At 42.0% G+C, this 60,948-nt stretch overlaps 1 protein-coding gene across 1 annotated transcript; it reads left to right on the top strand.

Moving 5' to 3' along the window:
- Nucleotides 1–1,025: 1,025 nt before the first annotated feature.
- ALDH8A1 (aldehyde dehydrogenase 8 family member A1) lies at nt 1,026–52,684 on the top strand. The gene is made up of 7 exons (XM_063441192.1): nt 1,026–1,174; nt 25,401–25,548; nt 35,706–35,861; nt 35,945–36,094; nt 37,398–37,654; nt 45,425–45,586; nt 51,594–52,684. Exons 1-7 carry the CDS (start codon nt 1,037–1,039, stop codon nt 52,044–52,046), a joined length of 1,464 nt encoding a protein of 487 aa, XP_063297262.1. The 5' UTR covers nt 1,026–1,036; the 3' UTR covers nt 52,047–52,684.
- The last annotated feature ends 8,264 nt before the right edge of the window (nt 52,685–60,948 follow it).

The following is a 60,948-nucleotide window of genomic DNA, read 5'->3' as shown; positions in this document are numbered from 1 at the left end:
TTGTGAACCACTGCTCTAGTGGCTGTCTGGGAGAGGCATTCTTAACCCTGCAATGTAAACATTGTAGTTTATCTAAATGTTGTCACTTGCGGGGTTAAGTGGTCCGAGTGCCTAAAATGTCCCATTAAGTGGTTTGACAGTTTAAATTTAGGCTAAATCATGAAAGTCCATCGTAAACACTGCAGTGCACTCTAGTGATTATTTTGATTAGAGTGTCCCTTTAATTCTTTAAAGCAAGACTGTCACTACTCTTGAAATCCCAGTCCTTCATTCCTTATATATGTGTACACTGGGGTGAAAAATGCTGCAGAGGTAAGTAGAACCTCTGTGTTCCGGCCAACATTGTAATACCATGATATGCTGCTACTGAGAATTTTAAAGAAATAAAAGCACAACCCATAGCTAGCTTAAATTTACTATTGAATTGTGCCAAAAATCTCAGTAGTAACAGTTCTACCTTAAAGGAACACAAACTGGAAAAACATTCTGTTCAGAAATGTTGCATTGTTTGAAAATAGCATTGAAAAAAGTTGGATTTCACTTGATTTTAAGTCAACACAAATGTTTGAAAATTACTTAAGATTGAATGGGCAAGAAGTACTGAGCAACTATTGAACAAATTTAACACCAAAGATGATCCTTAAACACATTTACATTTTGTTGTTTTTCTTTAAAGTTTTTTTCACCAGGAAAACAGTTTTGGTTTTTTTAGCACATGCAACTTGAAAAGAAAGCATTTGAGCTTAAATACTGTGAAATCCTCCTATTGTGCTACTGGATTATTTTCCAATACTTTCGCTTGCCCTTTTTGAATGTAACATTTTCGTGCCAGTATCTGTTTAATGAATTCATGTTTAAATAACTTTTTCTTTTTTTCCCCCAAGTTCAAGCTCTTAATCATTTACTACCACTAGTGAATGTGCAGAAAGTCATTCCAAGTCTTATATTTGTAGAGGTAGGAGGTGTAGCCTCGAACATGCATTTTTTTTTTTAAAGTCCAAACTCCAGTCTGCAATTTTAGCAGTTCACTCTGGACATGGATGAACAAGGGACTTTTCTAGTGCTGCAAAATTATATTAATGGTAAATTTGTTCCTAGTACGAAGTTCATTGATTCCTATGATCCTTCAACGGGAAACACCTACTGCCAAGTGCCAGACAGTGGAAAAGAAGAGGTGAGAAAAAAGTGCATTTATAGCTTTCCTTTAGTTGGAATCTGCAGGATCTATAGACTATAAGCTCATTTGAGCAGGGTCCTCTTCAACCTAATGTTCCTGTAAGTTTTCTTGTAATTGTCCTATTTGTAGCTGACCCCCCCTCTTATAATATTGTAAAGCGCTACAGAATCTGTTGGCGCTATATAAATGGCAATAAGAATAATAATATCAACAGTTCTATGGAGTTCTGCAGTCATATGTTGGGTGGGTTAGTGTATTTTGGGACAAGCTCATTAAAGAACAGATTGTTATTAATGTATACACCATTACTGATCCTTAAGGAATTGAGCTATGATGTATAAAATATCAACACATCTAGATAGTTAGTGTGCCACTATATATATATATATATATATATATATATAAAAAAATATGTATGTGTGTGTATGTATATATATATATATATATATATATATATATGTATTAAGGCCTTTTGGCCTGTAATTGTGGGAGGGGCGTATGACTCACCTTTTCCCTACTTAAGGGACACCCCTTACCTGGCTCCATACCGTTCGAGGTCAGCGCTGCATGAGAATCCACTTCCGGTTCACGTTCAGCGCCATCTTGCTTTTTTAAAAAAAAACGCGGTTTTCGTCTGGTGTAGCTGTGTCCAGGATTCCTTACAGGTTTTCCGCCCGTCCAGCCACTCACAAACCCGGTCTTCGTCGCAGATTAAGTCCACAGGACTTCAGAATTGTAAGTCCGGTGCCTGGATCATTCCCACGGCGTCGCGCTTTTAAACGGCCTCACTTTACGGCCACACGCTTTACGGCCAGGTCACAGGCACATTAACCCATTTGCTGCCGGCAAATTATCGCGGTATACTCAATATGCTGACTGACGTTTCGGTTCTTACAGTCAGCACACTTATCTTTCGTTTTTCATCAATATCATACCTGTATCTGTTTATTTCATGCTTAGGCTATTGGTATTTACTCATTTAATTACGGAAATTCCTTGCATATATTTGTCATGCAGCAAACTCCTTCCTACTAAATATTTAAAATTAAATTTGTTTTTTTTTGTGTATCAGTCTATTAGATATTTAATTTTAGCCATATTGCATTTTCTTCGTTTTTCATATATGGAGGTGGCTTAGACAGCTAATTACTGTATTTTTAGATTTCTCTTAGTACTTATGTTATAAATTATGTCTGAATCATTTAGGAAATTACGTTTCTATCACACAATGTACACACGTTTTTACATGGCACGTATAAATTCTGACCTTTCTTGGTGTACTCAAACGACATACCGAGTACACAAGAACACGGTCTCTATTCTCACAAACTTTTGGGTTGATTCACACGTTTTTGATTCAACCACTCATACGTCCCACTTTTTCAGTGTTGGGAAATTTGTCACGTATTTTCTACCTCATACACATCTTTTTGTGGCTTACATCACGGCCTAAGATAGCCTGTACTGTTTTAAATTCATCCAATAACCTGCACCATACAATACTATCACTAGTATTACCAAATCATACACATTAATCTTGTCACACATAAGAGACAATTATACAAACCCCAAACCTTGTTACCAGGGCATACCACATAACATAACCAGTCAGGTCACTACAGGTCATAAAATTTCCCCCCTCCATATACTGATAGAAACTCACCACAGCATAGCTAGTCTACATTGGTATCATAGGATCCAACTCTCACACTATCATATCTTGTTTCTATCCCTTTAGGTTTTCCAGGTTTCTATACCTGTCACTTCTCAAAAAACTCATACATACTGCCAGGTACGTTAAGCCTGCTCACGCCGTATATCACATACGGTTCCATCTCTACATAGGACATAGAGTACTGGCAAATTTTAGTGGTTATAGGCCCAAATAGGTATCTCCCCTCTGGGCATTCTGCCTATCGTTTAGCGGTCCGCATGGCCAACACCCCGCCTCAACGTGAGTTAGCCGCCTCGCAAATTATAGAGAGGGCGCCACCTGTCACTCCCTTTCCCTGTTTCTTTTATTGTCACCGAGAGGCCTACGAACTCCTGCCACTACGTCGGGTGGTCTCAATATCCCCTCGCGCCAACGCATAGACAGAGCCTCTCATAGCCACTTGGTAACTAGCAGGGCCTCACCTGTCACCAAAGAACAAGATTAATTTTTCGCCTTCTCCGGCATAATTAGCCTGCCAGTGCATTCCCTGGGGTTTTCCACGCTAACCATATATTTTGTCAACTAGTATGTCTCAAGAAGGGCTAGAGGAATTCTCTATCCCAAGTACTCCGGCTAGAGCAAACACCCCATCACAGGAAGAAGATACGGCTAGTCCAGCATCTTTCAGGTCATGGACTATCCCTCGCATAACTAGCGAACTCAGGAGACGACAAATCCCTTTTCCTGTAACAGCAAGGAAAGCGGAACTTTACAAGCTACTGCACACCTCAACCAATAACATGGACGCGGGGGAAGGGACTAGCCAGTCTAACCCAGGAGACATACATGGCATGCTCTCATCTCTCATGGCATCTATGAGCAAGGTCAATTCTAGGCTGGAGAATCTTGAAGCGGTCACTACAGCCCTCACTATGGCTGGACCGGCCACGGCAACCCCTCCAGCACTGGTTGAGTTGCAAGCAGTTTCTCCAGCCATCACCTCGGATGACCAAGAGGTTTACCCTGCCCATATGATACCTGAGCACCTCAAAAAAGATATCCTGGAAGGTAAAGATGTCAATCTGGCCTCACTGCTAATTGCCTCCCAGGATATCGTGGAACATAAGACATACGCTTATGACGATATTTCTGTGGTGGTCAAATCTAGGGATGCACGATTAAATAGGAAGCTAACTATTCCAGAATTTGTATTGGCATTTGGCATTTATCGTGATGTTATCTGTACTGTATATCCCCACAGACGTGAGGAGTTTGACTTATATATGCACAGGCTGGTGGACCTGGGCAACAAATATGGTGGGTCAGCTTTCTACGACTACCATAGATCCTTTTCTGCCAAAGTGTCTGGCACCTTCTCACAGTACGGGACAAGGTCCAACTGGAGTAAGATTGATACGATCATTTTCTGCAGGCACTTTGCAGGTCTAAGAGCACCGGCCTGTGCATACTGCTCCTCCATGGCTCATACTGCTAATTTTTGTCCTACCACTGCAAACGGACCTATTCCCTCACAGGGCACTAGTTCCGCTGGTTCGGCAGAGAAAACACCCAAAGACAAACTGGGTCGACCTATCAAGTTTTTGGGGAAATCCCAAATATGTAATAATTTCAATGTCGGTGCATGTAATTACAGTGGATGTCGGTTATATATGTTCTAAATGTTTTAGGGCACATGCTAAAACCATGTGTCCGAATAAAATGTACCCTAAGCAATACTTAACTGAGATAAATATTTCTGTACTCACGACATTACTGTCACAACATCCATCTAGACATTTGGTAGACTTCATCATCACTGGTCTATCACAAGGATTCCATACTGGTCTCATACACATGCCTTCAGGAATCCTGGAATGTCCAAATTTACAATCTGCACAACAAAACCTTACAGCGGTTAGCACACTCATAGCCAAAGAAGTGGCAGAAGGTTTCCTATTGGGACCTTTTCAGTCCCCTCCTTTTACCACATGGCGGACAAATCCCATCGGTATTGTCACGGGGAAATCTCCCCACAAACAAAGACTTTCATCCATCTGTCTGCACCTCACACCTCAGCCACACCTAGTCTGAACTCCCTTATCCCCTCTGAGGAATTTTCACTTCAATACTCCACCATAGATCACGCCATTACGGCTATCATGCAAGCAGGGGTCGGAGCATGGTTTAGCAAGACTGACATAACAAATATCTTCAAATTATTGCCTATCCACCCTACACTATGGCACCTGCATGGCATTAAGTGGGCCGGGCACTACTACTTTTTCTCACGCTTAACGTTTGGTTCAAAAAGTAGTCCGGCCATTTTCGACGTATTCGCCGAAACACTATGCTGGTTATTATTAAATGTAGCCAGATGCCCTACAGTGATAGACTACCTGGATGATTTCTTACTGGTCGAAGAGAATATTTCCCCTCCCAGTAGCCTCATAGAAACCATCAGTCTTTTTAAACAGGTGGGCGTTCCAGTCTCCCCCACCAAAACTGAAGGACCAGATACAGTCATCACCTTTCTGGGGATCATACTAGACTCAGCCACCATGCAAGCCAGCCTGCCACGCACCAAGATAGAGAACATTCTTACCAACATTAACCTCTACATACACCTCGGTACTTGCAACCGCAAAGAATTGCAGTCTCTACTTGGGTCACTGAATTTTGCCATGCGCATCATACCTCAAGGCCGGGTTTTCATCTCACGGCTCCTATACATGTTCCCACTTTTTAGACATGATGCACACAGGTTACCCCTGGATACCCAAGCCACGGCAGACCTACTTATGTGGAGAAACTTTTTAACCACCTGGAATGGGAAAAGCATGTTCCTCCCTAAATTGTCTGACTCCTCACCTACCATTTGGTCAGACGCGGCGTCTACCACAGGTTTTGCAGCAATTTACGGGAACGAATGGCTTTGGGGCAGCTGGCCTTCAGAGGTTCAGGACCTGGAGGGTTTTTCCACTACCTCAGCTCTATTTGAGATATATCCCATTGTGGCAGCAGCCGTGACATGGGGGCATCTATGGGCAGGTTCGTCAGTACGTTGCTACTCAGACAACCAAGCAACCTGCCACATCATAAACAAAGGCCAATCCAAATCACTGACCATTATGAGGTTCTTGAGGAAACTCACTTGGCTGGCTGCGTGTCATAATTTCTTCTTGTTTTGTATTCATGTCCCAGTTGTATGTAACACGGCTGCTGACAACTTGTCTCGTTTTAATTTCCAGGCTTTTCGGCAAATACTTCCGTCAGCTGCACGCACAGCCACGACCACTCCACCTTTCCACCAGCTAGTAATGGACTAGACGCTATCATGCAACATAGCAGGACATTGTCACAATTAGCACTGTCTACCAATACCCGGAGAACTTACGACAGGGCTTTCCTTTTATTTAAAAGATTCCTGTCAGTACACAACATCACACAACCTTTCATCATGACATCCTTGTTGGGTTTTGCTTCTTTTTGCCACCTCAAACTCAAACTATCATACAACACAATCAAGCTGACAGGCGTACAACATCACATGCTAACATTACAACCAAACAACTCAAGTTTCATGTCCTCCTACCAGATCAAGAACCTCCCTAGGGGTATTCAGAGATCTGAACCCCCACGTACGGCACAAAGGCTACCCATAGACTTCAATATTTTTAAAGATTTATCCAGCCTACTAGATTTAAAACCCTTTGCCAACAACACAAATCTTGTTGTAAAACCCGCTATTTACGTTGCCTTTTATGGGTTTTTAAGACCAAGAGAATTTACCGCCATCATCACAACACAGTCCACTCACATCCGGCTTCATTCACACTTAACAAAACACATGGATTATTATATCTTGGCTCTGCATCACTCCAAAACCAATCAACACGCACCTCCAGTAGAGGTTAGATACTATCCTACCCACAACAAGTGGTGCCCCGTCACATTACTGGACACATATACCCAGCATATCAAAGCATCACCGTCTCAACCACTTTTCTGTCTACAAGGTTCGGTACTCACTACCACCACCTTTATGACCCACGTCAGGTCCTTACTTACACAACTAGGCCTAAAATCAGCTAACTATTCCGGCCACTCCTTCCGCATAGGAGCGGCCTCCACAGCATCCAGTGCAAACATTCCGGTACATGTTATCAAGTCACTGGGGCGCTGGAAATCATCTGCACATTCTAGATACATACCTAAACCGGTGCAGGAAGTTAGAAATGCCTTTCAGGACATGTATGGTTAAAGTATGTATATTGCTGGTTTCGTAATAAATTGATTTTCTATTTTTGCCCTCTTTATTTACAGGCCTACATCATCGTCGGTTCCGGCAAACCACAACCGAATTGCTCTTTTAATACCATCCCACACTTATCAGTGTTTGTATCTTCTGTACTATCATGAGCCCTTCACACAAGTATTAAGGCCTTTTGGCCTGTAATTGTGGGAGGGGCGTATGACTCACCTTCTCCCTACTTAAGGGACACCCCTACCTGGCTCCATACCGTTCGAGGTCAGCGCTGCATCACCCTCCCACCCACTCCTCATTATTAACTCCTTTTTCTTACATTTCTTCTTGGTGGGCCCTCTTTATTTACAGGCCTACCTCATCGTCGGTTCCGGCACACCACAACCGACTTGCTCTTTTAATACCATCCCACACTTATCAGTGTTTGTATCTTCTGTACTATCATGAGCCCTTCACACAAACACATATATATATATATATATATATATATATATATATATATATATATATATAGTGGCGCACTAACTATCAATCATGCAGCACACTAAAATGAACACTTGTGGCAACCACAGGATGTCATTAGTTTTCATTAGCCAGAGCTTCAAACAATGTATAGAAAGAAAATATTTGTCCTAGTTATTTAAGTTGCTTGTAGTACCCCTCAGATGGCACTCTACATCAGGACCACTAGAATAAAATAGAGTTGCTGGTTTGGCTGCTCTGTACCATGCAGTTTAATCACTGACTGACAAGTCAGCTCATGTGAATGTTTGGCTAAATCTGGAAGCAATATCTTCTAGTATTCTGTGACTGCCTTGGAGATATCTGCCTTTTGAAAATTATTACTATAATTTATATCGCGCCAGCAAATTCTGTAGCACTGTACAATGGAAATAAATTTGTTTCCTACATTATGCTATACAGACCTGCTGCTAGCTCTGAACAACTTGTGCAATAAGTGGCCCACCCTTAAATTAATTTAAAGATTCTGCATGTTCATTAGGAAGAAACTATTGTGACGAACTGAACCTCATCACGTGTTCTTGGAGGGGCCTGCTGGCCAGCCTCTTGCCAAAAGACTACGGGCCAAGTCAACGACTGTAAAGACCCATATTTTATTCCCCCTGGATTCCCTGGTTCGGCAGCTTTCCATAGAACCGATCGCTAGCACCCTGGTGGCCGTTCGCATGGACCAAAACCGCGATTAGACTGAGCCACGAATGTCCTGGAACTATTTTCGGCATGAAGACTTTGCGGTTCCAGCCGGTCCCCCAGCGGAACTTAGCCGCGATTCTATGGAACCGTTTTGGGCATGGGGCCGTGCGCTCGCTCGGTAAAAACTATGACTTCCAGGAAATTCCTGAACCCCTGAACTGATCAGGGTTATTTTTGGATATGTTGGTCACCCAGATCAGGGCTATCAGGGGATGTAACATTTGTGGGGATATTACATGTTTTGGGGTACTTTGGGGACTTCATAGAAAAGTGTGTTGTTTTCTTCCTGGAGATAATTGGGTTAATACAGTATCTGATTTAATTATCTCCCAGGCAGAGGGGAGGGATGGTATGCTATTTTCTCTTTGCTCAATTTGAAGGTTTTTTACCTTTTTATATGTTCAATGCAATAATAAATTATTAAATGTAGCTGTATTTTAGACTTTTATATATGCTGTATGTTGCTTTTAGTGTATTTTATGTTAATTAACTCTGCCTTTAATGCTGTGTGCTACTGAAATTATGGTTATTTCATATGCAAATGAGGTTGTCCAGAAGGACTAATTTAAAGATTTGAACTGATAACTGGGGGCTATAAAAACCCTCAATAAAGATGGCCACAGCAGCACATCACATCCTGAGGAAGCCGGGTAACCGGAGAAACGCGTAGACGTTGGCACCAGGGGGCAAACTGTACCTCGCACAAACACGCTGGATTCCAGCTTGGGGAAGCCTGCACTTCGGCTCCAGCCACATCCTTTGAGGACGGCCACCCCAGCACTTTATTGATTACGAGCCTGGCAGTGAGTAACAGCGAAAGCCGTGCCTTACTCACAACTCTTATGTGTAAGAGTCTGTTTGTTAGTAGTTCTAGCTATGTGTTTTTATAAACTTGCTTCTATGTATTTTTATTGTATGTTCTAATTATCTGTGATAATAAATCCTTTACCTAAAGATTGTTAGAATTAAGACACTGCTTCAAGGTATTTCCTTAGCCCTCTTTGTTTGGGGTACAATATCTGGGAATACATTTAAGTACAATCTGTATCACTATTTGCTCCTTTCCTAACAGCTTGTTAAAATCAAGACACTGTCTTATGGTATTTTCTTAGCCCTCTATGTTTGGGGTATAATATCTGGGAATACATTTAAGTACAATCTGTATCACTATTTGCTCCTTTCCTAACAGCTTGTTAAAATCAAGACACTGTCTTATGGTATTTTCTTAGTCCTCTATGTTTGGGGTATAATATCTGGGAATACATTTAACACAATCTGCACTATTATTTGCTCTTTTTATGTTTTTTCCCTACATGCTTTGAGAGATCTATGTATGGAAGACTCTTCCCTGGAGATTAAGTATTGCTTTTTGTTTTACTTAAACCTTTCTTTCTTTTTTTTAATTCTTTATTTTATTTTGTGCAACAAGATGTACAGACAAGGCGTGGCCTGGGCTCGGAACGAGATGGCAGCACAGTGAGTGAGCTCCGACCCGCCGACGTAAAACACAGCCTTTAATCCGACCCCATCAGCACACATGGGACGCAACCGACGAACCGACACCCCCCAGACCCCGAGGGGCTCCCAAGCCGGGCACACTCACGGCCCGATGGATGGATTTCTCCAAAACTCGGCCGACATGTGCGAGGAGGCGAGCGGATCCAAGATGGCGCAGACGGAGCCGTCCTCCAGGGAACCTCGTGGCACTACTACACTGGAGCAGATCGGTGAGGAAATCAGATCCATGGCTGCTGCTATGGTCACGAAGGCTGACCTCCTAGTGCACACCACGTCCATCCAGGATGCACTACGGGCTGAAATAGCAGGTGTCCGGGCAGAGGTAAACGCACACGCAGGCCAAATACAAAGCCTAGCGCAATCCCGAGACACACAGGCCACGAGACTGCAGGCGACTGATATGGCCCTAGCACGCCAAGGGGAGCTGTTATTACACATGAGGCGGACAATGGAGGACCTAGACAATAGGGGAAGGAGATGTAATATTAGGGTCCGCGGGGTCCCTGAACCGGAAGGTGAGGAAAACCCTGAAACTACCCTTAACGACCTCTTTCACATGATCCTGGGAGAGGGCGCTCCGCTCACATTCAGATACGAACGAGCGCACAGAGCAATACGTCCCAAGTTAGCGGACGGCACCCCAAGAGACATTATATGCTGCCTCAGCTCCTTTCGGGACAAAGATGCCATCATGCAGGCGGCCAGATCCCACCGTGCCTGGGACTACAAGGGCGCGCAAGTTTCCCTTTTTAATGACCTCTCGCCCATCACCTTAGAGGCCAGGCGAGCACTGAAGCCTATCACAGCAGCCCTGCAGGAACGCAACATCCAATACAAGTGGGGCTACCCCTTTGCCCTACTGGCCCGACACCGGAATGGCTGGGCCTCAATCCGTTGGCCCGAAGAGATCCCGAGATTCCTGGAGGAAATGAACTTGCCGCATATCCCTACCCCTGACTGGGTCCTGGGCCCGCTAGGAGGGAGGCCTCAACAACACAGGGCTCATAGGAGACGAGACAGAGAACCACCGCAAGGCCCAGCACAACGCAGGCGCAACAACCCGGAGGTGCCGGAGAAAGAGGTATACACACTACCCTCTGGATCTATCCCCCTGACTCTCACTCCTACCTGGGGACCCTTCACACGCCTTAACCTTCACGACACCTACCTAGACCGCTTTCACCTTTCTACTGCTGAACCTGGGGACTTATCTGACCTGGCAACGAGGAGGTACCAATTGGGTTTTTTCTTCTCTTTGTGATCCGGGCCCTGAATACCCGTTTGCCTAACGTTAAGTATCAGTCAAGAACTTGGGAGGGGGGATAATGGGGGGCACACACTCTACGACACGGACAACGTCCAGCGGGTTCATTTGTTCACTACGATACAACGAGACACTTGAACTGGTCTCATGGGGAACACAATTACCCTAGGGTATGTCAATGCCCTCACACAGCAACCCACCCTTTTTGTCTGGGACACATACGCTCTCCCTGACTGCAGCCCTGGACTTTCCACTCCACAACATCACCTATTCAGATGCTCAACGTGGACATACGGTACGGGGCAATGCCCCTACATACAGGACACTGGATATACTCTGTCCCGTTTACGTATTTATTTGATACCCCACCTATATGGCCACAGGGCCCGTATGACACTCAGGGACCAGACTACACCCGTAGCCCTACACATTGCCCCTCCATACGTTACAACAGACACTCACCGGATAGGTCACAATACTCCACCACACGTTATTCTCATTTTACCACATAGGGGCGGGGGGGGGGATAGTACACGTCATGCCCCACGCTGGCTAGTGGACAACCAATCTACCACACACAGGGATGGGAGGGTCACGCTCTGCCACCTCCACTGGCATAGGTATGAGTACATGTCGTGGATAACCATACAGGTAATTGAGGCTGAGACGTAGAATGAACACACTCGAGCCATGTTTCGGGGACACATGCTGCCCCCCAGCAACTTAGAAAGGGTTAGTCGAGAAGCATATTGATGTTATTATATCTGTTATCGCTAAGTCTGAGTGCACACCATTGCAATACTCACATCACCCCTTGCATATATGTCTACTAAATGTGGTGCAAATGCTTAACCATTGTTTTCCTTTGCTCAGTTGCCGTGGGAGCTACCCCCGGGTTGGGAGGGGCGGGGGGATGGGCCCCATCTGGGGCAGGTTGGGTGGGCTCTGGCCATGGGTCCCTGGGTTTTCAGGTTACCCTATTTATGCGCAGCTATACTGCCATGTGTGACGTCTCATGTATGGTTCCCGAACCACGCTCTATCATTTCCACTAAAGTAGACAGGAATGCATGCACTAGATAGCTGTATAGAATAATATAGCCGGGAAGTAGATGAGACGCACCCTAACCATGCCTTAGAGGCTCGTGCCACCCCCCAGTCACCTAGAGTGGATTAGCTAGGAATTATGTTGATATCGATCTACGTGTTCTCACCATAGCTATGTGTATATAATTGTACCGATCGCATTATTCCCTGCATATATATATGTTAAATGTGCCGTAAATGCCTAACCATTATTTCCTTTTGTTTAGCTGCCGTGAGGGCTCACCCTGGGTCGGGGGAGGCGGGGGGACGGGACCCCTTCCTTTCATGGGTTATTCTGTTACCCTATTTATATGTATTTATGTTTCCATGTTTAGTATTCCATGTATAGATTAAAGCACCAGGCTGTGTGGCCGGCGGAGAGGAGTTGTTTGAAATAACACAGTTACCACACACTTTTGATTCTGGTCCATTACGGGCCGAGGTAGGACCACTGACCCCCACTACGAGCCGTGCATAGCTCTGGACGAGGGAGCCTCCCGCTGACTCACCCCCTGGTCTGGTACCTGGGTGATCCCGGGCATCCCCTCTCGTCGCACGGTTACTCCCTCCTACTCTCGGAGGAGGACTGAGGTGAACACCTCTCTTACCCCACCTCTCGGGGTCACCTCTACTTGGGGACTTACTTAACTCCCCCCATTTTTTTAACATACTCACCCTCTACTTTCTATACTCTGTACTTTCACTTTGGCATCTCTGTGTCGCCTTCTCCTTGGCTCTAGGGGCGCATCCCCCGCACTGGGCGGCTCGCTTTACTCGTTGTCTTACCCACCCTGACCTCATTAGACGCAGACGACGTATATCGCCCCACATCCCTACTCGCATACCGACTCAGAGCACCATTTCCCACGGTCCGAGTTCCCTACATAACCGAGACTTACACACCGTTTAACCTACTACCCCCACAATAGCCTGGCCGCCAGGGACCAGCTTGATAATGTACGGAGACCTCTGGTTAACTGGTATGGGAACTAGGGCAGAAGCCTCCGCGTGCCTTGGCCCAAACAACGACAGGACAAGGGCGTACCTTAGTGCTCCGCTTCGTGTGGTGACCCTCAACTGTCGAGGCCTTAACGTACCTGAACGCCGCACTCACCTACTTCGGGAATTGAGGAAACAACGGATCTCCATAGCAATGCTCCAGGAAACTCACTTCCTTGAAGGATCTGCACCTAAACTTCCAAATCGGCAATACCCCGACAATTTCTTCAACAACCACCCCACGGCCCGTAAAGCGGGAGTTGCCATTATTCTTGCAGCCGACCTAGACTTTCAAGAACTAGACAAAGTAACCGACAAATTGGGGAGGTTTATCTTCCTAAAAGGCACGATAGCAGACAGAATTTACACTCTGGCTTCTATATACGTGCCCAACAGGAATAAAGCGCGTTTTCTACGCAGAACACTGAGCAAACTGAGCGAATTCTCGGAAGGCACGCTGGTTGTGGGGGGCGATCTTAACACCCCACTGGACCCTCAACTGGACACGTCGACGGGACATAGTTTCTTACCGACATCTAGCATTCGTGCGATCCATAAGTCAATGAGTGACTTGGGACTGGTAGACTGTTGGAGGGCACTCAATCCAGATGTCAAGGACTACACCCACTACTCTGCGCTCCACAGTCGCTATGCGCGGATAGATTACATCCTGCTTCAGCAGGAAGGGCTACCACGACTGAGGTCGGCCGAGATAGGCCCCGCCACATGGTCAGACCACGGCCCGGTTACGGTGGAGCTGGACTCCCCGCTATTCAAGCCGGCACGGTGGACCTGGCGTCTGAATGACACCTTACTTCAGGACCCAGCGGTGGAAAATGAGATCAAACAAGCCCTTGACCTTTACTTCCAGGAAAACGACGTGACAGATACCTCTCCAATCACTCTTTGGGAGGCACACAAGAGTACCATACGTGGCATCCTTATAAAAATAGCTTCCCGTCGACGCAAGGCGACCATGCAGGAAATGACAAATGTATATAAAACCATCTCGAAGCTAGAACTTCAACATAAGCAAACCCCACTAGCCTCGATCCAACAGGACCTGACGGATGCCCGACGCCACCTGAAGGAACTCCTTACAAAACGATACCACCGCTCGCTACAACATTCCAAGAATTTCTTCTATATTCACGCAAACAAAGGCGGCAAATACCTCGCCCGCATCCTGAAAGGAGACACCCCCCGCACACGGATACATAAAATCCGCTTGCAATCCGGAAAACTGTCCCAATTCCCCGAAGACATAGCCAACGAATTCCGACGTTACTATGGCGCCCTCTACAACATCCCGGGCCCTGACAACACAATACTGGGAAACCAACCCTCCACGCTCATTCAAGACTACCTACTCGATAACGTAGACAAACGAGTGTCCCCAGAAGCAGCGGATATACTAGACGTACCAATTAGCGCCGAAGAAATGGCCGCAGCCCTGAAGTCCACCAAAACAGGCAAAGCACCAGGCCCCGACGGATTCTCTGTGGGGTATTACAAGCTCTTCTCCTCAATCCTCCTACCCCGGCTGACTACTGCTGTTAACACCGTTACGGATGGGAGACGCTTTGGAGCGGAATCTCTGGCTGCCACTATCACGGTCCTCCTCAAACCGGGAAAAGACCCAGAGCAATGTGGCAGCTATCGACCCATATCCCTGCTGAATGTGGATACAAAACTGCTTACAAAGATCCTGGCCACTAGACTGCAACGGGTACTACCGAGCCTGGTCCACGCAGACCAGACGGGATTTATACCGGGGAGGGAGGCACGAGATAGTACGCTGCGCCTATTCTCCATCCAGCACAGGGCTCGGGAGACGCGAGATAAAATCCTACTTCTTTCCACGGACGCCGAAAAGGCTTTCGACCGTGTCAACTGGTCATACATGATGGAAACCCTGCGGGCCTTGGGACTGGGACACAATATGCTAGCGTGGATCTCAGCCATATACGATAAACCACATGCTGCCGTCCGAGTGAATGGGGCCCTAACTCCCAGCTTCGAAATTCGGAACGGGACTAGACAAGGATGCCCTTTGTCACCACTTTTATTTGCACTGACCCTGGAACCACTGCTACATGCGATCCGCCACCACCCGGACATCTCGGGATACACCTGGATGGGGACAGAACATAAGGTGGCCGCATATGCGGATGACCTCCTTTTTTTTATCTCCCACCCACGAGTCACGCTGCCCTGCCTACTCCTGGAGTTCGAAAAATTTGGAAAGATTTCGGGTTTCAAACTTAACCTCTCCAAATGTGAAGTGCTCAACCTCACTTTTCGACCGGAAGAATACGAGGAACTGGGAACTACCTTCCCATTTCGTTGGTGCACGGAGAGGATGAAATATCTTGGTATATGGATCACCACGAACCCCCAGGAGCTTTATCGCCACAATTTTGCCACTATCCTGCGAAGGGTTATCTCAGATTTAGATAAATGGACGTACCCGCACATCACCTGGCACGGAAGAGTCGCAGTGCTAAAAATGAATGTTCTCCCGCGACTTCTCTACTTGTTCCAGACAATACCCCTGACGCCACCGAATAATTTCTTTTCCACCTTAAAATCCGCAATTATCCGGTACGTCTGGAGGGGGGAGAGATCTAGAATACGATGCGACACTCTCTGCCTACCTAGACTTAGAGGTGGCCTGGCACTCCCGGATTTCAAACGCTATCATCAAGCCGCCACCCTACAACGAATTCTGGAGTGGCATGTAGCTGACTCCCCGAAGCAATGGGTTACCCTGAACAATGGGGAATCACCTGCCGCACTTAAAGCAGCAGTATGGCAAGGGGGAACAAGCTGTCGCACGGGAGAAGGACTAGAGACTCCGACGACACAAACCTTGAAGGCGTGGGACTCGATGCGCAAAACTACGCACGTATCCCCGATTCCTAGTCCCCTTCTCCCAATTGTTCCCAACCCAAACCTTGCTGGTGGCATCCCAGCCAAGGCCTGGATATTCCTGGAAGAACAAGACTACGTCCCAATTAGAACGGTCCTCCATGGGGGCACTGTTCGGCCCCTCCGCGCATTACTGGCCGATAGACCTAATTCACCAATGGTATCTCTCCGCTATTTACAACTGACACACTATTATAGGTCTCTCCCGCACAAGGAACGCCTTCACAGAGATCTTACGTGGTTTGAAGAACTATGCCACCGGGGAGACACGCTTAACAAGGCGGTATCACTACTCTACCAACACCTGCTGGTAGGAAGCACCACGACGAACACCACGTTCAGGAGACTATGGGAACAACAACTGGAGAACCCGATCTCGCAACCACAGTGGGACACGGCACTCCTCTGGCAGTACAAGAGCTCCTCCAGCTCCCGTTATCAGGAAGTCAACTATAAGTTAATATCCATGTGGTATAGGACACCAGTAACATTACACAGGATATCCCCGACGACATCCCCCACATGCTGGAGATGTCAAGAGGAGAGGGGCACGATCGTGCACATCTGGTGGGACTGCCAACTCATCACTCCATATTGGAACAGTATCAAATCTGAAATCAAAACAATGCTGGGAGACGACACGGAATGGTCCAGGGAACTGGCCCTCCTACATATCACCACTCGGTCTATTTCTGGCTATAAGAAGTCCATCCTACGTCACCTACTGAACGCAGCCAAAGCCCTCATACCTGCGTACTGGAAGCGGACCGAGGTCCCCACGGTTGAGGATTGGTTAAACAGGGTCGGAGACATACAATTGGCGGAAGCACTACAGGCATCCCTTACGGGTAGGGGAACCAGGCACGTGGAACGGTGGCAGCCGTGGTTCGCATACCAAGCTACTAGACGATAGACCTCCAGTAAAAGGGGGAAGACTGTGACCCAAACGACAACTAATACTCCACGCCACTGACTTTATGGGTGGCAAGACACTCACAGCAATAAGGGCAACGCACTGGACTGACAGAATCGACACTGTCCCGACGACCTGATACACACGCACACACCCCACGGGGCTTGAACCACGATACCCACTTAAAAAGTCCCTCACTTTTACCGAGTCTGCGACGCCGGCGGGGGCGCGGGCTGCGCTCCGTGGAGCTGGGGAGGGGGCCCACTACGATGGCCACCCTAATTCACCCTATCTCTACCTTTCTACTTTCCTATTGTATGATACATAACCGTACTGAAATAATTGACAACAAAGTAATGTAACAGGAACACTGGATAGCAACATCACTTTGGACACCTTGAGCCGAGAGACACGGGTACTCGCTCAAAGGCTGACCGGCTATAATAACCCGACCAAGAACGTAGACGTGCACACTCATCTACCCATTTAATACTCCCTCTGACACATTTACAACGTCTCATCATTATCTCCGACCTGCCGCCCAGCCTGGTTTTGACACGATGCACAGTGTTGCTTTGTACTCAATAAAGTATATGTAGGTCCAGGTGCTTGACACCCCTCGATTAGCATACTCAGAAACCTAATTAAACCCTACTAGGCTCTTGCCTACAGTTATATGTAAACCTGAACAGTTATATTGTAAGTCAACTCATATAAATGCAATGTTACTTTTGATATAAACAATCTTGAACTACACTTACTCGGCCACACCGAAGTGTAATTATATTTTTTGTGGGCCTGCGAGCCGATCCTTTATGTACTCTTTCTCTTCTCCTATCATAAATAAACAGATTTTCAAAAAAAAAAAGATGTACAGACAAGCCTGTGGTGCCTCAACAGCAGGCACAGGCGCAAATAAGCAATGCTTTATCATGGCAGAATACAGTCGCACATTTTTGTGTTACAGGGTGTAAACATATGGTCATTGACAATAGGTATGAATAAGAACATATGTGTTTTTGAGTATGAGAAAATACCCAAAGAAATAATAGGATACACAAACATTACCCTTAATACTGTGCTGCTGCATGCCCTCCCAATATAAACTGAAATTGGAGCGGTAGTCTCCAGGGGGCTCAGGTACTTTCTATGGTAGGGGTCTATGGGTTTAAAAACTCAGACATCTGACCCACCCTTCGTTGTGCACACCATGCCCGGACCTGTTGATCTCATAATGATGGCGCCAACAAACAGTCTATGGTCACATGTCTTGGTAGCGACGCAGCGCGTGGGTCATAGGCCCAATTTATACGGGTAAGGTGGCCCCCGTGGGACAATTATGCTTGTGGCAACCCTTCAGCTTAGGGCTATGCAAAAAATTATGTCCTAGGTATAAAAAAAAAATATGCGTGGTCTCAAGCTATATCAATTTAACTATTTCAGGTATAACTGCCTGTTATGTTCCAGCGCCTCTCCCGCGAGAGCCATACTTAATGAGCACAATTTGAGTTAGTAAATTACAGTAATTAATGTCAATATTAATCTCAGTAAAGCCTGTGCGTTGTATATGGTCTAAGGCTGTGCATTTTAATACCTAGCAGGCTGGGGTGCCTTAGTTAAATTTCACCTTATTGCGGTGTTGCACCCCTAAGTAAATCTTAATAGCAGATAGCGAGGTGATAATAACGAGGAATAAAAAATCTAATTAACAAAAAATATAGAATATATAAAATAGTATAAAACTTAAGACACAGAGAATTATCAAAAACATGTACATTTGCCGTTTGTCTCTTGTATGTATAGAAATAGGCTTAGTACTTATAACTAAGGGTTACCGCAGTAGCCGTAGGAGTGAACGTTTCTACACTGGGAAAGAGGCTGGCACAGTCCCGGTGGGGTGTTAGCGGGGTCAGGGCTGAGGAGGCCCAGGAGACGCCGGTTGTTCCCCGGCTGGTTAGGTCTTGGTCGGGTTCAGCAATCGTGATTTTTTTGTGCGCTGTTCCCGCTTTGTTGACTGGTCGTCTCTCTAGGCTGGCCCCCTCAGATGTGGAGGTTGTAACTGTGGCCTGTGTGGTAGCGGTCTGCTGCAATAGGTGTAGCGCCTTCAGGAAACCCGCTGGATCTTCCTGCGCCGACCGGGTTAGGACAGAGTCTCCTTGTTGCACCACAAGAGTGCCCGATGCTCCCTGTAACTGCACCCCCAGGCATAAAAGGGTTAAACCGCCGTTTAGAAGACCTTCCCCTTCCAGAGATACAGGCACAGCTACTGCAGAACACCAAACTCCCGAACTGGATACAAAATAGCATTCCAACTCCCGAACTGGAACATCACGAATAACTGCTAGCAGACGAACAGGAAAAGCATACAATCAGCTTACACTCCTGGCAATCAGTCTCTAACAGCATACAGTAAATCCCCCAAAGACGCGACAGAGCTCCGTGTTGAGGGTCAAACAGTGGTCTGTTTATTGGCACCAAAAGAACCTTCTTTTATGAGGGTTTCCCTTGGATGGGACCACCCACAGGGTGTTACAAAACAACCAATCATACACGTACATTGCCGGCAACACTCCCAGCAATTACACACAAAATCCTCCCCTCTGCCTGTGATATAATTATGTTACACAAGGGGTTAACATAATTATCACATACAGTAAAAATACAGTTTATACACATACCCTGTAACTTTGAAACCATACATCCAATCTCCATACAAATTACATATTTGAACTCCGCATACTTGAAACATAAACACTCTCAAAAATGATACCAATCCCTCCAGTGGATAAAAAGATAGACGGAAGTCCTTTATGACCGACCGCAAGCTCATTTTCCTGCCCAAAACAGTTCCATAGGTTTGGGCTGTGCGGTCGGTCAATTTCCTGCAGAAAAACGGCTAAGTCCCCTTCGAATGCACGAACGGGTCCGTTCGTGCAAATAGCACATTGTAACAGGATGCTCGAATTGTCGACTGTACTTCGACTTTAACCGAAGTGGAGGCGACGGTAAGGGTCAGCGGTGTTCGTGTATTTGCGTAGCCGATTTTAGTTCCATAGATTCTTTAGCATACACCGCTGACCGCGTTCAACTAAATTAAAATGGCCCGCGCCACGTGTTCCTTTGTCGAATGGCGGCCACTTAGACGACTTCGGCACTTTGGCTGCATCCGAAGTGCCATATAAAAAGTACCAATCCTTCCCCACAGTATTTAAAGGGCCAGAATGAGTGACATACACTCTGGCATGGCCGAATACTGTTTTTAAAGGGCCCAATCTCCCAGGGCCATAGTCCAGAGGCAACAGCGGGCAACCAGGCTCCTCCAATGCAATGTGGCGAGATTGGTCTCATCACACTCCCCATCTGTATCTTATCCCATTTTCTCGGAGCTTCTTCGTCACAGGCATGAACCTCCGTCTCTCAAATAGGATGTTAAAAGGTAAGTCCTCATATATCCGGATGGAGCATCCATCCATCGCGACGGTAGGGGTGCTTCTTGATCGGGTCAGGTTTGCAGATTTAACAGATATGTCCCTGGCAATCGCTATGATATGCCTGGGTGCATCCGTGGGGGTGGTTGGGGCCTTCCATATTCGGAAAGCGGTCGTGATGGGTGATGCTCCCGCTGTGGGTTTCACTCCTAGTGCTGCCACCGCTGCGTTGGCAAATTCGAGGATAGCATCTGGGCCCACGCTCTCGGGAGCCCCGCGGATCCGCACATTTTTCCTGCGGTGTCTGGCCTCTATTGATGTGTCCGCTCGGGTGAGACCATGTATTTGCTCGGACATTGTTTTAATTTAGGCCCGTGTCTCCAACAGCTCCTGCTCTCTCCTCCCCTCTCTAGTTTCAGCCACTTTGATTCTAGCAGCGAGGCTGTCGACCTCGGTGCGCACGCCAGCTAAGTCGGCCTTCCAGACTTCCCTTAAGTCCACCAATAGTTTTTTAATATCCTCTTTGTGGAGGGTGAGGCGTCTGAGTCGTCGCTCCTGTACACCCCGTTCAAGGCTGGTGTACTGCTGTCATCCTCTGCAAAGTCTTCCGCGGAGCTCGGAGTCTCGCGGACCCATGGGCGCCATCTTGGGCTGTGCATGCTGCTGCGGCCTTTCAAAGGACGCGCGGATGTCTGCTTGCTTAGCGCTTCCCGAGTGGGTCAGTTTACAGTTTCTGCGTCCCATTTTTCTCCAGGCGGGGGGTCCTGGAGTACTCGGGTATTAATATTGCCGTCTTTCAGGTTTTTAAATCTGTATAGCTGTGCGGTTTGCAGGAGCTCCACACCAGCACGTCTTGTTTCTTGTTCGGCTAGCCACGCCCCCCGTACTTAAACCTTTCTACACCTGATTTAGGGGGAGATTGCCTAAGTTGTCATTTTTCAACAAATTGCTCCACTCTTATTCCTCTTTTTGCAAGTCTGCATACAGGTTTAAACAATCATATGTAACAATTTTATACATACCTTGAAGTTTTTGCACCCTTGTTCATCTTTGTACATCTTGGGGGTTTTACTTGTCAAATCTTCTCATCATAAATCAGCACACAAAAATGGGCTTCTATGGAAGATACTGAGTGATAGCTCTTATGACTTGACCATTTAGAGCCTGCATTTATAGGATGGCTTATCAGTGGTTTGGTCTTCTAGTACCATTCAAAATGGATGTATTTGAGACAAGAGAGGCCTTTGTTTTAAACATAGCTTTTCTTACTCTCTCACTCTTTTTTTTTAGCAGTAAGGACAAGGGGTAGGGAAATGGATAGAAAGCATCAGCACATTACAAGTATTACCATGAGTTTATGAGCTTTTGAGTGAAAAGGAATTGGAAAAAAACAATCAAACGGGTTTTGGACATAATTTTTTATATAAAAAAAGAAAATAGGTCTGTTTTAAGGAATTAAATCAAGATGAGGTGTTTTTGTAACCTTTACCTTTTCTACAGTCCCTATAAAGTGTCACTCCAAGCATCACTACCACTCCAGTGTTTTGAAGTGGTTATTGTGCCATGAAATGCTACACATACTAAGCTATTTTCTGTTTCCAGATGTGTAACTCCAGTGTCATTAGCCAGCCGGCAATTTGAGTTGTGGACTAGCTAATTTTCATTGTGTGCATAGGCCACACACATAGGGAAATTCACTGGCTTATAGTACTTAGCTGATGCTTTCAACCAATAAATGAACAGCAGGACTAGTATTCGACTTCTGCAGCTCTGCTGAAACTGGAAGCCAGTTCAGCTGTTTCAGTGCCTGATGGGATGTTGGTAAGAAGCAAACAATTGTAAAAGAGTTGGTTCCAGGATACCCCAGGCATCATAACTCCTACAGTGGGCTATAATAGTTCTGATACCCAAGTAAACCTTTAAATTGGAACTTTAAATGAAAGTAAGGCACACATATCTGGATAAAGAAGGGAATCACACTGGTATGAATGGCTCCTAGAGCAGTATAATTAAATACAGTATTTTGTGTTAAACGAGTATCATCTTAACAATTTTGGCTAATAAAGGGTTACTATATCGCTAGGAATACAAAGCTGCATTCGTAGCTCTATACTTCCCTCTGCCCCCTCTCCCCCTAACATGATTTCCGATCTCCCTCGGTGCTGGATCAGCACTCCGCCCCCTCCAATGTTATCCGAGTGTGAGGATGTCCAGTGTCAGATGACCAATAGTCACCCAGCAAGCAGGAAGTGCCTCTAGGGGCTGTCTAATTAACAGCCACTAGAGGTAGTCTTAGTCCTGCAATGTAATTATTGCAATTTCTCAGAAACTGCAAGAATTAACATTGCAGGGTTAACGGGACAGGGTCACGGAAGTGGTGTGGGTGCCTATAGTGCCATCACAGAGTGCCAACAGTTGAGTTTTCTTGAGCACATTAAAATGATTTCCATTTTAGTTATTACTGAATTCAGATGTAAATAAGTATAAGTTCTGAGAAATGTTTAATTATAAAACCCATTTCCCAGAGTGAGCAGACTTAGTATTCAGAATGTTGGTGTTCAAATATTCATACTAATTATGTGCTATGGTGAACAAAGGGTATCCTTATATTAACAATTATTTTCACTATGACTGCTAATGTTGTAAGCTATGTTTCTGGTTTGCGTCATCATACTAAATACAATAGAACCTGATTCATGTATCCTAAATATAACAACCACGCACTGTCATTTAACTAAATATTGTCAAAATAGAAACACAGAGTCTTGATGATTTGTAAATGAGATTGCAAAATTTTGAGTCAAAATAGCCAAGTTTGAAAAATAACTAGAGAGTGCTTTTTCAAAACCGCTATTGGCATAAAATTGGGCTGCAAATTCTCCACAATTCATCTCTTGCTAGAAATACTCCAAAGTTTCTAATATTGCCCAAATGTATTGGGAAATGATGAACACAAGCAATCCATAACAAACTAGGTACACTGATTGAAGAAGTATTCTCCATGAGAAGTTTTGTTATTTTTATTTTCTTATACGGATTTATTGATTTAGACATTGACCTTACAGAGTAGGGTACAATTAGTACAACAACCGATTGAGTTGTGCGCAAACATTGTTAAGCAGGGATGATAACCCGTAGTTAATATTTAACAGAACTTTCTAGTGAAATATCCTCCAGTATAAACATGAATAATAATAATCAATTAATCGTCTTTAAATGTACAAAATTAAGCTTTGAAGGGACTATAGTCACCAAAACAAATTTAGCTTAATAAATCGGTTATTGTATATAGATCATGCTTCTAAAGTTTCACTGCTCAATTCACTTTCATTTTGGAGAAAATCACTTTGTTTATGCAGCCCTAGTCGCACCTCCCCACACATGACTTACACAGCCATCCTAAACTCTTCCTGTAAAGAGTCATCTAATGTTTAAACTTACTTTATTGCAAATTCTGCCATCTAAGAACCAGCATCCAGCTTTATTAGGATGTGCACACCCAATGCCTACAGATGTTTGGAAGATACAAAGACAAACACAATTTACACTACCTATGTTATTGTTATCCTCTCTTCAAGGACCATGCTGCATTTCATGATGCAATGTGTAGGGCTTTAGCGTTTAAGATATATAGGTCCCTGCTGGCAATTTGGAGATCTAGTCATCTGTTAATACCTAGAACCCTCTTTTAGCAGCTGGGGGAAAATGTATTGTCAAAAGTAAACACTGTCACATTGCATTGAAAAGTGGCAGCACACTATAGTGTCAACTGAACAGTACTTAGAGAAAGAATAGGCCGTTCACCTCAATATATCCAAACGAAAGAGTACCATTACTTCATATTTTAATTTAATTAGTTAAAAAGGAATTTTAACAATGTGCACACAATCACTTAACATGTTTCGTGCCCAATGGTACTTGGTAGTTTGCTTTACAAATTTTATGGGCTTATACAATCCTTCATTTTTATTTAATACGATTTCTGAATATTACATATATTTGGAAGTAAAAAACAGAGAAAGTGGGGTAGAGAATCCACCTGCATAAAGCGGGTGGAAAATCAAATCCACTGAACTATACCTCCTAAAGTCAAACGTCACATAAATAGGGTAAGTAAACCTTTATTAGAAAAATATTAAATACACCAAGATAGTGTATATAAATCGTGATAAAGTAGAAGCCAATACCGATAAAAACTTGAGCGAACTAGACCTACAAAGTACCTTGACTGAGTATGAGATAAGGTAAGTAAATAGTATAAATCTTGAGATAATCACTGTAAAGATCCCCTAAAACAATCTCAGTATAGAGATAACAAAATAGTAAAGTCTATAAAAAAAAGCATAAATGGGATAGTAAGTGTCTAGCAGTGGTTATGGTGCCGTCAGTAAAGAGATGGTATAATTAGAAAAATAGAGAAGGGCATATAAACTAAGTCCTAAGGAGTATTGAAAAACAGAGAAGAGGCTTCCCTATAGTATGGAAAAAAAAAGGATAAGAGGTAAAATCTTAGTTATACTTGTAATAACACTGGAAATAACGGATAAAAAGATCCCTAATGCATGTAACATGTACACACTAACCCCTCACCCCTCTGAAAATATGATAGGATAGAAGGTGTCCATATTGGCCCTACAGTCACTTAACTGCTGAGTCAGCCCTTCTGACCTATTTGCATCAGACAGGCTATTTGAGACATTAACATAGCCTTCCCAAGTGTGGGGCAAGTAGTGGATGTTTGCCCTTCCATTGTAATTTTCCAGGAGCAATTCCTGAGCTTCTCCATCATTTCCAAAGCAGAAGCTGCATTAACATTACATTAATCTCTGTACATAGGAAGAACATTTTATACATTGTGATGGCACGGCAATAAAACGTTCCGTGGTGTCTAATAAAGATTTTGATGTATGTAAAATATTGGCTAACACACTTCATCACTATTCTCTCCAAAGGTGGATGCTGCCGTAACTGCCGCCAAAGATGCTTTTCCAGCCTGGTCTTCCAGAAGCTCCCAGGAGCGATCTGCGATCATGTTCAAGCTGGCAGACCTCTTGGAGAGAAATCTGGAAGAGTTTGCCCATGCAGAGTCTAGAGACCAAGGTTATTGGGATCCTTTATTTAGTGATGTATAGAAAGCTTCATTCATTATAAAGGCAAATGATTGTACAGTATATGCTAGTTGGGTATTTTAATAAATAAACCAGGAATTGTTAGAAATTGAAAAGGGCATTTTAAATTCTAGATCAAGATGGATGAATTGCAAAAAACAAACAAAAAATACAAACAAACAGCAAAAAACCTTGGGTGTAGCTCAGCTATTTTGTCCTAAATGTTTTACTTACAATAGTCATTCATGACAATTTAATTTTAGTAAAAAACAAACCATTGTATATTATCTATATCTGGAGTTCCACAATGTGATATAGTTGACCATGTTTCATTTGATATGTAATACTGAATTCACTATTAACAGAACACCTGTAAAAACAAATCAATCAATCAATCAATCAATCAATCAATCAATCAATGAATCACATCAATAGGAAAACTAATAAAAAAGAAAAGAAGCTAAAACCCAGTCCATTAATGCTATACCCTTTAATTAAAGTAATACAATTAAGGTGTAAGCTCAGGAAGTCATATTGTAACTTTTACTATAATATTTTATTAGAAAATAGATTAAGTTAACCCCTCTTCTACAGAAAGGTTCATATTCAGGTAAGTACAGATATAATGCATACACTGCTTGAGATATTGCCAGCCAATGTATAAATGAAAAGATATAGTTATCTAATGTTTGCTATCTGCAGACTTCCTGTTCACATCACAGACAGCTGCACAGCCAAGCTAGGAGATGTTGCGTGCGACAGATGTGTACTTTCATATGTCATATCTGTATTACAAGTACTGTCACTGTCACTAAAACTACAAAAACTACAAAGAACACACGCATTTATATATTAAAATCTACACGCAACAATACTCTAACCCGTGCACCAGACTCACCTACCTTTTCAATCACAACACATGATATAATGCAGAACACATCTCAGGGCTCAATGCTATTATTCCCTTTAGAACCAAATGTTATACGTTATACATAGTCATCCAAAAATATCATTATCTTTTATGTCACGTAAAATTAATTTAACATTAAACCGTTTAAATTATTTTGACAATTTTTATTTATGAGTTAAGTTCTAAAAATGCAAAAAAATCAGAAGCCCAAAGAGGCCAAGTTGTTATCAGGAGAAATCAAACTTGTTTTCTCAAAGTTACTTTGTTGACAGAAGTTGTTTTAAGAAAAATTATTTTTTTTACATTCAAATTATTACATTTGACTCCAGCTTGGGAAGCTGATTTCCCTGTCTATGTGTGTGCTTTACTGTAACACTTTATGAATGAAATCTAGTCAGGCAACATCAAGAATTTGAGTGTAGAAAAATATTCTTCATAAAACAACTTGTTATTTTGACAAAACAACTTGTTAGGTCGAGAAAACACATTTATTATGTCGAGAATACAATGTAAACAATTTGTAATTTTCGAGAAAAAACGTTTATGTTAAGATAACAACTTGTTTTATCGCTATAAAGTCAAACAAATATTAAAAATACATGGCCTCTCTGGGTTTTTATAATAAATAGACATAAGCAAAGGATACCAAAATAGATCATGTATGACAAAAACTAAAGTAAACATGAGCAAACAGTAAACATTATAGATCAGGGTGGTGCAGTAGACATTGCTTACCTAGATTTCAGTAAGGCTTTTGACACTGTTGCACATAGAAGGCTTATCAATAAACTGCAATCTTTGAGTTTGGATTCCAATATTGTTGAATGGGTAAGGCAGTGGCTGAGTGACAGGCAACAGAGGGTTGTAGTCAATGGAGTATATTCGAAACTTGGGCTTGTCACCAGTGGGGTACCTCAGGGATCTGTTCTTGGACCCATTCTGTTTAAAGGGAAACTCCAGTGCCAGGAAAACGATCCGTTTTCCTGGCACTGGAGGGTCCCTCTGCCTCCCACCCACCAATCCCCAGTTACTGAAGGGGTAAAAACCCCTTCAGTCACTTACCTGTGGCAGCGGCGATGTCCCTCGCCACTGTCTCCTCCTCCGCGGCACTCCTCCTACTGGCTCCGTCGGCCGGCGGGCGAGACTGATCCCGTCCACCGGCCGAGGAGACCTAATGCGCATGCGCGGCAATTCCGCGCATGCGCATTAGGTCTCCCCATAGGAAAGCATTGAAAACTATTTTCAATGCTTTCCTATGGGGATTTGAGCGACGCAGGAGGTCCTCACACAGCGTGAGGACGTCCAGCGACGCTCTAGCACAGGTTTCCTGTGCTATGGACCAGGAAGAGACCTCTAGTGGCTGTCTAGTAGACAGCCACTAGAGGTGGAGTTAACCCTGCAAGGTAATTATTGCAGTTTTTAAAAAAACTGCAATAATTACACTCACAGGGTTAGGAGTTGTGGCAGTTGGCACCCAGACCACTCCAATGAGCAGAAGTGGTCTGGGTGCCTGGAGTGTCCCTTTAATATTTTTATTAGTGATATTGCAGAAGGTCTTGATGGTAAGGTGTGTCTTTTTGCGCATGATACTAAGATATGTAACAGGGTTGATGTTCCAGGAGGGATAAGACAAATGGCAAGTGACTTAGGTAAACTAGAAAAATGGTCAGAGTTGTGGCAACTGACATTTAATGTGGATAAGTGCAAGATAATGCATCTTGGACGTAAAAACCCAAGGGCAGAGTACAGCATATTTGATAGAGTCCTAACCTCAACGTCTGAGGAAAGGGATTTAGGGGTGATTATTTCTGATGACTTAAAGGTAGGCAGACAATGTAATAGAGCAGCAAGAAATGCTAGCAGAATGCTTGGTTGTATAGGGAGAGGTATTAGCAGTAGAAAGAGGGAAGTGCTCATTCCATTGTACAGAACACTGGTGAGACCTCACTTGGAGTATTGTACGCAGTACTGGAGACCGTATCTCCAGAAGGAAATTGATACCTTAGAGAGAGTTCAAAGAAGGGCTACTAAACTGGTTCATGGATTGCAGGATAAAACGTACCAGGAAAGGTTAAAGGATCTTAACATGTATAGCTTGGAGGAAAGACAAGACAGGGGGGATATGAAAGAAACATTTAAATACATAAAGGGAATCAACACAGTAAAGTAGGAGACTATATTTAAAAGAAGAAAAACTACCACAACAAGAGGAAATAGTCTTAAATTAGAGGGACAAAGGTTTAAAAATAATATCAGGAAGTATTACTTTACTGAGAGGGTAGTGGATGCATGGAATAGCCTTCCAGCTGAAGTGGTAGAGGTTAACACAGTAAAGGAGTTTAAGCATGCGTGGGATAGGCATAAGGCTATCCTAACTATAAGATAAGGCCAGGGACTAATGAAAGTATTTAGAAAACTGGGCAGACTAGATGGGCCGAATGGTTCTTATCTGCCGTCACATTCTATGTTTCTATGTTTCTATGTAAACATAAAGTAATAATCAAATCACTAGATTCAAACAACACTGACATAAAACGACTACTATCATCATAGAATACCGTCATCATTATTATAACTATAACTTTATAGGTTTGAATCGTATTTCAAGTCAGTTAAAGCTTGAAAGGTGCTGTATGTATAATTCACTGAATGGTCTCTGAAGGCAGGGGAGGGCTGGCAGCCTCAGGCCTGGGGGGGAAATCAAGTCAAGTGGCCCATTGCACCCCTGAATCAGCTCACCATCCATGTCCACCTTTTCCTGGTTTTATAATGGATATTGATGTTATGCTAATCAGTAGCTCTTTGCCATACCCACTCCTTTGCGGCTCCGACTTTCAATGTTGTTAGAGCGCAGGCTGAGAATCTCTGAGCCTGTGCTCTGACTTACTAACTGAGCACCGGAACCACAAAGGAGAGGATATGATCTAAGACAACTACTGCTGGTGCGCACCAATGGACCACCAGGGAATCGTTTAAATTAAATATGCTAATGTCCCAAACTTGTGAGCTGTGTTGGTCGCCGGGCGCCTCTGTTGTCATGGCGCCCAACGTGACCCCACAGCTTGCACACCTCAAAGGCTGGCCCTGCTGACAGACACACTGGCACTCACTCTAAATAACACACACACACAAACCCTGACAGACAGAGGGGGGGTGTTAGAAGGAACCCCTCTCTTTATAGGTGTGCTGCCATAATATTTTATCTAAAAATCCTTGTGGCCTGTTAGCGCTGATCCATCTCTACACTTTCAGCTATTTGCCATGAACATATGAAAAAAAAAAAAAAAGTAATTGAAATAGCTCAACACAACAAATGTTTCAAGTGGTTTCCCCAAATTCAACAGAAAGTAAAGCCAGAATGTGTGGATAATTGACAGGGAATTGCAAATTATAGGCTAATACAGCTAAATTATAAAATGTAAAAAGAACTTATAAGTAGGATCGCACTCACGAGTCAGTGGTGCTTGTATCCAGGATTAAATCCCTAAACTCGTAAAACGTCCCCAAATCAAACATTCTTCAACCCATCTATTTTACTAATTGTCTATGATTCCTGGTTTTGATAAGCACATGCAAAAAGTAGAGACTGATGCTTTTTACTGAATGCAAGGATGGAACAGTCACACTCTTTTGCGTTCTCCATTTAATACATGCAGACAACACTGAATGCCAACTTACTGTTGCTAAAACGTTCTTTCTGGCAAAAGCATGTTGATAAGGAGTCAGGTCAAGCACATTAATAATTGCTTTTATTGATAAGTCACTTATATTTATTTCTACAAGCAAAGGCCTAGAGTTATGCTGTTGTTTTGCATTCTCTTAAATATAGGTATTTTTGGTTTTTATTTCTGGGAAATTTAATTATCACGAAAAGGCAAATTATAGAAAACCGTAAGCATGAGTTGCTCGGTATTTTGGGTATTTTCAGAGGAAATAGCTGCAGTACAAAGTGCAACAAGGTTTTGATGTTTGCAAGTTTTGATCTACAAACATCAAGTGAAGATGGCTGAGCTGTAAAAATGCTAGGAAATACCCAATTGCTTGTTATTTTGGGCAAAAAATCATAGGTTTATGCAAATCCATTTCCTTAATTATTATACATAACTTTCCTTGTTTGGGATGTATGGTAAGTTAAGTTTGCTTCTGACTCAGATTCTGCACTTTTCGTAAAGTACCCTAGATTTTATAACATAATTAACTGTTATATCAATGAGCATGTCTCTGAGATCCTGCATTGAAGCTTTTTAGACTTGTTTAGCAATTTGTAAAGCACTTGCACTTTTCTTAAATATTGTCTTCTATTTAAAAAATAGCATAGGGGTAACGGATAGCAAATATAACACCCAAAGGCAACTCTTTGTCCCAAATAACAGGTAGAGTCCTAGTGCAAGACACTATGAAATGATCATCAGATACAGCATTCCCAAGACTTAATGCAGAATCTCTCCTCAGAAGTCCAGAAACTTACTCGGACTATCACCACTATGGAAGCTCGACATAGAAGGCGGAACATACGCCTCCGAGGAATACCTGAAAGCGTGGAGGGAGAGGCCTTAGTACCCTACATCCACCGCCTAATGTCTACAATGGGCCTTAAAGGAGGCACTGACCCCAACACAATACTTTCAGCGTTTAGAATCCGAAAAGCTGCAACAGCTCCAAGAGACGCACCTAGAGATACTATAGCGGTCACGAAGGACATGGCGACTCGCTCCACTATCATGTCCTGCTCCAGAGACCTGGGCACTGTGCAAATGAAGGGTAGCACTGTAGCCCTGTGTGGGGATCTCCCATTCGCAGCACTTGCGGAACGGAGACAGCTGGCACCAATTGCCAAACAACTACGGGAAGCAGGAGTCAGATACCGATGGGGGCCAGATGGATCCCTGGAGGTACCACAGGGAAACCAGATGCTTACCCTGACCTCCACGGACGACCAAAAGGAGTTCCTCCGCCAGTTGCATTTCCCAGAGGCCGACAGAAGGGAACCCAGGGAAGAAGACAATGCGTCGCAGCGTATGCCCAAAAGCAATCAAGGTCCGAAGAAGAGCCTGTATATACCGATAATGTCAAAGAGACACTCCTAAGCTTCGATATATAGCTGTAGCACGCATACCTTTAGATCCCGCACAGCTGACCAACTGCAGCGCAAGACGGACCAAACAAGGAGCCCCTGTTACAAATGCTAACTCTCCTAGCCCCACAATGTTCATGCTCATGCTACGGTTTATCGAATACAGATTAGGCTAATGTATATTGCCTCCTGATCCTATAAACTCTTAGTCACCACTTTAACTTCACTGCACCATTGCCAATATTGCAGCCCTAGCAGATGATTACTATTGTTATAACCAGATGATTATCATTGATATAGTCTTGTTAGCACTTTCATACTACGGAAAAGTTGTATTCTGAGTATCCAAACTCTAATAAAAACACAAATTAAAAAAAAAAAAAAGGAGTAGCTGTGCAGCCATCACGTTTTACCACTCTCATTTTGGAGAGGAGGGAGCATGCTGCTCCCTATAATCTGCCCCTTAGAGCCATGGCTTATCAGCCTATCCGTAAATATATTGCTAGTAAAAAGGCAAATAAAAATTCACAAAGAATAAGTGGTGCAAAAAAATTGCCAAAAATATGAGATATGGGCAAGTTGAAAATGAGCAATAAAGGGTGTGTGGAGAATAGAAAGGCAAGGTGAGGTAGGGGATAATAAAAGAAGAAGAGGAAGACAGGACTAAGAATATTTCTGAACTATGTTAATAGAAAAATTGGGGAAATTCCTAAAGCGATAATAGAAAGACTATTAGGTGCAGGGTTGATGGTACCAAATATGTGATTGATTTCCAAGTAATACATAAAACTATGGTCATAAATACCACATCTGCTGTATTTACCCTAAACCTAGTTGTATTAACCCATCACCCCATTTGATTAACACATTGAACTCACTGCAGTTCTGTAAAATTAACTCAGTATGGTGCATTAAAGTGGTACTTTCACCTATTCTATCATTGCAGGTGTTAGTTCTCTCTCTGTATTACATGAGACTCTGGGCTCACAATGAAACAGTGACAACATTTGACCTGGGACTTTACAGTGCCCACTTGGGGGTTCTCTTCCCTACCCTATTGCAAGACATCTAATTTGGTGCGTGCATTTAATTTTTTTTGTTTGCCCCATGTTCATACAGCTCTTGTTGTCTTCCATCAGTAAGATCAACTTTGGCTCTGGCATTCCCTATTCCTCTAGAATTTGGTTAAGCCTTTGAGCTTCCTTAAGTGCATCTGCCGTGGAGATATTCTTTGCTTCTGCAGAGGAATGTGCAACTGATTCTCACTTGGACTAGTCCAGCTGATCGGACCATTCCCATATAAAAACACAAGGCCACTTATAGAATTACTAACTGATTTGTCCCCAGCTCAGTCTGCATTTTATATCCTACTAGTTTGGGATGTCTGACAGCTGATAACATTTGTTTAAGATGAACATATCATTTGAGATATCGTATTGCTCTCTTTAATACAAACCAGCTTCTTTGACTGGGAGAGCTCACTTCTGCACAATATTCCCACTGCAACTGCAATGTCAGATCTGCAAGTTGTAGTTAGGTACAAAACCTTACCTACTATTGTTCTTTACATATTGCTGTTTAAATTCTCACTTTTATCAGACTCTGTGAGGACATTTGTACAAAGGGCAGTGGTGTATCCTGGTTTTGTGTTGCCCTAGGCATGACAAAACTCAGGCACTCCGCCCCCCCCACCCCCCCTCCTGCCCCGCCTTCTAAATACACATACACACTCACTGACAGACAACATACACACTCACTAACAGACACAAACACACTCTCACTAACATACACATAGTCAGTAGCAGACACACACTCACTAACAGACACACATACACTCTCACTAACAGACATGCATACACACTCACAGACACACACACTAACAGACACAAACATAGTAACACACTCACTAACAGACACACACGCACTCTCACTAACAGATACACACACTCACTAACAGGCACACACAGTCACTAACAGGCACACACAGTCACTAACAGACACACACTCACTAACAGACACGCATACACATACACTCATACACACTCACAGACATGCATACACACTAACAGACACACACACACTAACACTCACTAACAGATACACACACACTAATACACTCAGTAACAGACACACACATAGTAACACACTAACAGACACACACACACTAAGACACACACATATTAACACACTCCCTAACAGACACACACACTAACTGACACACACTAACACACACACACACACACATACTCATTAATAGACACACACACACACACACACACACACACACAAACACACTCAATTTCTTTTGAAAAATTCAATCCCCCCAGCCTCCCTAACTTTGGCAGTGCTGGTGTGGATTCTCACTTAAAGCAGCCATTGATTGGGTTGGATACTGTTTGCCTACTAGAATTGTTGCTGGGATTAAGTCCAGTCAAAATGGAAGTCAAATGGAAGTGCCCAGTCGCAGGATAGAAAGGCTTGCATTTCTAAACTTAAATAATATTTTTTAAATATCATAAAAATTTGTATTTGTTAAATATAAGAATAAATAAACAAAATACTGAAAACCTTTAACATTTTTGAGAAGGACCCAAACTACATTCATGGAACTACCTTGTGACTGCAATTTTCCAATTACCTCAGTTATCAATTAACTGTTGATATAACAAAATCCATTCTGAGACATATATAGATTAGAATCTTCCCAGTATCAGAGGGTTGTCAGTGGTGCTCTACAGTAAACAATTTATTGTTGTTAGGTAACATTGTGACACATCTGTGTCAATACAGTCCCAGTCAAAGCACTCCCATTCCAATATCTGTATCAATGCAGGACCTTTATTGCATTTCAGGGCTTGTGATCATAAAATGACGCATTCGTGTCATTTTCAACACGGTCTTTAGATTCCCATTCTAACTTGGACACAGCTTTGTCAATTTCTAGAGCACGGCTGCATCATTCTGGTTGCAGCATTATTGTCACTAGGTTGAGATTGCGTCATTCTATGTTAATTGGTTGGCATCCTACCTGGCACTTTGCGTGTGGGTCAATGAAACAAAAGGGCATGGATTTACACATACTCTTGCATTTATGTTATCCTTTTGTGGCTTCTTAAGCAAGTTTACTTACTTAAGGTCTGTTCCTGAGTCAACTACATTATTGACCATCACTTGTTCTTGTCTTGTGTTCCAGCCCTGACTAGTTCCTGACCACAAGTTATTATTCCTGTTTCCTGTGTATCCGTCAAGGCTACTGACCCTGTTTTTGCTTAACAATTTTGTACATTATCTTCCTCCTGATCTAAACCAGAAATGATTTAGTTGATACTTCCTAATCCTTCCTCAGTATTAAGCTCGCAAATGAGGCTGTCTATTTTCTTCTTACGTTGCCTTTGGTAGGTTGCTGCCTTGTATCTTGCCGAGGATCCTTATGTGTCATGACAATTGTGTACTGTTGTCTGGGGCCTGAAGAATATGATGTGCTGCATCCGTTCATACGGGATGGGGACCTCATTTGGGGTCTTAATCCTTGTGTTAAGAAATACCGATATAAACCGTATTTTATCATTAATATTATTATTATTTTTATTATGCACCACCATATCCCACAGAGCTGTAAAATATGTGTATGAACATGCAAATTAATCAAATACAGGAACATTCATAATAGACACAAGGAGCAAATGGGCTTACAGTTTGCAGTAGGGCTTTGGAGTGACTACGCAAAGCCTTCAACTTTAACTCCCCGGTTTATGGTACCTCCGAGTCTGACTTCGACTCCTTAGATTACATTATATATAATACACAGTATAATCATTTTACAATTACTTTATATGCCATTGTGCAAGTCTGATATTATTTTAGGGATCAACTTATTAACAATTTTTGGGGGTGGACTTATATGCATGATCGACTTAAGCTCTGGCATAATGGTATATTTGGCTGGAGCCGGTGCATTTTTTGTTTCTTACTGTCTCCTTTTCCAACTCCAGTAACCCAATAATTGCTTCTGACTCCATTCCACGACTCTGACTCCACAGCACTGCTCTGATGCGTTTGAATTTGTTATGATCTAATCTCTAGTATGATCTGACCTCAGTGTTTTGTCTGCCTGAACATCTTTCTCTGTCTAATGTTTTGTATATTAACATTACCAATCTCTCAGGGAAAACAGTGACATTTGCTCGGACTATGGATATCCCTCGGGCAGTGTACAACTTCCGCTTCTTTGCATCTTCGGTACTGCATCACACTACAGAATGCACTCAGATGGATCATATGAACTGCATGCATTACACTGTGCGCACTCCAATTGGAGTAGGTAATGGCATTGAAAAACAGTAAAACTATCAAAGCCTGTTACAGTGTTGGTTATTATTATAATTACATCTTTATTCTTGTCAGCTGGCCTAATCAGTCCATGGAATTTGCCCCTATATTTACTAACCTGGAAGATTGCGCCTGCTATCGCATGTGGGAACACAGTTGTGGCAAAGCCCAGTGAGATGACCTCAGTCACTGCGTGGATGATGTGTAAACTTCTAAAAGAAGCAGGTAACTTTATTGAGCTTCTTTGATCCAAGGAAATACCTTTTATCATCACTGGAAAATGTTGTTTGACTGACTGAAATTTTTAAGCTACTATTTTTAGGGATTTCAGGGATCAGGCCTTTGAAAAAGTTGGCCATTACATTTATTTACTAAATGGTAAACTGTGTTGAAAATAAGACAGATATGGAAGACATTATCCAAACGAGATATACCAAAAGGGTACAAAACTGAGCCAATAAGCGTAATGCAAAATATATACATCATATAAAAATGCTGTTTGGTTCATAGATCATGTAAAAAAAGAATCTCAGGCGGCCACTAAAGGTGCTTTCTCAGACGGCCACTCAGACGGCCACTAGAGGTGCTTTTTGTGTCAGTGCTGCACAGTGTGCAGAGGTGGCATTCAGCGTCTCCACACTATGCATGGAGGGGCTGAATGTTCCCTATCAAGATGAATTGATTCACACACATACACACTCACAAGTTATTAATATTATTATTATTATTTACATTTTTCCACCCAGCCTCCCTACCTTTGGGAGAGCTGGCATGGACCTGTCGTTGGGGTCCAGTGGGGTTGCTGTGAGGTGGACGGCTGTGTTTGCATCAGAGGCACATTGCGTTTTGCTGCACATGTGTAATAGTCTCCCAATGCTTTCATATGGAAAAGCATTGACTTGGCTTAGCTGAGATCTTGAAGATTGATGATATCTGCCATGAAGGCAGAGCCTGGCAGGATCAACTGTGGCAAGATCGGTAAGAAGTGGGAGAAAAGGTGAGTAAAAACCTTTTCACTACTCAGAGAAGGGGGCCAGATACTTAAATAGCCACTCCAGCACTATATTGTCAGAAAGACATGTTTGTATTCCCGACACTATAGTGTTCCTTGAAATATATAATATATAAATTTAGATTTTATTTACTGCTCCTCCCATTTCTTCCTATTGGTCACTTCTCCTATCTGATCTGTGAATATAATCAACATTCAATGGCAGTTCCCTAATCATCAATCACTTTTTTTTTCATCATCTCTTTTTTTGGCTGCACATCTAAATTCCAAATCTCAAATCAACAAGCATGTTCATCCATTGCATTTGGCCTAAGTTCAATAAATTGCAATTTAGCTGAAAACTAATGCACACGTCTAATCCAAACTATATTCAGTTAGGGGTTCAATCATAACATATTGAAATGTGGGAGGAGGCAGGTTTTTATAAGGAGAGAATCAACCGAAATGTGATGAGTTGCCTGTCATTCTCTTTACTGCTCAAAATATATAAATCTAATCTCTACCAATTTCTTCAAGGTGTCCCACCTGGTGTAGTGAATATAGTTTTTGGAACAGGTCCCAGAGCTGGTGAAGCACTAGTGTGTCATCCTGATGTTCCCATCATCTCTTTTACCGGGAGCACAGCAACAGCACAGCGAATCATCGAGAAAAGTGCTCCGTATTGCAAAAAAATGTCTTTGGAGCTCGGAGGCAAGAATCCAGCTATAATATTCGGAGATGCTGACCTGGAAGAGTGCATCAACACTACGGTCAGGTCAAGCTTCTCTAATCAAGTGAGTGTTAGTGTTCTAATAGAAAACTTGCCACATGATACTGAAAATATATTACATCATTAATCTAATTATGAGCATTCACACTTCACATAATGCAGAATACCCACCATCAGTCAGAGCTGCTAAATGCATCATGTGTATTAAGTTGCAAGCAAAAGATTGACATCCCATATTGCTAGATGTGAGCACTCTGTGTCTAAAGGAGGTATTTTTGGACCAATATTATTTTGTGGTTAATAGTGTAAGAATTTTGCAATGTGTATAATGGGTGTGCATCTTAGTGTAACACTCTATGCTCACAACATGTTGTGGTGATTGTGATGTGTGTAATCACTATTGAATAGAGTAGACTCGTGAAAAAATGTAATTGAAATTATTCATGAGAATAAAATTCTTGCTAATTAAAACTGGAACTAAATTATTCTGAATCAATCTCACCTGTAGATTCCACAGGTAAAACTACATGTAAAACATTTGTTCGACAATTGCCAGAAATATAATTTGAAAGAAACGGCTCAAATATTTTTTGCTCAAGTTTAGTATAGAGCTAGTTGTGAACCGTTAATATTGTGTGCCAATAATATAGTCCTTTGGTATTGTAAGGTAATAGATGACATGAGGACTTCAAATATTGTATGGCACTTGGCTTGGGTCCTCAGCAGAACAGGATATATATTAATTTGTACTGTAAATTAAAGGTGTGATATGATCGTGTCTGATGGATAGCCTGTGGGGAGTGCCTGCGAACAAAACACTGAGATGGTGGTTATATGTGGCAAACTGTAGTTCGTACTGAGCAAGGTATTGAAAGGGTTTTGTAAATACTAAAATAATATAAAAAACATGCTGTCAGACCATTTGCTAATGGTTTCTTTAATCTGTTTTCCACACATTCTGTTTTAAAGGTACACTCAAGCCTCAAAAATAATTTCACAGAGACTATAAAAAGAATATTCATCCATTAACCGTTTGATCCAATTAAATATAATAAGTAAAAAAATAAATTTTGTACATAGTTACATAGGCTGAAAAGAGACATGTATACATCAAGTTCAGCCTTCCTCATATTTGTTTTTTGCTGTTGATCCAAAAAGAAGGCAAAAAAAACCAACCTGATGCACTTCTAATTTTGCAACAAACTAGGGGAAAAAAATCCCTCTTGACCCAAGAATGACAGACGGATTAATCCTTGGATCAAGAAGCATTTACCCTACATTGAAAAATGTTATCCTTGAATATTCTGTTTTTGCAAATATGCACCTAGTTGCTGTTTGAACATCTGTACATACTCTGATAAAACCACTTCTTCAGGCAGAGAATTCCATATCCTTATTTTTCTTATGGTAAAAACCCTTTCTTTTGTCTTAGACTAAATCTTCTTTCTTCCAGTCTAAATGCATGACCTCGTGTCCTATGTAAAGTCCTGTTTGTGAATAGATTTCCATACAATGGTTTATATTGGCCATGAATATATTTGTATAATGTTATCATATACCCTCAGACCTGCCTGACAATCCAGGCAGAAAGTCCATTTAATTTATTAACACGCCCTGTATTTAACCCTGTAATTTGCCATAACACCATAACACCTGTACCTGTGGGGTACTGTTGTACTTTCATTGTTGTACTGTATTCGCTGAACACAAATATGAGAGTTTTAAAACACTAAAACTTGTAATGTTGCTAATATCATCAGTGAAAGTGCAGTTTTTATAAAAAAATTTATTTTTTTAAATTCTTTATTTATACTCATCCCAACGGCATGAGTAAGCAACAAGAAAGCAGGTACACATTTGCATAAAAAGTTTTGTTGGTAATTATGCAGTGGTCTATTTGTAAGCCGGCTGGTCACTTTGTTTTCAGGCCCTCCCAAGGGTGTGAGGTGAGCTATCTGTTGTGCGTTTCCCTGTCAGTTGTAGACATCCATAGATTGCTGACTAAGTGCTAATATGGAAGGGGTAGAGCGGGAATTATAGTGTTGAAAGCGCTACAACTACGTAATACTGCATTTACACATGACATATACCTAGAGTTAGGTAGTTTGTATGTATGCGGCGGACTATTGTGGCTATCCGTAGGACATCATTGTTTTTTTTTTTTTGTCAATCTTTCTTTTATTGAGGCATGAATTATGGGGGGTACAGAATGAAGAAATGGTACAACATCTCCTTCGCATAACAGCCTCGTTTTTTTTTTTATATTTTAAATTAAGCGTTACAGAAGATTAACAACAGGTTTAATGTAATAATAATCATACTTGTGTTCCTGTTCAATATGCCTTAACAAGTTAAATGTAATAATAATCATGCTTGTGTTCAAGTTTAATATGCCCGAACAAGTTTAACGTAATAATAATCGTGCTTGTGTTCATGTTTAATAAGCCTTAACAAGTTAAACGTGTTAATAGTCATGCTAGTGTTCATGTTTAATACGCCTCTAATCTAGGATAGTTATGAGTTAGTATCGATCAGAGAGGCTAGGCAGGCACTGCTAGCAGTTAACCTGCTGGAGTTTTGATCTAGATTGTGCGGCACGTTTAAGGTTAACTTTTGAGCTTCGCTTAGCGTTACTAGTGTGTTCCTATGGGTAGATTTATTAGAGAAGGCGGTAAGCTTTCGTGTGTGGCTAGGCTAGGGTACTTCTAGATTTAGTATATGCGTGTCAGACGGGGGGCCATGCTCGCAGGTGTGTCCAGCCTGTGAGACTCTCTAGTGCAGACTGTAGGGTGCGATCTAGGTGTTGTGTATATATGATTACCTGCTGTGGTTATAGTTGCGGTCTGACTGTCTGTGGGTTTTACCCCCATGTTGCTACCCTGTTTATGTAGGCAACGTAGCGAGACAGAAAAAGAAAAAGAAAAATACAGAGTCATCAATGAAGATTGTCTACAACCTGACAGGTTATAAGGCAAGGCAGTACCAGTCCTTGGACACTTGCACGGTACCATACCCGGGGACATGTGGCACCGTGTCCGTGTGGCTCCTGGGGTCTTATACATGTGTCCGATTATGTTCCTGCGGAAACCCTGATTCCGGGTTGCGTTTTGGGCCTGGGTCGATGCGCACCCGTTCCGCTGCCTCCATAGGGGACCTGAGACCCGTGTTTGTTAGTGTCCTGTAAAGCCCTCAGTCCACTTAGTAAGGTACCCCTGTCATGCTCACGCTGGAATCAGTTTGAGTCCCTGCTGGTTCAAAGTCCTGTACCGGTTCACCTAGATGCTGTTTCTGTCTGGGGTTGTGGTGTCACTGCTTCCAGGGACCGCCTATTTTCGGCCTGAGGCCTTGATGGGTGCTTGTGCCTGTTCGCCATTGATCCCATCAGCAGGATCGTGGGCCCAGGGTTCCGATGGGTCTCAATCCTCTCCCTGGGGGTATGGCAGGCTGTGGAGGAATCCTCCCAGTGGGCACCCAGCTCAGATGAAGGGCGAGCAGTCCCGTCGGCATCCCATGCCATGGGGGTGGTGCGTCGTTATGGGATATTGGCGCCAAGTGCCCAGCATATCTCCAGGCTTAGTGGCTGCTGTGTGGGGGTGAGTTGCTGGTATTAGTCGCTTTTAAGATCAAGCCCGATTGTGTCTATAGTCTGCTGTCGGGCACCGCGGCTCGGCTCCCGCGCACATGGCCCCCGCCATCTTTGATCTAGGCCCCAAGCCTGTCGGTCTGTGCGGCACTGTTTCTTCGCGTGGCTGTGATGCCGCTTGGTGGGGACCGGGATCACCCCCCCCAGTCCAGGGGGGAGGGGGATCAGGGCCGGATCCGCCGGTTTTCTCGGGTTTGCGGGCTCCGATGGGCAGGATAGTGGAGTGGCGGCCGTCCACTCCACTCACCGCCATGTAAGGTCTCGCCTGATGCCGCAGGGACCCCACATCTGAGGGACTAACACCCTGGAGCAAGCCTCACCTCAGCTCCGGTAGCCCGTGGGTAGTGAGGGTCGCAGTTGGTGGTCGTTTGTCCCCTCCAGAGGCTCGTTTTTAAGGCTTAGCAGGACAAATTTGGCAGGAGCCGAGCTGTCCTGCGACCGCTCAGCTCGGCGGTCCGGCCCCGCCCCCGACATCATTGTTTTACACCTCTGGGCTTTGTCACCTTAATTTGTCTATTTTCTCAAGTATAGAGGTGGGGGGGGTGAAAAAGATCTATTGATCTATACCATCCCTAGTAGTGTACGCTGGTGTGAGCGTGTATCAGAAACATCAACAGGCATTGAGACGGATAAGCTCTCGGAAAATAAAATAAATTAAAAGCAAACAAACAAAGTAAATCATAATAAAAGATTCAGGTGAACCCCTAACTGTTAATAGTTATAAGTATGGGCAACGTCCTTCTGGATCCAGGAAAGTCCTCTACCTCCTCAGGTTGTGGCTGCTGCACATGCTTCCGAGCGGGCCCTCTGAGGTATGAACGGGGTAACTCTTGCAGGGTCCCATATGTGTGCTGTTGTAGTGGCACTGCTTGGCCCAGGCCGGGTGAGCATGTCTCGTGGGAGGCTGAGGGTTTCCAAGATGGCTACCGCTTCCTTCAGATCCCTTTCGTTATGTGGATTAGCCGCAGTGATCTCCAGCGGTATGGGATATTGTGGGTGTGTAGAAATTTGGTGAAGGGTTGTAAGGTTTTCCTCCATTTCAGGGTGTCCCCAGATAGGTCGGCGTAAAATGTGAGCTCCATATTTTCAAAAGAGAGTGGGGAAGTCCCCTTAATTGCTGCCTGCGCTGCTGCCTTCTCGCTACCACTGCTAAATCTGACCACCAGATCCCTGGATGCTGACTCAGGAGCTTTTCGAGGTTTCGGGATTCAGAATATCCTATCAAACTTAGTGCTCTTAGCTTGTTATGGCGTTAGGGGAACCCCCATCAGCTTCCTCAATAAGTGCGGGAGTTCCGCGGCTGGGATCGCCTCTGGGATACCTCTGATCTTGAGGTTGTTTCGATGCCTGCTCAATTATTGCAAAGTGGTGCTCAAAGGCTGCTTGCTGTGCCTTGAGGGTTTGCACTTCGATGGAGTGAGTGGTAAGTGTCTGAGCTTGTTCTGCTGCTGCTGTCTCCACTGTCCCCAGTTGGCTCACCAAGCCAGTTAGATCAGCCCAGAGTGAGGCCATGTCTGCTTGTAAGGTGAGCTTGAGCCTGTGTAATAACTCCTTCAAGGTGGCATTTGTCACTGGAGTCGAGTCGGCATTCTGTGGGGCTGTCTTGGGTCGTGGAAGGGGGAGGAAGGTCAGCGGCTCCCATCCCCAGCATCAACTCCCCCGAAGAGTCAGAGAAACCATCTATGTTGGTGGCTATCTTGGGCCTGCATGCTCCGTGTGCTTGCCTAAGGAGGTCTTCTATGTTCATGCCCGTTCTGGGCTTGTTGGACTTCTGTTTTTTCATCTTGCGTCCCATTGCTGCTGGCTGCACCTGTATCCCGATTTGTAAGTGGTGAAAAAGGCTTGAAATCACCAAAATACAGTGGTAAGATACGGAGCTCATCTGACATGCGTCTGTCTCAGTCAGCAGCTTGGCCCCGCCCCCGAAAGTGCAGTTTTTGTGTGAAAAAGGCAAAAATAATAAATATGAAAACTAACTTTGGCTAGCATTTGTGACTAAGTGGCTACTACAAAAGACTGGACTTACCCAATTCTGAATACCCTGGGTTGTCTACCTTAGTGAATGATATGCCATTATGAGGGTAATTCTCATTCCTCGGCTGCCATGTGGTCTCAAAGGCAACATAGGCCACCTAACCAATCTGTAAAATGAAATGGGAAAGCCCTATATTTGTCCCTGTAACTTTCCGAAACCCCATAAAACATGTACATGAGGGTACTGTTGTACTCGTGAGACATCGCTGGACACAAATATGAGTGTTTTAAAACAGTACAACTTAAAATGACAATGGTATCATCAGTGACAGAGCATTTTTTTGTGAAAAATGCAAAAAAAACCCAAATATGAACACTAATTTTGGCCAGAGTTTGAGACTAAGTGGCTACTAAAAAGACTGGACATATTTCATTTTTAATACCCTTGGTTGTTTACTTTGGCAAATGGTATGCCATGATGGTGGTAAATCTCATTCCTGGGCTGCCATACAGTCTCAAAGACACCATAACCAATCTGGCAAATTTGAATGTGTAAAAAATTAAATGGGCAAGCTCCCTGTAACTTTCCAAAAGGCCATGAAATCTGTACATGCAGGATACTGTTTTACCCATGAGACCTCGATGAACACAAATATGAGTGTTTTTTAGCAGTAAAATGTATAATGACGATGATATAATCAATGAAAATGCATTCTTTGTGTGAAAAATGCAAAATACTAATATAAACACTAACTTTGGCCAGGGTTTGTGACCAAGTGGCTACTACAAAGACTGGACATACCCCATTTTGAATTCCCTGGGTTGTCTAATTTTACAAATGGTATACCATGCTGGGGTTAATTTTCATGCCTGGACTGTCATACAGTCCCAAGGGCACCATAGGCCCAGCAAACCAACCTGGCAAATTTCAATGTGTAAAAATGAAAAATGGAAAAGCCCTATATTTGACACTGCAACTCTCCAAAACACCATAAAATCTGTACATAGTGGGTACGTTTGTGCTTGTGAGACATCGCTGAATACAAATATATGTGTAATTTATAGCAGTAAAAACAAACAGTATTATGATATTAACAATTAAAATGCCACGCAGAACTTGAAAAATAACTTGAAAAATAACAAAATTACTTTTTAAGTTTTTACAACTTTTTTTTTACGTTTTATCCAAAATAAATTGTACTTTTTGTGAATTTTTATAAATTTGGCATACCTTCTCTGTTCTGAGCTTTCCCCTTCTGCCATAATCCCCTCCCTTATACTGAGCCAAAGCCCATCTCCTTTCTGTCCTATCTCCATTTTTTAGATTGCTCTCTCTAGATTGCTCTCCTGTTTAGATGCAATCCATCACTTCAATAAAGGTTGTATCCATGGCAAAATCAGCCCAGTGCTCTAAAACCCCCAAACCCTCCTTCCTGCACCAATACTTCAGCGATACATACATTTGGTTTGTAAATACAAATAACCAGACGCTAGTTTGTTGAAATAGTTATCCTGGATTTGGCAGACTGGTTTGAAGTCTTTGCATCCCAATGCTCCCACCACTCACTTTTTCAAATTTTACATTCTTCATCTTCTTGATCAGCCCTTCATCTGTGTCTTTCTCACTATAAAGCGTCTGTTTCTTTTATTTTCTTTACTTCTTATCACTGAGAGCGAGTGCTCCTTACATTCAGCAAAATTGTAAAGTGGTTCATAAATGCAAAACATTTTTTACAGATCACTTGTTTAACAGTAAAAGTATTCATTTAGAAATTAAATAACTAAGAGTTTAGGGGGAAATGTACAGGACATTTGAGACAGGAAAAAATAAATACCATCTTTAGATACCTCTGCTTCTTCACGTCCTTATCGTGACAATCACTGGAATGTAGCAAACTGTGATATAATAGTAATTACTCTTACCACCACTAGATGGCAATATTATACACAGGATCATTAACAGCAGAGCCAACATGCCAAACAAATATACCAAGCTTGTATGTCTCCTTTGTGTGTTTTGTGTGTATATAAAACAGTGGAGGTGAATGATATGCTGCAAAATATTTTATGGACTTGAATTTGCAGAGTTGTCAGGGATAAAATCAGAATTAGGTTGAAATAAATATGAGTCATACAGAGTTTATTATGACTACAACATTACTAACTATCTTATAAGTAATTTTTGGAAATTCATTAATTGGCGTTATCCTTTTATAGGGAGAGATCTGCCTCTGCACAAGCAGAATTTATGTCCAGAAGACAATATATGATGAATTTCTGAAGAGATTTGTAGAAGCTGCCAAGAAATGGAAAGTCGGATTGCCTTCTGACCCCACAGCTTGCATGGGAGCTTTGATTAGTGAAAATCACCTTGCAAAGGTATTGCCATAGACAATCTATATGACCATTTAAATATTATTTTTGTAAATCAATTGTTCATACTTGTTAATTTCATTACACACAGCTAGGCCACACAATGAAATAAACCTATTTGTTTTAGACTCTAGACATTCAAAAAATATGCACTTGGTGGTCACTTTATATGCTTCACCTAACACCAGGTGGAACCCCGTTGCCCCAAGAACAACCTGAATTCTTCATGGCATCTATTCAGTAGGTGTGCTATATGTTTCATTCCTAACTGGGCATTTTGGAACAGGCTTAAATTTGAGAATTCTTTAGAAACGAAACAAAAAATTCAGAATTAATCTAAACAAATGGTTTCAGGTACATTTGTTTTCATAAATATACAAAATTAGGGGCTTATTTACTAATCAACTGAAACAGCAAATTAAGAAAAAAAAAATTTCAATTAATTTTGCTCTTTCATCTATCTAGTAGATAGCTCTCTAATTTAGTATCCTATGTGGAATTGCCATATATTAGGGTATATTAGGGTACCAAATTAGGAATTTATCTACTAAGCAATTGAAAGAGCACAGAACTTTCAATAATGAAAAAGATGCTACCTGTGCAAACCCGCTTTAATATTTATTGAAAGCACTTAAAGGTACATTATAGTCATCAAAAGATTTTTAGCTTAATTGGGCAGTTGTAGTATATAGATCATGCTCCTGAAGTCTCATTGCTCAATTATCTGCCATTTAGGAGTTAAATCACTTTATTCATACAGCCCTAGTCACACTTACCTACGTGTAGGGTCACACAGGCTTTATAAACACTTGCTGTAAAGAGATCTAATGTTTATACTTCCTTTATTGTGCAGTCTGTTTAACTTAGAATTTGTTTTATCTCCTCCTCTGTTAATACCACGCAGGAGCCTCCTGTGTGTGAATGAAGGTCAATTTACAGAGCAGGAAAAAAACGTTCTAAAAGTAAATAATTAAAAATGAAACTATTTTTACAGTCACAGCCAGGGGAGGTGTGGCTAGGGTTTCCAAAACAAAGTGTTTTAACTTCTAAATGACAGAGAATTGAGCAGTGAGACTGCGGGGGGCATGATCTGTACACAAAAACTGATTAATTGAGCTAAAATTTGTTTGGTGACTATAGTGTCCTATTAAAATAACGCACAATTCACTTCAAAGTTCAGTATAATTAGAGTAGTATTGTCAAGCAGGAGCATCACTAAGAGGGGCCCGAGGGGGCCATGACCCCCCTACATCATGCACTTGTGAAAATTGAAGTCGGTAGCACTGAGTCTCCCTTTGCAAGCTGCAGCAGCACTGTCACTGTGGAACTGTGTTCGGCCAAAGAGGGCACTGTGCTGGGAGCAACTTCCTCCTGTATCAGAGAGAGCATCACAGAGGAGAGACAGCTCTGCACGGAGGGTGGGGGGAATGAGGCATCCAAGCAACTGCTGATAAGTGAGAGTCAGTGTGCATGATTCAGTCTGTGTGTGGGTCGGTCAGTCTGTGTGAGGCGGGTCAGTCTGTATGTGTATGGGTCAATCTGTTTGTGTGTGGGGTCAGTCTGTGTGTGTGTATAGGTCAGTTTGTGTGTGTATTTCTCAGTTTGTTTGGAAGGAGGCAGCCTGTGTGTGTGCGTGTGTGTGTATGGGTCAGTCTGTGTGTGGAAGGCGGGGCAGTCTGTGTGTGTGTGTGTATGGGTGAGTCTGTGTAAGTGCTTGAGCTTCAAGAGAGATACCTCTCATCTCATGACTTCCTCTGTACCCGATGGATAGGCAGCCTTCTCAACCACCACGGATCTGATTGTGCCACCCCCTTCCAGCAAGATAAGATCAAGGAAAGGGGAATATTCTCTAAAAAAAAAATATTCAAGTAAAAATTTTAAAGCCCTTCCCTATCCCACTCTCTTCATCCCACACATCATCTCTTCACCCACATACACACTTCTTACCCACATACCTTTACTCCAACACACGGACATACATACTTCACCCCATTACATACCAAATCTCATATATATATATATATATATATATATATATATATATATATATATATATATAGAGAAAATAAAGATATCCCCTGCACTCACGCTTAAAGACAGTCCAATGCCGGGCGCACCACTAGAGCTCCAAATAATGTAGAAAAATAGAAGGGAAGGCTGCTCTCCGGACTTTAAAACATCAAACTTTTATTCAGAAATGGTTAAAAACGACCAACATTTCGGTCCCCGCTCGGGACCTTCCTCAGGGTCAAAAAATAGAACAGCAGAACAATCGATTGTTCTGCTGTTCTATTTTTTGACCCTGAGGAAGGTCCCGAGCGGGGACCGAAACGTTGGTCGTTTTTAACCATTTCTGAATAAAAGTTTGATGTTTTAAAGTCCGGAGAGCAGCCTTCCCTTCTATTTTTATATATATATATATATATATATATATATATATATATATATATATATATACATGCATACACACACACACACACACACACTACAGCTCCTTAATAAGCACAGACGACCCTAGATGCACACGCACACACTTTACAGGCCTTCTCAGCATACATACAATCTCAAAAGCTCTTATACATGAGCAAGTGCTCACACTACAGCCCCTAGTTACACATAGTACACCATAAACAGACTCCTCTATACAGACACTTCGCCACAGCCCCTTCTAAAAGCCATGGAAAATTATCTTGCATCTCCTGAAAAGGTTTTCCAGTTTCCGTGAAAAGGTGTCTTGCCTGTAATAGGGAAGGCACAGCAGTGGGACTATAGGCAGTGCTGGTGTTGTGGTTACACCAGGGCACATCGAGTGGGCCGTGCATTTAGGGCCACCCGATGGGCATGTGTCTTCAGGGGCCAAAAACTGTTTTTGCACCAGGGCCCACTTTATGTTAGTTCTGCCACTGTGCTGCAGCTTCCCTGGCACAAAAGCTCTGCCCCTGCATGGAAGATCGCCTCACCGTACACAAGCTCCGGCCTCAATCTCTGACTGAGACACACTCTGACACACACATATTCTGATATACATACAGTTACAGGCACACACTCTCTGACTGACACACACACTGACAGACACACACATTTTCTCACACACTCACAAATTGCTTATTTTAATTTAAATCCACCCAGCCCTGCTACCTTTGGGAGAGATGAGTGGATCTTTCCCTGGCGTCCAGTGTGTCTCCTCTCTAATCTTCCTGCAGTTTCTCTCTGTTCCCCTGCGAGTTTTCTGTAATGATGCCGGGGTCGAAGTGACGTCATGTCACTAAACAGTGCGCAAGGGAGCAGAAAGTAACTGCATCAAGGTTACTGTTCCCTCGCACGTCGCCTCCCTGAACCCCGTGGTGGCAGGCTTTAGTGTTTCCTGCGCCGCTTAGATAAGGGATGATAAATGCCAGGCACCAGGGGAAAATGTCTAGTTGCCATGGCGACCTGGCATCTGGGATTTGTTGAGCCCTGTATATGTATGTGTGTATATATGTATATATACACACACACATACATACACATATTATAACTGCCCCCCTACTTTTATCCCTGGCCTCTTATGTGCCCCCCCTAAATATTAATATGAATCCTGGAGATGCCAATGATGCCATGCCAATTTAGGTCTAATGTTCCCATATATTCTGGGATAACCATTACACAGGAAATTTCTCAAATGGAAAAAAATAAACAATATAATAGTATATACAATAGAACTAGGGAACCATGCACACTCATAACTTTTTACAGAAGCAAATATACATTTCATCAAGTATTTATTTGACAAAAAAATATTTTCTGGATGTATGCATACAAAAACCCTGTTACACATCATGGACTATGGTACATAGAAAACATATGCAAACATGTGCGGGGGAAAAGGAAAAGAAAAAGCAGACTCAATAAAAAAAGGAGTATACCCATGAAGGGGTTCTTCCTGTATGTTCAAATTACATCCAAGTGAAGTCCATCACATCAATTGTAGAAAATAATGTAATGGGATATTCTCCCTTTATTGAATACACTGACCTCCAGTGTTTAGCAGCAATATTATTTTCATAACGCAGCCAAAGAAAACAAAAATAGCACAAAGAGGTACATTGTGGAAAAATTATGCAGAAGCCAGCCTGGCACAAACATAAGAAAAATACGAAAAAGCAAAGGTCCTCTTAAAGCAATATACGTGCAGTGGGAAATAGCTTCAAATATGGTTTATGTAGTTTGAGATATGGAAGCGCTTCTACAAAAGTTCTGGAACGTTCTTACCCAAATCGTTGGTGGTAAGTGGTAAAATAATTTGCATGGAGCTATCCCAGCTGTAGTTGTACGAGTCCTTGAATGCGGTATCTGATGGTCAACAGCATGGAGTGTAGTTGACTTAACGGTGAGTTACCAAGAGGACTAATTGGGCTGTGCAGTCGGGAGCTGTCCTCTTCCCTTCTACAGTCTTATCATATACAATAAAAATTTATTATTATATATATCTGTGAGGAACCTAAAAATCATCATTAGTATGTATATAAACTTTTGTTTACTGAATATGCTGAAAAGACTCAGTCCTGCACTGCCTCCCTGGCTGAGATTGTCAAAATTGCTAATCTCGGTCAATCCCATAGGGAAGCATTGGGAGGCTAGTGTGCATGCGGGGCAAAACGCTGTGCTGCCACAAATAAATGTTCTCTAAGAGTAGCATTTGATAGAGAACACAGTCAGACTGAATTCTAAAAGAAAAGTGCCTACAATGGCTGTCAGGAAGACAGTCACTAGAGGTGTGCTTAACCCTCCAATTGAAACATTGCAGTTATTGTTATTATTATTGGTATTTATATAGCACTAGTTTTTCCGCAGCGCTTTACATTAAAACTAAAGGGCCACTACAACCAGACCACTTGAGTGGTCTGGGTGCCTTTAGTGGTCATTTAACAACAAACTATGGCCTCAATTTAATTTTGTTGGACAAGTAATCGTTCTATTTAAAAACACCTCACCTAGGCACCAATAATGGTGGTTTATTTACAGTATAGGATCATACATTGCATAAGTCTGCAGTATTCTATCTATATATCATTTTTAATATATAAAATATTTTGGAAAGCTTATCCAACAATATTAAATCAAGGCCTACATCAGCAAAACATGGGCACAATGACAGGACATGCTGAGCCCAGAAGTATGCCAATACCGGTGTAGAATAGTGACAAAACACAATTTTTCAATTTACTTAAACAATTGGATGTGAAAAAATAAATCATGGAATGTTATGTATCTAAATGTAACCAAAATTTTAGATTCCTCAAAGTAGCCAGATTTGCAGATATACCACAGTTGGTCACCATTGTTATATTCAAATATTGTTCAGAAGGTTCTTTCAATACTGTTGTAGAGGTTCCTACAAATGTCACACTTGTAGATAGGTTTCCTTCTATACTTCGGTCCAGTTGATCCCAAAGCAGTTTGATGAGGTTTAAATGGTACTAAACGTCCACTTAAAAAAAGAAAAAAAAAAGAAGTTCACTACGTTTAATGAATTTCCCTTTCTTGTCTGAGCAGTAACACAAGAAGAGCTAGCTGAAGGAATTGTTAGCATCAACCTTATAGTCTAAATTAACTTCCATTCCTTCAAAACAGCAGTAAGTTGTCCACCATTACTTGTTCCTTTGCCTATAACTTTGATGCACTCAGCCTCTCAATAGGTGTCCATTTATTGGCTGAAAGGCAGCTTATGTTCTCAGCCTATAACCAACTACTCAGCTATCTCTTCCTCATACTACAGTGCAGAGCGAAATGGAAGGAGGGTGGCAAAAGTGCCAGGCACCAGAGCCCCACTTTTGCCAAATGTTTAAACATCTGAAGATAAGAAGTTATGGGGTGGGAGTGGGCTAACAGCTAAAATTGGACATATTGGTGTGACAAAAGCATGTCCATCCAGCAGGTGCACACGTGTACCCAATAAAGTAACCTATGAATGTATGTTATTTTTAAGCTATATTGTATATTATTTAAATTGAATAAACAATCTCTTTACCAGGTTAGGGGCTATGTGAAGAAGGCACTGGCTGAAGGAGCTGTTGTCCTTTGTGGAGAAGATGTGGATACCATGCACATTCCACTTGGAAATCAGGGTGGATATTTCATGTTGCCAACTATTATCACTGCATTGAAGGAAGACTCCCCATGCATGCAGGAAGAGATATTTGGACCAGTGGCATGTGTGGTACCTTTTGATACAGAAGAAGAAGTGATTTGCAAAGCTAATGGTGTAAAATACGGCTTGGCTGCCACTGTGTGGACAAGAGATGTAGGTCGTGTTCACCGTGTTGCAAAAAGATTGCAATCAGGGCTAGTGTGGACCAACTGTTGGCTCATTCGAGATCTTAATTTACCATTTGGTGGTATGAAAGCATCAGGTATAGGAAGAGAAGGTGCCAAGGATTCATATGAATTCTTCACTGAAGTTAAAACAGTTACCATAAAACACTGAGGTCTTAGAATTACTGTGCTCATAGTAAATTAAATATAAAAAGCCCTGGATTATGTGATGCATGTATATGTTAAGAAATGGGAGAGGTCATGACCAGATCTAAGTGTATAGTTGCTCATAGTTGCTCTCAGTCTGGGTTTAAATCCTTCTGGATTACATTAGCAGCTAATGCAGTGAATCATATAGCTCATTACAAAACATCCTGGATGCCCCAGTTTCAATTTCCTTTTTGATTCATTAAGATTCAAAGGATGAGTTTTATTAAATGTACTGAGAATTATGAAGAATTAACAGAACTGTACATAGTAAGCCAAAATAACTGGACTTGAGATTTTTTTTTTTTTTGTAAGTTTAACAAATTTGGCCTAAATGTTTCATATTGCTCACCAATTTACCAACATTTTTGGCTTAGTGAATGAATCAAATTGTATCTGTTCCTAAATATTGCTCCTGTACTCTCAATCAAACAAAGTGTGGTTTAAGTCTAAATTGCTTACTGGCCTGTAATAATATTTCCCCCCAAACCAACATGTTTAGTAAATGTGTCTCCTTTCATTAGATATATTTTAATTACTTGAAACAACATTGCATTCTTTGAATCTTAAATCATTCATCTATCTATCTATCTAGATATTTTTTTTAAATATAAATAGGTAGGATGTTCTTGTAATATAGAGCTAGTGGTATGCCATTGTTAATGGAGCATTGATTATTGATATTTTCTGCACCTAGCATTACTATTGAATTCCTTCAGGATCCGTGAACTGTGTAGAATGCTGGAACAAATATGGCTAATTATAATGATACAGACATTGCAGGAGATGTATTTGCTCGTTAAGCATTTTCTACTTTCTGTTAGCAGTACCATTTCTTGCCACTAGATGGAAACAAAGTATTTCAAAATAAATCAAACAGGTGGATACCATAGTCCAGTACTGTGTTTGAATCAACTCTTCAATTAAACAACAAAAAAAAATATTAAACATGGTATAAATAAATGGTATAAATAAAAAGACTTGTAAAACCATTCTCAGCTAATGTGTCTGTTTTTTTTTGTTATTTAGAATGCTGTTTCCAGAGATTAACTATCCACTGGCTGTTCTCTAATATGCAGAATTTCAATATTATCCTTTCATATATAATTGAAGATTATGCTAGCGTTAGTGTATTTATAATCTTAATTTTAATAATGCCAGGAGGCGAGTATTTTGCATAAACTCTCTTACTCTCTAACTGCACCGCAGCAAAGAAAAAAGTATAACAAGAACCAATCAAAATGCAGTAGGAGGTATAGTATCCCCAGTGAATAGGCTTCTCCTCTTTCAGTTAGCGACATCACAGATGGGAAAATCCCAACAGAATGAACAAACGATCTTCCTTGGCCTCACAGTCGGAAATAATCAACAAAACGAACGACAATAATCCTTTTGAAACGTAGGGTAAACTTTGTATGGCACCTCCACAAGAATTCAGAATCCCCCTTGAATTAAACTGAAAAAAGAATGTGAAAATAGGTTAGGCACTAGTCTCAAGACCATGAAAACAAGGAATTTACCCCACTATAAAATGACGAATAACTAAGTATAGTTAAATCAATAAGTACAATAATTTAGCTAGAATTACAAACTGTATTAAAGGGAAACTCCAGTGCCAGAAAAACGATCCGTTTTTCTGGCACTGGAGGGTCCCTCTCCCTCCCACCCACCAATCCCCGGTTACTGAAGGGGTGAAAACCCCTTCAGTCACTTACCTGGGACAGCGGCGATGTCCCTCGCCGCTGTCTCCGCCTCCACGACGCTCCTCCTAGTGATTACGTCGGCCGGTGGGCGAGACTAATCTCGCTCACCGGCCGAGGAGACCTAATGCGCATGCGCGGAAATTCCGCGCATGCGCATTACGTCTCCCCATAGGAAAGCATTGAAAAATCATTTCAATGCTTTCCTATGGGGTTTTGAGCGACGCTGGAGGTCCTCACACAGCGTGAGGACGTCCAGCGACGCTCTAGCACAGGAAACCTGTGCTAGAACCCAGGAAGTGAACTCTAGTGGCTGTCTAATAGACAGCCACTAGAGGTGGAGTTAACCCTGCAATGTAAATATTGCAGTTTATGAAAAACTGCAATAATTACACTTGCAGGGTTAAGGGTAGTGGGAGTTGGCACCCAGACCACTCCAATGAGCAGAAGTGGTCTGGGTGCCTGGAGTGTCCCTTTAAGCACTAAATCCCCTACTATATCCCCTACTATATCCAGACATGCATGACCCTGTACCTGATCTGAGCAGTGAAATACAAATACATCAGAGACCGTATGATTAAGAAGTACAAGTGGAGACAGGGGATAGGTGGGGAAGTGCAGATATATGTCTCTTAGCAGGTGCCTTTCCATTGTGTGGGTTGTGTTGTACCTTCTCACCCTTCCAATGACATTTGCCAGGTTGCAGTTCCTCTTCAGTGTCCGACTCGTAACGTGTACGTTGAGGTTTGGAGGATTTGGTCTGATCGGCCTTCGCCATCATCATGTGTGACAGGGCCTTCCATGGACGCGGCCACAGCTGCATTTATCATGGCCTGGAAGTCCACAGGGGTTTTCTGGGAATCTTCCATCGTGAGTAGGGGAGGGACCTTGGCACTGAGATGGTACAGGGCTTAGGTAAGCCAGGGGTCAGACTTGTAGGGTAGGATCCTACAGTGGTGATAGTACCAGCAATACTAGTGAATACAACCCCAGGAGGGTATGATAACTCCAAGTTATAGTACCATCAGTACTATAAGTAAACCCCAGCGGGGTCTGATGAAAACTCGGGATAGAGGAAGTACCAGCAGTACTAAATATAAATATAAACCTCCAGCAGGTTGTAGTAGGTCTGATTGGGATTATATCTGGGCCTCACCCAGGTATACAGAGGGTGCCAAAGCAGAGTTCTGATCAGCAGCACAGAATAAGGGACCTCACCCCAGAATGCACAAGGTGTTGAAGCCCTGTAGTGCTTACAACAGCAGAAAGTTATGACTGACCTGTGGAGACCCCTGCCTGGTTGATCAAAGGATCCAGAGAGAATTTCTGCAGAGTAAGGGAGAAAAAAACGGCACTTGCAAAACACCTAAAATGGCGACCGCGAGACACAAGATCCAAGATGGCCGCTGTCACTGATAGATTGTAACAAACCGATCTGGCCGTAGCCGGGCGCGTGAATGCAAGCAGTTGGAACGCTGTGAGGGAGCAGTTCCAGGTAGGAACTATCTCCCCTGGCATTAAGGGGTTACCGCTGGTAAAAGTGGGGGTGCAATACAATATAATAATACACCAATACAAAATAAGGCTAAAGAACAACAAATTGTAGTAAATAAAGTGTTAGACAGATATAGGAACAAATAGAAAAACCCCGAAATGAGGTAGAAGATATGGATAAAAGACTACAGGTATATGTAATCAAAACACAGAGAAGAGTCAAAAACTCTGACCTGTCTGCTGAAGGAGCAGCAAAGAAAGAGGAGGAGGAGTCTATTCACTGTAGATACTATACCTCCTACTGCATTTTGATTGGTTCTTGTTATACCTTTTTCTTTGCTGCTGTGGAGTTAGTAAAGAGAGTTCATGCAAAATAGGAAGCCTCCTGTCATGTAATATAATTACTACAGCACATCAACTGGCCAGTAAAAGTGGAAGGTGCTATTTAACGAAGGTAAATGCAAAGTTCTGCATTTCAGAGTGAAAAATGCACAAACAACATATACTCTAAATCAGGGGTAGGCAACCTTTGACATTTCAGATGTTTTGAACTACATCTCCCATAATGCCCTTACTGCCATATTGCTGGCAAAGCATCAAAGGAAATCTAATCTACAACATCTGGAGTGCCAACGGTTGCCTACTCCTACTATAAATGATACTTAGTTATGAAAAACAATAAATGAGAAGGACTCGGGAATAGTCATACATAGACTAGGCTACAATGTCAGGTAGAAGCTGCTAAGGCCAATGGGTTAGTTCATAGGACAGTATTAAAATGTTGTCTCTTTAAAAATTAATGGTAAGATCTCACCTTCAATACACAGTGTAGTTTTGGGCATCTGTTTTAAAGGAAAACTCCAATCAAAATAAACAAGGGGAGTGGATGGTTTAGCTACAGTTGCAAGAAAAAGTATGTGAACCCTTTGGAATTATATGGATTTCTGCACAAATTGGTCATAAAATGTGATCTGATCATCATCTAAGTCACAACAATAGACAATCACAGTCTGCTTAAACTAATAACACACAAAGAATTAAATGTTGCCATGCTTTTATTGAACACACCATGTAAACATTCACAGTGCAGGTGGAAAAAGTATGTGAACCCTTGGATTTAATAACTGGTTGAACCTCCTTTGGCAGCAATAACTTTAACCAAACGTTTCCTGTAGTTGCAGATCAGACGTGCACAACGGTCAGGAGTAATTCTTGACCATTCCTCTTTACAGAACTGTTTCAGTTCAGCAATATTCTTGGGACTTCATGAAAAAGACTGTACAAAGGACAGGATGTCTCCCGTTTAGATTTGAAGACAGGAGATTTTGCCTAGAGCAGAGCAAAGGAGCATTTATTTTAGTGAAAATTATTTTTCCTCCCCAATTTGTAGCAAGATTGAAAATTGCTTCAACTTGTGTTTTTTAACCTTTTTGGATCAAGAGCCGTAAGGAAGATGTATGAAAGATTGGTAGGAGGAGAGACACCTGAAATAGAATAGAACAAAGGCTATGAGAAGCCTCTGATTGGGCAATTCTCTGTGAAGTGACTAAAGTCACTGACTGTGAAAAAGGGGAAGGCTTACAAAGGCTGCAGTCATAAGAACTGTCACTTGTGCAAGCTGTTTTAGACGGTACCCACATTGAATACATACATAAAAATATACATGCATTTATTCATTACGGGTATATCTACTAAACTGTGAGTTTAAAAAAAAAAAATTCAAGTGTGGAGTGGTCCTTTAAGAGAGATGTAGTTCACTACTTCTGGAGTACCGAAGACTGCCTGACATAGCTATTTAACAGCATTTTGAATAGCTTATTAGATTGGTGCAATGCTGTGACTTGCCGCGCATGTGCACAAGCTTTCCAATGCTTCCCTACAGGAAAGCACTGAATTTGCTGAGATCATAAAAATTGATGATCTCAGCCATGAGAGAGATTGGCCACTGAGAGAACAGCATGGCAATGGAAAAAAGGGTACTTAAAACTACCCTTTTCTTGTGCCTACTGCCACAGGACACTATTGTATTAAAAATTAATGTTTGTTTAAGCACACTGCACAAGTCAGATGAAGAGGTAAGAAGAGGATGCTTACTATTTAAAAAAACATATTTAAGGTTATTCACAAAAAACAGGAATTGGAGTGAATTAAGCAGGTAATAGAACATATTATATGTGACAACAGAATTAAAAAACAAAAACAATCACCAACAAAGCATGTTTTCCAGCAATTTTGGCCACTTGTATCAAAAGCTTTTCATTAATTTATTTTAAGGCTAATCATGGTAGATTTGATTTCATTCATCTCTCTCATTTATTTATTAGAACTAGCCACTAGAAGAAAGTATTTTGTGGTATTGACATGCTATGTTTCTGGGTATATGCTTACTTTCTAATTTCAGTGAACAAAGCTTTTAAACCAATGCTTCGTTGTAGAAAATCCATGCTTTTAATAAATTAAATTGAGTTTTCTTTTCTTTTGAAGTGTGACAGCTTGTGACCGTAGGATACAACTGATCATCTAAATTATAATCTCAAAAGCCTTCCATTCTTGACTTCCCACGGATCTCATTTTAATCATCACTTTTCAAAATTATTGATGGTGTATATCAGGAAATTGAGTTAGGAAATGATTTGGTTTTGCGTTTTTTCCTCCCAAAAGGATTACTAAAATAGAGCTAGATTATTGACAGAGGAAGAGAGAACTGTGCTGTATAATCATGGTCTTACCCCCGTGTCTTCTGAGTCACAAGGTTATCGCGTGATTCTCCATTTTATCTTTGTATCATAATGTGTAGCTTTTTTCTGTAGAAGTTATAATGCAGAGACAACAGTCCGCACCCTTATACCTTTCATCAGAACATTTTCAGAAAGTTCGTCATTAATTTATGTAACCTCTCACCTTGCTCCATCCTGCCTCTAAAATCCTCAATTCATTGCCAAACCACAGTGCTTTTTAAGTGTAATTTCTCATCATATCAGTTCCAAGTATAATTCAAATCCAAATCTCAGGTGCTAGAAAATGAAAAAAAAGGCACAAACTTAGTTTTGTGATATAGATTAACGTTGATGTTATTTATTAATTTGTATAATAATAAGATCTGTTTTTAGATGCTATATGTTGTATGATTATCACTTTTGAGTCTTTCATAAAGATAGAAGTTATATATAAAAATAAATCTTTAAAAGACAGTGTTCAATCTACGCTGATATGCAACTAAAATATGTAATGGGAGAAAATACGGAAAACTTAGTCTTATAGTCCACCTGATTTTTAGCAAATTGTGGAAATGAGCAAACCTTCTGCTGGAACATTTGACCAATTCCCATCAGCTGTCACTGGAAGCTAATGGAGAAAATGAACTTCTTGTGTAATGCACCATTGTACAGATGCCTATGGCATCTCAATGTAAATCCAAAAAGAAAAAGTCTGGGCACTCCAGAACTCAATAAGTGTCAGTTCCTACTTATCTATTTGTTCATCTATGGCATCTTAACGAGCATGGACACAATCTTCGATGGATTATCTTGTGGTTTCACTGTATCTTCCACAGAGCCACATTTTGTACTCTTGTGTATGTGCCAGAGTGTAAGAGTGACGTGGCTTCTAGCAGATGAAAAAACTCCAGGAGCTAAAATTGGAACCAAGAAGAAGATGGTGACACCAAGGAAAGAGCAATGCAATAAGTATATTTATGACACCCCCTTCACCCCTGGGTGCTGCCATGAAATCATGTTTCTTTGGTGGATATTTGTCAGAAATGCAAAGACCCCAAATGTTCCACTTAAAATACTTGATCACTAATAATTGATAACAACTTGTATTTCGTAGGCTCTAAACTACAGCTTGCTTGATGCAGGCAACTTTGTTACAAAAAAAAATCAAACTTACCCAACTGCTAACTCAGTTATAGTAATGTTTACTATGTCCATTGTCCAGTCAATTTTGCATATTTATTTGTGAAGAATGCTATGATCAAACACACACCCGAAAAGACAGTGTAACCCAAATAGATGCAGGTATTTGAATGATATTTACCCTTTTAAACTGTTGTTTAAAAGATATGTCCAGGACTCCGCTATGTCCTCAAAATACAGTACAAACACAAACTATATCAACAGGTATAAAAAATAAAACACACATAGGGCAATAGAGTATGCACTCCAGAATATATTGGGTAAATGGTTACACTCACTAAAGTAATTTGATAACATGCACTTCACTTTTTTTAGAGGTACCAATTTCCCAGGTGTCTCCAGATGGTTCAGTATATAAAAAGAGAGAACAGATCCATAGTCGAAAACTTTCAAATGTTAAAATACTGATTTAATATAAATTAAACTTACAAAATGAAAATTCATAAGAGCCCAATAAGAGCTTAAACCTGGGAGTATGGAGCACTAGTCCATGTGGTCAAAATGCTGGTGCAGGACAAAGGTGCTTGATTCTTCTCATGTAAAGTGCATAAACAGATCATCAGACATAAAATTAAACTAACAATTTAAATTTATAAAATAAATATATCCAAAACTCAAAGCCCTTTGCATTTGCTCAGATTTCATCAGGGGAATGAGAATATGTTATTTGTGAAGAATGGTGATTATACAACCTTGCATGGTTTTCTTTTGAAGGAAGAAATTGAAGAAGTTTGTGAAAAGCAATGTGTAATCTTAAGTAGTGAGGAGTTTGTATTTGTAATACGTTCAGCGTACAGGTGGAAGGGGAATCCAAATAAGGCAAAAAGTTTGCCAAGTGAGGCAATAGCTGTTTCAATGTTGTAAGGGGCCCAGGCTCTGCTTAGGGCAAGGCCTGCAGGGTTGGGTGCTGTGAGTCCTGGGTATAGCGGTTTCAATATTGTATGGGGCCCAGGCTCCGCTTAGGGCAAGTTCATATTTTTTTATTTTTTTTTGCATTTTTCAAACAAAAACTGCAATTTCACTGATAACACCATTATATTCTTTACTGCTCTAAAATAGTCACATATGTGCAGCAAAGTCTCATGAGTACAACAGTACCCACCATGTACAGGTTTCATGGGGTTTTGGAAAGTTAGAGGGTCAAATATAGGGCTTGCATTTTAAATTCTGTGGAATTTCTGCTAGGCTGTCAGGCAGGTGTATTTCATAAAATAATATAATTATATATAAATAACCTGTACATGCACTTAGAATAAAATCATATATATATATATGTATTATTTTTTTAAAATTAATTATATATTGGGGACGTGCCTAACAACCCAGTCAACCAATCCTGCCAATCAAGTCATGTGACAGTTCAGTCACCACAATCTCATTACTCGGATCGGCTGAATTGGTGGCAGGATGACTGCCTGGGTTGTCAGACAGGTCCACGATCGTGATTGGCGTGGAGGGAGGCCCAGATCATTAGGGCCTGCTATGCTTCCCTAATGGCACCAAAAAGCCCTCCTTTTGTTGGGTGGTACAGCATGCCCTAATGGCAAGAAGGGGTTAATGACAATTGTGTCTAAAATAGTAATTGCCAATTCGAGAAAATTCTCAGCTAAGAGAACAAACTCCAATATGTCATATAAGTGAGAAATCACAGGGCTGACTCTGGTACCAGTCCATGATGAATAATATAATTGAAATAAAGTCTGCTCTAGGAATTTTGTAAGTAGCTATAGTTACAATAAATGAAATTAAAAAAACC

The sequence above is a fragment of the Pelobates fuscus genome, chromosome 2, assembly GCF_036172605.1.
Source record: "Pelobates fuscus isolate aPelFus1 chromosome 2, aPelFus1.pri, whole genome shotgun sequence".
Lineage (NCBI taxonomy): Eukaryota > Metazoa > Chordata > Amphibia > Anura > Pelobatidae > Pelobates > Pelobates fuscus.
The sequence above is the reverse complement of the archived record's forward strand: the minus strand, read 5'-3'. Positions and strand labels throughout refer to the sequence as shown.

Excerpts from the sequence above, each read along its gene's own strand:
- ALDH8A1 (XM_063441192.1), top strand. The coding sequence starts at position 1,037 with ATGGATGAACAAGGGACTTTTCTAGTGCTGCAAAATTATATTAATGGT. Across the intron at positions 25,549-35,705 it reads TGCAGAGTCTAGAGACCAAG|GGAAAACAGTGACATTTGCT; the intron begins GTTATTGGGATC and ends CCAATCTCTCAG. Across the intron at positions 36,095-37,397 it reads TAAACTTCTAAAAGAAGCAG|GTGTCCCACCTGGTGTAGTG; the intron begins GTAACTTTATTG and ends AATTTCTTCAAG.